General features: G+C 59.8%; 7 protein-coding genes across 7 annotated transcripts in view; 3 read left to right on the top strand and 4 right to left on the bottom strand.

The window, feature by feature from the left end:
- Positions 1 to 3,769, bottom strand: part of LOC309409200 (uncharacterized protein) — a 10,404-nt gene extending 6,635 nt beyond the window's left edge. Inside the window, exons 1-7 of the mRNA XM_082005316.1 lie at positions 3,211 to 3,769; positions 1,920 to 2,038; positions 1,742 to 1,845; positions 1,319 to 1,496; positions 1,102 to 1,222; positions 620 to 711; positions 294 to 436 (exon numbers count right to left, since the gene is read on the bottom strand). Of these exons, the coding sequence (XP_081861442.1) occupies positions 294 to 436; positions 620 to 711; positions 1,102 to 1,222; positions 1,319 to 1,496; positions 1,742 to 1,845; positions 1,920 to 2,038; positions 3,211 to 3,612 (1,159 nt within the window). The 5' untranslated portion in view covers positions 3,613 to 3,769. The remainder of the gene's footprint in view (positions 1 to 293; positions 437 to 619; positions 712 to 1,101; positions 1,223 to 1,318; positions 1,497 to 1,741; positions 1,846 to 1,919; positions 2,039 to 3,210) is intronic.
- Positions 3,770 to 12,372: 8,603 nt separating this feature from the next.
- On the bottom strand, positions 12,373 to 15,667 carry LOC309409199 (protein PML-like; the record flags this gene model as incomplete). The annotated part of the gene is made up of 3 exons (XM_082005315.1): positions 12,373 to 13,120; positions 14,052 to 14,628; positions 15,592 to 15,667. The coding sequence occupies 3 exons, from the start codon at positions 15,665 to 15,667 to the stop codon at positions 12,481 to 12,483; spliced, it is 1,293 nt and encodes a 430-aa protein (XP_081861441.1). The 3' UTR covers positions 12,373 to 12,480.
- A 1,239-nt stretch (positions 15,668 to 16,906) lies between these two features.
- Positions 16,907 to 21,409, bottom strand: STOML1 (stomatin like 1; the record flags this gene model as incomplete). Its single annotated transcript, XM_082005240.1, has 7 exons — positions 16,907 to 17,364; positions 18,076 to 18,291; positions 18,922 to 19,150; positions 19,980 to 20,183; positions 20,687 to 20,836; positions 20,982 to 21,088; positions 21,262 to 21,409. The coding sequence occupies 7 exons, from the start codon at positions 21,407 to 21,409 to the stop codon at positions 17,162 to 17,164; spliced, it is 1,257 nt and encodes a 418-aa protein (XP_081861366.1). The 3' UTR covers positions 16,907 to 17,161.
- Positions 21,410 to 22,695: 1,286 nt separating this feature from the next.
- LOC309409198 (protein PML-like) lies at positions 22,696 to 30,790 on the top strand (the record flags this gene model as incomplete). The annotated part of the gene is made up of 9 exons (XM_082005314.1): positions 22,696 to 22,747; positions 23,543 to 24,110; positions 24,505 to 25,082; positions 25,524 to 25,576; positions 26,083 to 26,163; positions 26,251 to 26,467; positions 27,631 to 27,683; positions 29,968 to 30,124; positions 30,216 to 30,790. The coding sequence occupies 9 exons, from the start codon at positions 22,696 to 22,698 to the stop codon at positions 30,788 to 30,790; spliced, it is 2,334 nt and encodes a 777-aa protein (XP_081861440.1).
- A 4,696-nt stretch (positions 30,791 to 35,486) lies between these two features.
- ISLR2 (immunoglobulin superfamily containing leucine rich repeat 2) lies at positions 35,487 to 38,850 on the top strand. The gene has a single exon (XM_082005366.1). It carries the CDS (start codon positions 36,680 to 36,682, stop codon positions 38,777 to 38,779), a length of 2,100 nt encoding a protein of 699 aa, XP_081861492.1. The 5' UTR covers positions 35,487 to 36,679; the 3' UTR covers positions 38,780 to 38,850.
- Positions 38,851 to 44,302: 5,452 nt separating this feature from the next.
- On the top strand, positions 44,303 to 45,553 carry ISLR (immunoglobulin superfamily containing leucine rich repeat; the record flags this gene model as incomplete). Its single annotated transcript, XM_082005367.1, has 1 exon — positions 44,303 to 45,553. One exon carries the CDS (start codon positions 44,303 to 44,305, stop codon positions 45,551 to 45,553), a length of 1,251 nt encoding a protein of 416 aa, XP_081861493.1.
- A 4,481-nt stretch (positions 45,554 to 50,034) lies between these two features.
- STRA6 (signaling receptor and transporter of retinol STRA6) lies at positions 50,035 to 60,889 on the bottom strand (the record flags this gene model as incomplete). Its single annotated transcript, XM_082005185.1, has 17 exons — positions 50,035 to 50,325; positions 50,612 to 50,749; positions 51,263 to 51,426; positions 52,270 to 52,371; positions 52,566 to 52,683; positions 53,896 to 54,029; positions 54,112 to 54,187; positions 55,042 to 55,222; positions 55,496 to 55,557; positions 56,216 to 56,292; positions 56,391 to 56,458; positions 57,282 to 57,407; positions 57,552 to 57,718; positions 57,889 to 58,028; positions 58,208 to 58,293; positions 58,711 to 58,789; positions 60,765 to 60,889. 17 exons carry the CDS (start codon positions 60,887 to 60,889, stop codon positions 50,147 to 50,149), a joined length of 2,022 nt encoding a protein of 673 aa, XP_081861311.1. The 3' UTR covers positions 50,035 to 50,146.
- Positions 60,890 to 67,635: the final 6,746 nt, after the last annotated feature.

Genomic DNA, 67,635 nt, shown 5'->3' with positions numbered 1-67,635 from the left:
GCCACACAAGCCACCCCCCTTTCCCTGGGTTTGCTCTACCTTGCGAGGGCATCCTCCTAACGAGGTGACTCTGCCAGCTGTGGACGAAGAGAGGTCCAACCACAACATCTGCTTCTTTCACCAAGGGATCTGAAAGGGAGGACCTTGGAGCGCTCAAACTCATTTGAGCATCTAGCTCTTCCAACTCTTGGATTAGCACTGAGGAGCCAACCAGGTAGTGAGGCAGCTCCAGCCACCCAGCTCCAAGCAAATTACCGTGATTGTTACGGAGACCAAGAGGCACATAGACATACCAGACTGGGAGGGCAGTTCTCTCCGGGCACGTCCTCCTTGCCATCGGGAGGGAACGTGAAGCCTCCTGGAGTGTCTGGTCAAGTCACAGTTCCTCATCTCGCAGCAGGAGCAGATGTCCCGGGTGCCTTCCACGGGCACCCAGCTAGAAAAGACCCTGGTGACAAGCCCACCCTATGGTAGGAATCCCTCATGTGCTTTGGGGTCTCCTAGGAAAGGCCAAAACCCTCCCATCCCAATGGCCAACCCCACCTTCCTGGAAGGTGACACACCAGAGGTGAAGCCCGAGCTCTTCACCCTTGGGCAAGCTGCTGTTGCAACTACTCACAGGTTTCTGGCTTTATTGAAAGAGCAAGCCTTGTTCAGAGGGTCTGGAGCTTGGTCAGCCAGGGAGACCTTCAGGTGGCAGGTGATGTAGATCTGGGGAGGCCAGGCAGAGTAGAGGGGTTAGGCTGTCATTTGCCTTTATGGCTTCCCCCACACACCATGAAGTTCCTCTCCAACGGGACCATCAACTCCCCAGGGCAGCTCAAGCCCCTCTGCTTCCTTCAAGCCACTTCAGGGTTCGGCTATTGAAGCCCATCAGAAGGGCTTGCCTTGACCAGTCTCAGAACTGGTCGCCAAGGAAGATCCTTGTCTCAGAGGGCCATGATCCAGAAGCAGTAACACAAGGTGACCTCATTCATACGTTGCTATGAGGCAGCTGCCTTGGGGATGTAATTCTAGACAAAACCACATCAACTTTCTTAATGGAGCGAGGCTGTAGCCCCATCCAGACAAGGGGCCTCACTTGCTTGAGGAAGGATTTACCAGATTGCTGGAGTCTCCTGCAAACTTGAATGCGTCTACTGCAAACTGAAGCACATCTTGCCTGGGTCTTGGGGATATAAAAGTCGAGGTGATGTCATCCAGTTGCCCATCCACCAGGCACCTGGATGCAAAAGCAAGGGCCAGCAGGACCCCACTGTCAGAGATATCCATAACCTGCAGAAAGGCATCTCTAAATAAGGGCACAGCCAGCTCTTACCCACTGAAGTCAATGAAAGCATACTGGGGAGAAGAGCTCCTGTCTGGGGTTGGGGTGGCCACACAGCTGTCCACGAAGAGCCTCAGAGGTGCATGGTTCTCTGTGTTGACACTAGCTTGGAAGTGGAGGACATCACCCAGTTGAAATATGGTGGAGGCTCTCTCGGTGCTCCAGTCATCTGGAAGGAGAGGACACCGGGCACTCACGGAAAGCCAGGTGGCTCCTTGTGCTTCTCTGCTTCCACCCACGGAAACCCTAACTGGCACAAGGCCCTGGATACTCACCAGAACTGTACCAAACCCCACCTGCTGCAGGAGAACTGGGGCAATACAGCACCAGCTATACCATCTAGTGGAAGCATGGCCACCTCCGAGGCCAGCCTCGGGTGCCCTGCACCAGAGGAGACCCTCACCCAAAACCTACCATTCATGAGGTGCAAGGAGAAGGGCAGCTTCTCCTCAGAGGACAGGGTGGAGCGAAAAGGCGCCCACGTGGGCTTGACACCATTGCTGCTCACGTTGTCCCTCCTGAGGAGAGATGCCCGTAGTTAAGTTCTGTGGCAACAGAAGAGCTTGCTTAGTACTCGTCTGCGTTGGCTCACCTTGGGTAGTGGCACTCAATAGGAACCACGGCAGGGCTGGTGCGGATGACAACAGGGTTGCCAGTAGGAACTGGGTTGTAATTTAAGCTTGTGCTGTAGACTAGAGCATCAGAGGTCACCTGGGGAAAGACAAGACACATTGTCCAGTCATTAAGAGCCCTGCTCTTTTGGCCACACACACAGAGCAGCACATTTAAACCTGGAGACCAAGTGCCGAGATGTTTCTTGTGGTCATTAGCCAGCAGCATTTGCGCTGGAGGCGGGTGAGTGGCACTCATCCTGCTGCAGGGATGCTCTGGGCTGGGAAACTGCTCTACCCTGTCCCAGGACAGCCTCTGGTCAGCAGCAGAGCTGGACACAGAGGTGCTCAAGCTGTTCTTGAGGTGAGCCAACAATGTGTGCTCGCAGCCCAGACGGCCAGCCATCTCCTGGGCGGCACCCAACGCAGCGTGGCCAGCAGGTCGAGGGAGGGGATTCTGCCCCTCTGCTCCGCTCTGGGGAGACCCCAGCACAGGAGAGACATGGACCTGTCTCTCCTGTGGCCAGAGGAGGCCATAGCGATGCTCCGAGGGATGGAACAGCTCTGCTGGGAGGGTTGGGGTGGTTCAGCCTGGGGAAGAAAAGGCTCTGAGGAAACCTTACTGCAGCCGGCCAGGGCTGAAAGGGGCTGATAGGAAAGATGGGGACAGACTTCATCAGGTCCTGTTGCAATAGGACAAGGGGTAACAGTTTTAAACTAAAAGAGGGCAGATTCAGACTAGATCCAAGGAAGAAATTTTTCAGTGAGGGTGGAGAAACCCTGGCCCAGGTTGCCCAGAGAGGCGGTAGATGCCCCATCCCTGGAAAGATCTCAGGTCAGCGGGGCTCCGAGCACCCCGCTCCAGTCACGGATGTCCCCGCTCATGGCAGGGGGGTCAGACTAAGCAACCTTAAAAGGTTCCTTCCAACCCAAAGATTCTATGATCCTATAATCTGGGCTCCACCCTGGAGGTGGCAGCAACAGCCTAAGTAGTCCTGGAAGATTTAGATACCTCTGCATTCACCAGGAAAAAAAAACCCCAACTAGTTTCTCTGCGTCTCGCGTGCCCTTCCCCGCTCGCACAACCCCAGACGAGACAGCACAGCTTCTGCTGCCCTCGAGAAGCAGAGCGGGACGCTCAGCCTCTAGGAAAAGCTTCGGAGCATCTCCCCGAGCCGAGCTCACCGCAGCCCCCACCCCACCCCGGCCAGTCTCCGCGCCCCAAGGCGCCAGTCGAGAGGCAGAACCCCCACCCCGGGGCTCCAGCCTTACCCTGAGGGTGCTGCCGCACTCGTGCAGCCCAGCCACGAAGGTCACCGCGGTCTCCGCTGCGCTCCGGGCTGCGGGCAAGCAGGCGGCCGAGCCCAGGGTCAGGTCCGCAGCCTTGACCAGGCGGCCGGTGCCGAAGAGGTCCCTGCGCACCGTGACCACCACCTGCGCTTCCCGGCACTGCACGGCCACGGGGTGCAGCGGGGCCGCAGCCTGGAGCTGGGAGACATCCACCCAGGCCCAGGGAGAGGGCTGGGAGAAGGCACGGGGCTGCCCTGAGGAAGGATCCCCACCGTACCTCCATAGCTCTGCCTCCCCTCTGAAGAAGCCCCAGGGGTTGTAAGCAACCGCCTCCCCAAAAACCCAGCAGAAGAGAGCAAACCCCAGGCTGCTTCCAGACCTCATCCTGCCTACCAGGGTCCAGCACAAGGAGCCATGGCTGCTCACGGACCTTTTATAGCCCGCAGCTCCCACACCTCCCGCCTCAGGTGATGCTCGGCACACCTCCCATAAGGGCAACTTGCAACAGCTGAGAGCACCCAGTTCCCCGGGGAACCCATCGTGGTGGGCTCTAACGAGGTGCTGGATTGGGTCCCTTGCCCACAAGAGAGGTGCTGAGATTGCTGTGCAACCAACTGCAGGTTTTTTGCCCCCCTGCTTTCTGGTAGCAACAAGCTCTGTAAGATCCACAGAGATGTGTCCCACCTCCAGACTGTGTGTCCCACCTCCAGATCATGGGGCCCTTCTGCAGTGGGGTCGCTGGGGGATGGCATGGGGTGGGGGGTGTGACGCTTTCCCAAAGCAAACCCAGACTTCAGGTGCCCAAACTTGTCCCCGTCCCCAGCTCCTTCAAGGCGGTGGTTGATCCTCATGGAGCTGCTCACGTCCAGGGCGACTGGGGATTTCCAGGATGTGAGGGACTCATGGCTGGCTCTTCTCTACTGAGCAAAAGTTGAGGTTTTGGAGGAAGAGGAGGAAACTTAAACTTCATTTAGGTGGAAATATGAAAAGAAAAAGGGAGATGGTGGAGGAGAACCCCATCCGTCGCCCTGAACCACGCCCCTGCTCCTGCAGGACCAGACTCCACACGGTGGCGTCCGCACTGGTGCTGCCCTCCGTATTTCCTTGTGTTTCCCGGGATTTTAGCGAAAGGGAGGAACATGCTTGTGCGCACGTGGCTGTTTAACTGTCTCCCGAAGAGACTTGTTGCCTGGAGCCACCAGCTTCCCGAGCAGGACTGGTGTTGAAGTGAGTGGTAGTAAAATAATGAATAGAATCATCCTTATCAGGAGTAATATTAGGTATTAGAAGTAAGAACTCTGTCTAACAATGATTAGAATTATTAGACCTGGGGCAAAATGGACCCCATGGTGTCTGGGCAGTCCATCCGTTCCTGGGGTGTCTCAGCAGCAGGTTGTCCCCTCCGTGGTCCCCAGAGGGAGGGGACACCCAGCCCCTCCAAGCCCTGCAAGCTTCCTCATGCCTGGTTAGAGGCTATAAATCAGGAGGACAAGCCGTTCGTGCGTCGAAGTGACACGGGGGGAGGAGGACGGCGCTGGGCAAACCTTGCGTGGGGTTTTAGGGACAGCACGAGGAGGTGGTTTGCTTTGGCCCTGCCCCCGGCTGAGCGCCGGCGTGCTCATTGCTTTGCTTGCGCACGCAGGTGAGGACCAGGCTTGGGTCCCATGACTTGGGCTGTTCCCGTGGGGAGCAGGCTGGCGGGCTTTCTCGGCACCTCCCTGAGCAACCAGGACCTCTTGGTGCTCTCTTGCTTGTCTTCACGCCAACGCCTATCTCGGGGATGGCCGCGCATCTCGCGCGCACGGCTCGTCGTGCTCATCTCAGTTGCGTCATGGGCTCAAGGGGCCATCAGGCTGCAAAGCGCCCACCACCGCAGCACCCACCACCCCGCACATCTGCCTTTTTGAGCAGGTGGGTGTTGTGGGAACAAGGAGCGAAAGGAAATCACTTGCAACGCACAACAAATAAGGAAAATTATTTATTTCTTCTGCACCTGTAGGCAGGCACAGGAGCCAAAGAACAGTGAGGTGCGTCCCCTGATGAAGCAATTCCCTGTCTGTCTGTGAGCTTGGAAAGCAGGGGGAGAAGCAGAAAAACCATACCCTTGTGTGCCCACTGAGGAGGTTCGTACCCCAGGCTGGAGGGGTTGGGTCCTGCTGACTGAAGGAGGATTTTCAGTTCTTCCCACAACCGCGTCCCGCAGAGCAGCTCACGGGAATAGAGCAGCTTTGCCCGCCCTCCTTCCCAGCAGTGACCACCACCCTTGGTCCTTCCAAACCAGTTTCCCCACCTGCTCTTTCACCAGCTAGCTTCCGATCCCATTGACCCCACCCCCCGCCCCGAAAACCCAGACCAGAAATGGTTTGAAAGATTTCTCCCAAGGGTTGGCTTGATCCGTCCGGGGGGGGAGCAAAGGCACGACGTGGCTGCAGGGTGTCGGATCCAAGCCCGGACATCTCCCAGCCAAGCTGGTGTCCTCACCTCTTCACCTTAGCACAAGTTCAGATAAGAGAGGACAGCGAGAGGCTGTCACACCCCAGAGACCCAGGCTCATCACCCCAGGGAGAAGCAGGCAGGAAATATTGAAGGCGAAATTACCGATGTGAGCCAGGATTTGGCTCCAGGACTCATTCACCATGGGAGAGAGGGGAACGAGTACAGGCGAGGCAGCAGCATCTTTCAGCACTTTTCCTCACTCTTTTCGGCTCTTGGGAAATCACTGCCTGCCGGGGTCTTCTGGCTTTCAGCCAGCTCCTCCTGGCGCTGGAAGTAGACCTTGACCTTGCTCAGGTTTCGGACTTTCTTTTCGGAGCTGTGCCGGCAAGAGTTGATGAGACGGCATGCTTTCTGGAGCCCATTCTCATGGTTGTGCTGGTACCAGAACCAGAGCTCAGAGAGGCCAACGTTATGGGTGGCCAGTGTTTGGGCTATTGGCTTGGTGAGGAACTTGTCAGCCAGCAAGGGCTGGAGGGAGATGAAGGACTCCAGGCTGGCTTGACTGAGAATCGACCTGGGTTTCTTCACCAGGTTGATGTCCAGGACCTCGCACAGGTACTTCACGATGTTGGCGTTCTCTGTGGCACTGCAGTCACCAAAGTGGCACCAGAGGTAAGCGCTGGCCAAGTTCTTCAGCTTGTAGTTATCCCTCTCGGGGATCTCCTCCTTAATCAGGGGCAAAATGTCCAGGAAACCATACACGACAGAGCTGAACTCCTCTTTCTTCTTCATGACCGTCAATGCTTTCAAGAGGGTGGGAAAGGGGAGTGACCAGAGACCAAAGCCAGCCAGGATGGGCCTGTGGACAGTGTTGAGGTGGCACAGCAGATTCCTCAGACCGATCTCGTAGACGCTATTTTTGGCCATCAAGCTGGACAAATACTTCACTGGCTGAATCAACACTGGGAATATTTTCTCTCCATCTACCACCGTCAGCTGAATGCTTTCATTTTCTAGAGAAGAGGAGGGGGAAGGGAAAGAGGATTGGAGAGGGAGGAAAGGCAGAATTAGTCTCTTATTCAGTAGGAAAATAAAGCATTGATTGGGTTGCTCAGCCTCTAACAGCCTTCACCATCGACTGGGTGGACTGATCCATCATTTCACCTATCTCCACCGTTCAGTCACACCCTCAGCTTCCAGCATCTCCGATGTCCTTCAGGCGTTTCCTTCCCAACAACACCTCCGGCAGTGGGATCATTCCCCCCACCAGGAACATGAGGGCTTTTACAGCTTTTTGAGGGTGGACTAAGGCTTTCAGTAAAACCCACCTTGCCCAAGAGAGATTGCCACATGGGAAGGAGAAGCAGGGGAGCCCATGTTGACACAAGGGCTCAAGAGCTGGTTAACTGGCTGAGCAACCTTAGAGAAATCTCCCCACAGCCCTACAGGCTCCACGTTCCTCCAGATGTTCTGATACTCAAAGGCAAGGCCTCTTAGGAGCTCAGGATATTGTCCTCTCCCTTACACAGCCAAGGCCATGGTGGACATGCCTGAACTTCCTCCCACCCAAGAAAAGAGACGCTGACAGATGTGAGGTTCTGAGCTGGCTGCAACATGGGACCTCCCCACTTCGGATCTTACTCAGAATCTTCACGTCAAAGAAGACCAGGGATCCTTGTCTCATGTCCAGTGTGTTCTGGCTGCTGATGGAAAGGCCCGGGTAGTCTTTGCTGGAGCCCTCGTCGAGGATGTTATTGAGGTCATCTAGCAGACTGGAGTCCTGGAAGAGCACACAATTTGCTTTTAATAAACATCACGGGACTAACCAGGGCAGCACCTCTGGGCACTCTTGTGTCCTGGAGTTTACCAAAGCTCTGGGATCTACTCAAGCTGCCTGCTAGAGGACTTAGGGTGTAATAAGCCCCCCTGGTTGGTCATGAAGACTTGCCTCCTCCAGCACAGCAAAACAAAGTGACATGCATACTCCATGCACGTCCACAGGGGACAGCTCACTTGGATCCTTCCCGACTGGCTTTCTGCTCAAAAGTGACCGAAAAGTTGGGGCTACCCAACATCTCCCCTCTGGCTGTGAGCCAAGGGCCTAACCCAGCAAAGAGCCGGCAGGGAAGCTGCCCATTTCTAAAACCTCTTCTGAAGAGCTGGTCACCAGCTTTCGGTCGCGCAGACCGTCATGGGAACTGCTCGGTGCTGCAAAATGACAAAAAAACCCCATCCATCCACAGCCTCAAAGAGGACGTGAGGTTTTGGACTATCTCTTCTTTCTGGCCTTCATTTTGGCTGCTCACCAACTTGGCGTCACCAAGATGGTATCTACCAAGGTCTCCAAGTTGCTTGGGCAGCCCGGTTCCCCCGGAAGTGGAGGAGAGCTAGAGGGGATTTATTTTGGCGCTCAAGAAGGATTTCTCAAGTTCCTTGCCAGGCTCTAAGGGGCATTATGGGATGGTCCTGAAGGCCTGGAAGTGCCAAGTGGTCCAGTCTCCGTGGCTTAAACACCGAGCAATGCAGGGCCAAGCACCGAAAGCCCTTTAGCTGCACTCACCATCGACTCCTCATCGGTGCTGTCCTCCTCAAAGCTGTCCAAGTAGAGAATATCACTATCTGCCAAGGCAGGAAAGACGTGTCACTTTTCAGATGTGCGGCTGCCCACCCCTGCAGTGAGTGCCAGGGCCAGTGGTCCCCCAGTTGGCATCACCAATTGTGCTGAGATGTGGCCCTGGACAGCCAGCAAGGTGGGTAGGGAGCAAGCAGGGAGTAACCCTGCCCTCGGTCCACCTGAAAAAGGACTGATTCCCCCTCAAACCACAGATACAGAGTACACACTGGGCAAGATCCTACATGGAGAGAGGACCAAAAGGCAGCATCACGCAGCCTAAGACTATGCAGGCAACTGAAGGAACAAAGTCTGGTTCTCCATCGGTCTCCATCAAACATCTTGTCTTTGAACAAGACAATGTGCTGGGACATAACTATCCTCCTGGGAGGTCTATGGAGATGCTGCAAACTATCTTGCCTCGATGTCTACACCCTGTAAAGTCTACCTGGGGCTTCACTGGTTTGGACACTGCTTACCTGAGTCGTGCAGCTCACTGTTGCCATGTGGCACATCTTCCAGTGGGCTGACCTCCCTGGTGAGAGTCGTAGGGGACATGGAACAGCTGGTCCCAGGCTGGTCCAAGCAGCTTGGCTGCTGTGGCACTGTCTGGTTCCACCCATCCTCATTGTCTTCAACCTTCATCACCTTCACGGGCGACATCAGGACACTCGTGTTTTGGACTTTCTTCCTCTTTGCAGGGGTGGAGTTGGAGACCTAAGTGTCCAAAGAGGAGCCCAGTGAGAGCGGCCCTGCGTGGTCAGGGATGGAGATGTCCTTTGCCACCAGAGCACAGCCGAACAAGCTTGACCCCATGGGTTTGTCCCTGCCCAATGCAAGCACTCGGCTTGCCCAGATGGTCTCTGCTGCTCTGGGGTCACCCAGCATCACATCCTCGTTTCTGGCACGAAGCCGCTGGCTCTCCTGGCCTCCAACAGCCTTCGTCAAGGTCCCCTCTCTGCCTGGCAAGGGTCAGGAAAACCTTCTGCTTTGCTTAACGGCTGCAAAGGAGAAGAGGGGAACCTCCGCTTCCTGAGCTGGGGGAGTAAATCATCTTTATCTTCTCGCTTCAGCCCTGAGGTTCCCAGGCTCTGCAGGGTTTGCAGGCAGGGCTAAGCCCTTCTGAGCCCAGGCTGGGGATGTGCTCTGCAGAGGGGCAGCCTGGGGGTCCTCAGCCCTGGTCCTGCGATGGCCGTTTTGTCCCAGGCAAAGGCAGGCCTGGTGCTAGAGAAGCCCTTCGTGCGCTACGGGACTGGAAACCAGAAGAGAGCTTGCCTTCAACGATGTTCTGCTGGAGTGGGGGCCCCAAATCCCTCACAACCAACCGCAGCCTCTCTCCCCCGCCAGCCCCGAACGTGGGCAGGGCAGGGCAAGGTGCAGGCAGGAAATGACTTGCAAGCCACCGTGCCCTACAAGAGCTCTTTACAGTGCATGCAGCAGCACGTCTCACGCCGAGATATTTGCACCTCAGCCAGAAAGCTGCCTTCAAGGGCCATTGTCTGCCCTGGCTCTGCAGCTTGGATGATCTCCTCTGTCAAAAGGGAACTTGGAAAGCAGCAACCAAATGCCAGAGCTCAAGCAACCTCGCAATGGCTTGGGAGTAGCCCCAAATTCCTGCCAGGTGACCCCATGAGGCAAAAATCCCAGAGCGATGCAAGCAAAACCAAGTCTCACCTGGTAGTTTTCTGCGGCTGGACCTGGGGCGGCTTCTGAAAGAAGAAAAACACAGCGAGCTTAGAGGAGGGTGAGCAACGCTGGGGACGTCCGAGAGCAGCAAGATAAGACCCTGCAGAAGTTGCAGGTGGCTCTGGGGCCACCTCCTTGGAGGGTCACCTCCTGGACATGCTACCGAGGCCGAAATCCAGCAGTGAGCTTGCAGGCTGGGCTGGAGAGGTTGCCCACTCTGCCCGGCCACCCACCAGCTCATTCACCCATCCTTGCACTAAAGCCTTTCCTCCAGCTCTCCCCTACGTGTTTGCTGCCCTCCCACCCATCCCAGACCCATAAGCCGGGAGGTCACACGTGCTGGGAAGGAAAGAAAAAAGAAAATTAGGCTCATGCTGTTCCCGAGCAAGTTGTGGCCATGCAGCGGTGAGGACTCGTTCGCGGGGCAGACGCTGCCTTCCCAAACCCAGAAAAAGCCCAATGCAGCATTCGTTCCAGGAGGATTTATTGGCATAGCAAGGTGAGGTGGAGAGCCTGGTCTCCAGAGGGACCTTTAAAGGGTTTTCCAAGCAGCCGCAGTCCGTGGCAAACATCCTGGTTTGCGGACCCTCACTTCTTCCTCCGCTTCTGAAGTCTGGTGGTGGGCTTCCCATCACGCTTGCCCCTGGTAAGGTGCTTTGATTTGGGGCATTCCCCCTCAAAGGCTGGGCTGGAGGGCTCCGAGCGCACTGGGCTGGCGGGGGGGGGTCTGCTGGCGGAAGGGGCCGTGGCAGCCGCTGGGACCAGCAGTTCGTGCTTCTGTGGGGTGCTGGGAGCGAGCAACTCCAGCACGTTGGAGGGCAGCAACGTCCAGTCCGCGTCTGCGGCGGGAGCATCCCGTGGGCTGGCCATGGGTTGCTGCAAGGGCTCCATGGCCAAGGCGACAGTGGCCAGGGAGCAGGCCATGGCCCGGATCTCCTGGGTCATGGATGCCAGGTGCCTGTTTGCCCTGCGCTGGGCTTGCAGGAGCCGATCACCCATCTTCAGGAGCTTGTCTGCCTGCTGCACGTTGGACCTGGCCCAGCCACTGAAATCTTCCTGCAGGGAGGCCAGAGAGTCTTGAATGCTCCTGGGAAGAGGCACGTGGGCTGACCCCGAGTCTTCCTCTGCTCCTTCATCCCTCTGCATCAGAAGCACCGGAGGTGTGGGTTGGGTGGGGGACATATCCCCCCCGTGGTCTGGACACGCGTGTTCTCTGCTGCTGGAGGGGTCTGACAAGGGGGCAGAGGACTGGTGGTGGGCAGGCAGCCCCACGGGGAGACCTCCGTGTGGTTGGCAATGCTCCGCAGGAGGCTCGAGGTTGAGGGTCAGGGTGGTCTTGTCTCTGGCCAGGCAGTCGTGCTGGGGAGCGGAGGTACCTGTTGTGGGGAAGGGGGCTGAAGGGAGCAGAAGGGAAGAATCAGGGCTTGGAGAGTCCTCCCAGCCTGCCTCAGTGGGAGGGAGAGGGGAGACGGAGGGTCGATCCCTACCATGCGATGGAGATGCAAGGGGTGGTGTGGGAGGCAGCTTGTCCCCAGGAAACCCCAAGCTCCATCCAGGACATCACCCCTGGGCTCTTCCATGGACTCTCCATAGTCCATGAGCTTGTCCAGGGGACCTCAGTGGTGGAAGCCCACAGAGGGCCAAGGAGGACACTGGTCATAGCCCAGGTCTGAAGACAGCAGCAGGGGAATGGAGCAGAAGACCCCATAAAGTCTTTTCCTCCCATTGCTTCCCCCAACTGCATTTTCTGGAAGGATGCTAGCACCTTCTGACCAAACCTGGATCCTCCAGCACACCATCCCTGCACATACTACAGATGCCAAGGCCTTCACCATTCCCAAACCACCAGCGCTGCTGCCTAAGAGCTGGAGGAAGACCTGGACAAACCCAGCAGCGGTCGTGGACCTCTTGCCATCCCTGTCAGGGAGTGCTCCTGGGGAACACGTCACCTTCCCAGTTGGATACACCGTCCTAAGGCGGTAATCAACAACCCAGAAGGGGAATTGCCTCAGATAGTTGTGGACAAAGGTTGAGCAAAGACAAACTGGCTGGAGATCTGAGGAGCAAAAGTGGTCAGTGGGCAGCAGGACATGAAGGCCTGGAGGATGGTTATGACCCCAGAGGGACCTGCACGTGTCACCAGCAGAAACGTTTCTCAGAGAGGATGCAGAGTTGATCCAACCCTCCCACCTGGCTTCCTCCTTGCCCACACCAGGCTCTGCGAGCCCCTGCCCCACACGTCCCATCTCCAGGTGCCACTCACCTCCCTTGTCCTTCAACCCATGGCATGGCTTCATCCCGAGCGATTCACCATGTTCCCTCCCAGTACAACCGTGCTCGGGGAACACCACTCTCCGCAAGAGCAAGAGACAAGCATTGCTTTGGAAGTGATGGAGGCAGCAACTGCATCCCGTCTTCGGGGGAGGTTGGAGTGTGCCCACCGCCTGAGCAAAGGCTGGAGGCACAGGTCCATCAAGTCACCATGTGGAAGGAGACTTGAGACCCATGGAGAATACTGTCTAACCAGGGATAATAACCTTCCTTCCCCCTTTCCAGCCCACATGGCCAAGTGCCTCCTCACCTGGGTGCCCTGTGACACGGTCCACCAGCGCCTGCAGCCTGGCTCTGCACTCAGCAAAGTCCTCGGGCTGCGCCCGGTCCCCCGCCACCGCCGGCTGCAGCCGCTGCAGCTCCTCCAGCGAGTCCCTGATGAAGGGCTGCATGTCCATCACCTCCTGCTCCGTGGCGTAGAGGTTCATCTTCTCCACCAGCCGCTCGCCCGCCTCCATCCGCCGCAGCACCCCCTCCACGCGCTGCAGCTCCCTCGCCAGCTCCCGCCGGCCCTGCTCCTGCCGCGCCTCCACCAGCCCCAGCAGCTCCTCTTCCTCTCGCCGGATCAGCCGCACCAGCTGCTCCGCCTGCCGCCGGATCAGCTCCCGCATCTCCCGCTGCGCCCGCTCCAGCCGGGCGGCCTCGTCCCGCAGCGCCGCGTAAGCGGCCTCGAAGCCGCTTCGCTTCTGCTTCAGCTCCCGGCTCACGGTGCCCAGCTCCTCCTGCCTGCGCCGCACCTCGCCGCGGATGTCGCAGAAGGGGGCATGCTGGCTGTCCAGCAGCGCGCAGGAGCAGCACAGCGGCTTCTCGCACTTCGTGCAGTAGATGCTGCGAGGCCAAGCACAAGCAGAGCAGTAATTTAGACCACGCGCTTTGCCGTTCGTTCATTTATCGAATCGCAAATTCACTCCGTTGAACTGAAGTTAGCACCGCGTTTGGGCCCGGCGTTTGGTTTTATACTCTCCCAACCGTAAAAATAAATGCTGGTTCACTATCTCCACAGGGCTTCTGCTCCTCTGCTTGGTTGGCTAAAGTCACTGTGGTGACAGTGCAAGCGTTATGGTGGACATTCATCCACGCACCTCAAGGGCAGTGAAGAAATGAGCTCTCTGCCCATCCATGAGCCCTTATTGCGGTTTATGTAGAAGAAATAAGACCAAAGAGTATCTTATCTCCGTAAGATGCCTAAGGCAAGAACTTAAGGAGTGGGGAGTGGAGATCATCATCCATCCCTCATGTAAGTCCTGCTAGCCTTGGCAAATGGTGGGCTAGGGACACTCTGAGGCAGGGGTTGCATCTGGGCCATCATGACTAGCATCAGTGCTGGCCTCCATGCATGCTCCAGCTTCTTCCCATCTCGCTTGGACTTTCCCTTGAAGGCATTTAATCCTTGGCCTGCATTGCACCCATGCTGCTCCTCAAATCCTCTCCAAGCTGGTCTAGCACCATCAGCAAAACACACCCTCCTCTGCTGTCCATCACAGCAGGTAAAGCAACAGGCCTTCTTCTTGCTCAGCTCCATGAACCTCACCCTCCTTACCCTAGCAAGGAGCACCCCACACACTCCCCTCCCTCAGCCTACCCTGTCTCCATGCCCTAGAGCCCACCGGTCACTACTTCCCACCCATCTTCTCCATGACATGGTGGCAATCAGGACAGCAGAAGGACAGGGACACTCTGCTCAACCCCATCATGGACTATCCCAGAGAGATTTGTGTCAAGAAACTACTCAGATGGGGACAGACCTCCTTAGACCTACCTTACAGTCTGGCTTTTGTGGTTCGGGTTAGAGCAGGACAAGTTACCAGTTGTCCTGGTGCCCTCGAGGAAGTCCTTAGCAGACCCTGCCCTGATGTCCGTCACTCTCTTGGCTTCGTGGCTTTCCCTCTTCAGGTAGCGCTGGTGGGCCTCGAAGCATTTGATGCAGAGGAACTCCTTGCACTCAGAGCACCAGAACTCGCCGTCTTTCTTGCAGTTGTCACAGACCAAGTCAACTCCATCAACAATCTTCTTGTAGACCTTGAGCTTGGCCTGCAGGTTGGTGAAGAGCAGGTTGTCCTTGTCGGGGATGTCGCTGGCCTGCGGGACGGCCGTCTGGCACACGGGGCACTGCCCAATGAGCTGGTTCTCGCTCAGGCAATCGAGGCACAAGGTGTGGAGGCATGTGAGGAGCTTGAGGTTGGGCGATTCCTGCCGGCAGCCCTCGCAAAAGGTGAACTGAAAGTCATCTTCTAGGAGCTTGGGGAGGGAGGGAGAGAGGAAGAGGAATGAGCGCTGGGGTGTGGTTTTAAGAGCTTCTGAAACCCCATTTTGGCCGGGGAGGTGACCTGCAAACCCTGCGTGGAGCAACCAGGGAGCAACCGCTTCCCACCAGCGAGGCCCAGGCCCTACAAGCAGTCTGGAGATGACGTGCGCGCCGTGGTAAGGCTGGATGGACGGGGCCCTGCTGAGCACTTCCTCTTCCTCTAGCAACGCGAAAATCGGACGGTCCCCCTGGCTATGGGGCTGGGGGGGCTGCAGGGGGGCAGCGAAGGCTATGGGGCACGGAGGAAGCATCCAAGGACCCCTGGATGACACCCTGGCAGCCCCCCCCCCCCCAGCCCATCCTTCTGGCCTCCTCCCTCCCTCATCGTTGCTTTGGCAGGGCTGGGGGGGCTAAATTTGGGACCAGAGCCCCCCCATCCCCAAGAGAGAACACCCCCCACCCCCCTAAAACTCTTATCCCCCTCGCACCCCCACTCCCCCTGCCCACCGCCCTTGGGCTGGGGACTACCGGGTGGTTCCCCCCTCCCCGAGCCCACCGCCTGCATCCCCCCCCTCCCAAATCCACCCATCCCTGGACCAGCCGGCGCTCACCCCGCTGCCGGAGCTGGCCATGGCGGGGCGGGCAGCGCCGGGACCCCCTCTGCCTGCCTGCGCTGCCTGCGCTGCCTGCGCTGCCTGCGCTGCCTGCGCTGCCTGCGCTGCCTGCACTTTCGGTTTCTTCTGCGCTTGCAAAGAACTCCTCCTTCGTGTCGGGGGTGGGACGGGGCAGAGCCCGCTTACCCCCTACCCCCCCCAAAAAAAAAAAGAGCTTCCAAGCCGGCTTAGCCCTTCCCGGACAGGAGAGAAGGAACCTGGAGGGGACACCAAGATACTCCCCCCCCCCAAAAAAAAAGGAGGCGTTTGCCTACGGAGCCGCACCCCCCAGGAAATGGATTGCCCTGCCCCACTCCGGGGGGGCAGTGCCAAAGGGGTCTCAAGCACCCTGTCCCCTTGCACCCTGCGGCTGTGAGGGGGCTCAGGGACTGTCCCCCCACCTTGGAGAGGATTCCCACATCCCTCTTTGTCCCGGGGGGCTGTGTCCTGGCTCTCCTTTGCCCTGTGCTTCCCCATGGGGACCACCACGAAAGGGGGACCACCACAAAAGAGGGGCCACCATGAATTGGGGACGACCACGAACCGGGGACCACCAAGGAGCACTTGGGGTTCACCTGGCCTTGGGGATCATCCGGCCTTGGGGTTCATCCCCAAAGGGAGAGGCACTCCTGTCACCTGCCTCAGGGCTTTTGATGCCTGTAGGATCTCCAAAGCTTGGCCCAGGCTGGTGCCACCCAGCCCCAGGCTTTGAAGAAGACATTTAGAAGGTGGTTTGGCCTGAATGCACCTATGAAACATGTAAATTCGAAACACCTCAGTTCTGGAAACATTTCAATTCTGGAAACATTTCAGCTCTCCCTGCCTTTCCCTGGCAAGCAGCCCCTTGCATGGCCAGGCCAGGCCGGTTAGGCTTGTCCCACTGGTCCAGCAAAACATCCTGAGGGCTCGTAAAGCTGCCTGGAGCACCCAGACACTTTAACCCCTGGGGTGCTGGGTGCTGTAGGGGAGCTGAGCATCCCCGGAGAGGCTGTGCTGCATCCTGTCAACTCTTCCTCACCGTGGCAAGACTTCACGTGTTCATCACGACCATATGGTGAGACTGAGTCCCACCACGCAAGTCTCCTTGACCGGTGGCAGCAGCTCCCACACCCTTGCCAGCACATGGCCTCTTTACACAGCACCCTAGGGTCCTTTGGGGAAACTGAGGCACCGAGGGGTGCACACCCATCTGCTCGTAGAAATCATCAGCCCATCACTGCCCAAGCGCAAGGCTGCAGACCAGGTTTATTGTCCGTGGAGAATTGATAGAAAGGAAGCTTACAAAATAAATAAATATCTATATACGCCTATATACAGTCCATACGCCCCCGCGGACGGACCTCACAGCACACATGCAAAAGCACTTTGAAGCACAAATGAGCGCAATCACTTATTACAAACTGCTGTGTTGGGAAGGCTCAGGTACCTCCAGGCAGGTCATTCTCCCAAATCACCTCTGCTCCTTCCCCAGAAATGCCGGGGTGCAGCTTCCACCAGCAGTGCCATGCTGGACATCAACCCCAGCCCGCTGGTGACATCCCAGCCTGGTCCAGACATCCCTCATGCCCCACTTTGGCCGCCCACCTCACCCCACAACTACCGTCCTTGGCCACAGTGTCCCCAAGCTCTTCTCCATCCAAACTGCTCAGCTCATACCCCTTCCAGTCTGAGGTGCCCATCTGACTTCAGCTTGTGCCCTGGTGGCATATTGGCCAAGCAGCCTGGAAGCAAACTGGCACACGCTGGGGTGCCAACTGGTTGCCATCCAGTAATGTCGTAGGCAAAGGATGGGCAGGGGAGGCAAAGCCAAGGCCAAGGACAGGCAGTGGAGCTCAGCCTCGGTTTCCCTGCTCAGGTCTCAGCCTCCACGGGGAGGGCAGCAGGAGCTCCAACAGGGCAAGGTCCCTATATCCCCTGCTTTTGCAAACCTACAAAGACACATGCACACAGACACGCACCCACACTCATGCTCTATCTACGTTGCTTCATTGCCTTGATGAGCTCCTCCAGCTTCAGGGCAAGGTGCAGGTCGCCCTTCACCTGCAGCCTCCCGCTCATGTAGGCACTCAAGGGGCGCAAGTCACCGGAGAAGAGGTCCTGCAGGTCTTTCTCCGCCACCTCCAGAATGACGTCGGGGCTGCCCTCAGGCATGCCGTGGCCAGCCCGCCCGCTGCCTGTAGGACATGATGGGTGGGAGAGAGCGAAACAGCGGGCTTCAGGATCTGTCCTTGCGTGCTGGCATTTTCCCCGGCCATTTCACATGGGCTGAGTTGGGCCAGATGACAGACAAGGGCCTGGCAGTGGGATTTTGGAGACAGGAGTCCCTCCTCCTTATGGAGATAAATTTCTCTTGTGTTGCTCCGCCAGTGCCCTGTTACAGTGGTCCAAGCCCTGTCCTACTTTTGCCATGGCCACCAGGAAAACCATCAGCAACGGTGCGGGATGGATTAGGGCACTGGGAGGACATCTTCCAGCATGGCAGTGGCCCAAGGCGCTGCTCATGTGTGTCCCTCCATCACTACCCGCTTGGGCTGGTGGCATAGAAGAGCCAACAAACCTTGAGGTCTCTGACCTATCCCACCTGGCCAGCCACGAGAAGACCTGGCTGCCAATTTTCTATCAATATTCTCTTTCAGAAGGAAAATTGATGGTTTTAACACAAAACAAATTCCATGCTGGACTTCCAGGGAGCATGAACTCAAGGCCATGGTTGCCAAACTGCAGTGCTCAGCGGATGGACCCTGGGGTGCCTTTCATGGAGCTACCTAACGGGCTTGGCTTGGGACCCCCTACCACCAAGCTTGGTGGGGTTTGCAGCATGCAAAAGGGGCACAGGCACGAAACACCCTCCCGCGTCCAACACAACAACTCCAAAGAGTGGTGACCTGAGGAGAGGTCTATGAAGTAGGTGCTCCGGACGCCACTGGGCAGGGTGATGTTGACCTGGTAGGATGCCCCCACTTGGCCAACCAGGGCCTCAGAGAGGACGGGTTCCACCGCCGAGAGCAGCTCATCCATGCTGGGCTTCCTCCAGACACTGCCGGCAGCAGTGAGGAAGGGAGCAGTGGGAGTCTCCACCTCGGTCACCGTCTCCATGCTGTCTGCTGGGGACAATGGGACAGAAACGGGTTGAGGGGACACCTTCGGGTGGTGAACTTTGCTGGTCTGCATGGACCCTCTAGAAAAGGCCTCAGGAGCAGAGAAACCCACTTATTCAGCAGGTTCCCAGCTAAGCAAGAAGAGGACATGGTTTTGCCAGTTCCTACTGCCTGCTTCTCTGTCTGCCATGGGTTACTCTTCCCCTGCTACCAGTGGGTGGAAAATTACCCCTGAAAGAAATAGCAGGGCACAAATTGGTGCAGGGTTTCTGGAAGAAAAAATCCACGTTGCCCTCAGATGCGACGCTCTTGGCAAGCTCAGGCTTGGGTTTGCCTGATGGAAATGCTGAGATCTGAGTTGGTCTGGAGTCCGGGCTCCTACAGATCTGCCCCTGCCCTCCCCAGTCCCATCTCCAGTGTCTTGTTAGAAAGGTTGTGTTGTGCCACGTGTTGTACGGAGCTGCGCCCGAAGCAATCCTCTCTCCTCCCACCTACCAGCCTATTCGTGCTGTGCTTGCACGAGTGTGCTATCTCCCAGACTTTGACTCCTCTGTCAAACAGCCAACAGACACAAAGGTCATCGAGCAGGAGGGACATCTCCCAGCAGAGAAGCCGTGGCCCTTGGTTGGTTACCTGCCTCCGGAGCACCAGTCCCGCTGCCTGCCAGAGCCAGGGTGTTGCTGAAGAAATGGGCAGCCAGCTGCTGAATGGTGCCCTCCAGCCCCTCCAGCCCAGGGACGGGTGGCACGGTGGCCAGAGGGCCCACCAGGTTCTCCCGGGGTGGCTGCAGCACAGCCTCCATGCTCAGCTCCACCCGGTCTACCTCCAGGCCCCAGGACTTGGTCATGTCGTTAATCTCCAGCTGCAGAGCCGAGAAGAAAGGGAAAGGTGTTCGCAGCCCAGGCAGAGCTGGGCATGGCCATGGAGACCACCCACCATAGCACCCCCAACCACAGGCATCCTATAGCTTATACTTCTGCTCTGGCCTGCTTGGGCCAGGCTCACCAGTCCACCTCCTCCAAGCTGCCCACTCTCACGTTCAGCTCTGCTCCCCCAGTTGCTCTCCCAGCTTGGAGGAGCTCGGGACAGGGAAGGCAGCTCTGTCTTGTTCCCCTTGCTCTCCCTCCCAGGCTGGTGCCTTCCCTCGCACTCCCCTGGGCACCACGTCCTGGCCATGGTGCTCCACCAGGCAGCATCTCCAACCTGCAAACCACCCCAGACACCCCACAGATACCAGTATAGCCCCCCAGCATGCTTTCATACCCTCCCTTGTAGAGACATTGAACCCACAAGCTCTTGGTCTGGCCCAGGTCTGCTGCAGGCACTATTCATCACCCTTCTGCCACCGTCCTGTCCTGTTTCTCTCCCCAAAAGCCCTTTCCAGTTTGCAGCCCCCTCCAGACATTTTCCTGGTGGAGATACGGAGGTCGAATTTAAGGCTGCCAACAACATGTGAACTTTTCTGTGTGGCCAAAGCCCTTAGAGACAAGCCACAGAGCTCCAGAGATCCACTGGCTGAAGGTATCTGCTCCGCACTAATCACCATGTTTTCTCAGCTCCTCTGCTTGGCCAGGTCCATGGCCAGATGGACCTTCAGCAGCTACAGCTTTCCCTACTGTTACTTCCACACCAAGAACCCGAGGGTTTGGTAGGGCTTGGAGGGCTCTGTGCAGGGCTGGAGCAGTCCTCACCAGCAGCTGCTCCCCGATCCTCAGCTTCTCCGCCTGGATCTCACGGAGGCTCTTCTTCACCAAGGTCTTGGTCATGGCATTCTGTGCCGTCATGCGGGTGGCCGCGATGAGGTCCTTCACCATCATGACGGACAACACAGGGTCCCACACCCGGAACTGGATGTCAGCGCCCATGGAGATGACTGCCCCATCCTTGGAGGTCAGCTGGGGCAGAGGGGAGTCAGAATTTCTCCCCCTCTCCAGCCCACGGCCCAACCCTTGTGCGTAGAGCCTGGGAGCAAAGGCATTCACTTCTTTCCCAGCCAGCAACCGGCTCTGTATCTCTTTACTAAGGGCGTTATTAGAAACAAAACCAACCCAAATTATGAAGTTTGGGCTAGTCTGAATGGTGAGGACAGTTTCCAGCATGGGGCTGTTATTGAGAGACATCTAGGAAGGTTAGGGATTGAAGTTTCTGAGATGCCTCCAGCCAGGAACGTGCAATTGAACAAGGTGTGTAAAGTCAAGAGGAACATTTCAGCCGCAGGCAGGTGAGGACTCTGGGTTCACAGCACCAGCTACAACCCCCCCTGCCCTTGCCATGAGGATGGAGGAACTGAAAGTTACGTCCGTGCATGGCACCGAGGGTCAGATCATCCCAAAATCCACCTGCTCTGGGTACATTAGAGATGTCTCTCCATCCTGCCCCGAGGCCCAAGGTGGCTCACCTTGCAGGGGGGCACATTGAAGGCCCTCGTCCTCAAATCCACTCGCTGCCCGTGGTCGATGAAGGGCAGCAGCAGGACCACACCAGGTCCCTGCGGCGCCCGGATGTGGCCCAGGCGGAAGATGATCATTCGCTCGTAGGTGGGCACGATCTGGAATGGGAAAGTTCAGACCAGGGCAGAAGCAAAACCTTGGGTCCTGCAGTGCCAGGAGCAATGGCACCAGGGGCAGCCAGGAAGGGTCCCCGCCATGGAGGATGGGTTGCCATCCCACTCCTCGCCTGCTTTCCTCCCTTACCTTCAAGGCAAACCATCCTGAGATCGGGAAGGTGACAACCATCAGCAAGAAGACCAAGGAGGTGATAAACCCATGGCAGATCCAGGACAACCAACCTTGGGAGGAGTCTGCAGGGGGGCGAAATGGGGGATGTACCTGCTCCAAACCCCTTTGAGCCTCTCCCCCCCCGTACATCCTGCACCCCAGGGAAGGTGGCAGCAAGGGGGGCACCCAGCCAGCCCCACACCCAAAAAGCGGCAACAGAGGGGAAGGCAGCGTCTCCCCTAAGGCTGGGACTCACCTGTGGTGTTCCCGGCCGGCCCCAGGGGATCTTGCTTGGATCCGAAGGAGAAGAAGCCCTTCTGGGCTCCGTAGAGCCCGATGCTGGACTGCTGGAAGCGGTCAAAGTCTCCCAAGGGAAGGGCCTGGTATCCCGACCGGCTGAACATGGTGCCGGTGCTTCGCACAGGACCCCGCTCCCGGTGCCGGGAGCCCTCTAAGCTCGGCTCCCCGCTGCCAGCGCAGCCACCTCTGCGGCCAGCGTGGCTTCTGCCCGGCCCTGGCCCGGTCTGACCTCCCTGCCCAGCTGCCTGCAAACCTCCCTGCCCTGACGCGCAACCGGGGAGACGCCGGCGAAGAGCTGGCGAGCCCCTGCCGTTCCCACGGAGGGTGCGTGCCGGAAGAAATCAAATCCTTCAGGGGGTTTCCTTGCTGGGGTCTCACCCGGGCTGGGGGGCTGCGGGCTTCACATCCTCCCGGCGTCCCTCTGGGCAGGAGCCGAGCCTCTCTCCGCGGGAGACGAAAGCCGCGGCCCCGCCGCCACCCTCTGCTCCGCACCCCCTTGGAGCCGGGACGTAACCCCGGGGTGGCCCCGGCCACCGGCCCCGTGGCCCTGGGGACGGGAGGCTGTGGCGAGGATGCTGCGGCGAGGAAGGAGGGAGCCGCTGGCGCTTCCTGGTCCAGCCGTCATGTGGCTGCTGACGGCACAGGGACGAAACGGCTCACGGCTCACGGCTCGGTGAGTTTTTCCGGAGAGGCCCTGCCCAGGAATTGCTCCACCAGCCATGGGGAGGACCGGGTGCTTCACGGCACATTCACCACGGGGGGTTCCGGAGGGTCCCCCAGCCCCACAGGGAACCGGGAGAGGTGTTTTTCCCAGCAATTCCTGCTTGGTGGGGCCTTCTCACCATGGCAAAACCCCCTCCCGCCATCTCGCCGGCCTGCAAAGGGGAGTGGAGACTGAAGAGCAGCCCAGAGCAGCATTGCTGAAGATGGGGGGGTGGCAACAGGGCAGGTTTAAAGCCCCCCCCGGCTGAAGTGGGGGGCCTGAGACACCGCCCCAGACGCAGCAGCAGCCCTTACAGCTGAGCCGGCACCCAGATGCGTACCCCAGTGCAGCTCGGGGGTCCGTTCTAGCAGCTGGAGCAGGGCTTTGCCAGCCGACCCCCCGGTACCAGCATCCCCCAGCCGGGTACCAGCATCCCCCGCCCGGGTACCAGCATCCCCCAGCCGGGTACCAGCATCCCCCGCCCGGGTACCAGCATCCCCCGCCCGGGTACCAGCATCCCCCAGCCGGGTACCAGCATCCCCAGCCCGGTGCCTGCATCCCCCCGGTGCCTGAACCCCCCCTGCCTTCCCCGCCTTCTTCCCGCCAGCTCCTCCTCCTCTTCCTCCCTCCAGGGCGGGCTGGAGAAACGAAAGTGCCCGCTGAGCTCTGCTCGGCCCCGCCGCACTCATGCCCGACAGCCCCCCCGACCCCCGGCCGCCCGGCCACGGGCCCCCAGCAGGTAAGGGGGGGGGGGGTCCCCGCTTTTCTGAAGGAGGAGGCGGGACGGGACGAGGAGGGGGGAAAGCCTGGCCCAGGGCCCCCCCAGAGGGAGCCGCGAGGATTGCCTGCTTGGGTGAGGGGAGTTAATTTTAGGGTGCAAAAGCATTGCATGGGGTGGGAGGGAGGTGGTAAGAGGGGTCCCTGATTTATTCGGGGGGCTCCTGCCTGCGCTGCCGGGCTGGGGGAGGCCCGGGGGGGGGCGAGGGGTAGGGAAGGGGACACCTTTGGGGACAGGGCTGGTGCCAGCATGCCGGTGCTGCCCGGGAGGTTTCGCAGGAGCCGGGGGAGACCGTCGGCCGGGCCCCCCCCCCCCCCGCGCTGCCTGTCGCAGGGCAGGAAGAGGCGGAGGCAGCAAAGCGAAAGAAAAGTCACCAAGTCACCTCGCAACTTTCGTTCCCCCCCACACACACACACACTTTGAAATCCAAAATTCCTCGAAATTTGGAAAGAAGTTTGGGGAGGGGGAAGGAGAGCTTCCAAGGGTCCCACGCTGAGGGCGGGAGGGAGCACAACACTTTTCAGCCAGCAGAGAACCTCCCCGGGAGAGCACCCTTCGCCTCGCCGGGGCGCAGCCACCCACTCGCCCTCAACAGGACGGAGGGAGAGGAGCCACTCACCCGCCTTGCGGCTCCCTTATCACTTCCCTGCAGCAGGGTGGGCAAAGTGGGCTGCCCACGGGTGCCCTGCACGGCCCCCACGGGTGGGACCGAGCCTCCCGTCCCCCCTGGCTCATATTCTCCCGTATCCCACCTAGACGGAGACGGTGCCGCTGCCCCCGTGGAGACGGGACCCCAGCCGGGTACAGCCCCGTGCTCCCCTCCGTCCCACCCGCCCGCTGCGGAGGATGACTTCCAGTTCATCCTTTGCGAGGGCTGCCGGCAGGAATCGCCCAACCTCAAGCTCCTCACCTGCCTCCACACCTTGTGCCTTAATTGCCTGAGCGAGAACAAGCCCGTCGGGCAGTGCCCCGTGTGCCGGACGGCCATCCCACAGGCCAGCGGCATCCCCGACATGGACAACCTGCTCTTCACCAATCTGCAAACCAGGCTGAGCATCTACAAGAAGATCAGTGACAGCGGTGGCCTGAGCTGCAGCCGGTGCCGGGGGGAAACGGCGGCCGTGTGGTGCTCCGAGTGCGAGGAGTTCCTCTGCGCCAAGTGCTTTGAGGACCACCAGTGGTTCTTCAAGAAGAGGAGCCACGAGGCCAGGAGGGTGGAGGACCTTCGTGCCGAGTCAGCCCATCAGTTCCTGGAAGACACCAGAAAGTCCTGCGACCTCTTTTGCTCCAGTCCCTGTCACGCCGACCAGGGCCACATCTCCAGGTGAGAGCGGTGCCTTGTCCCCGGGTCACATCCTGCGCCAAGGGCTGCTCCAGGACCAACTCTGCCAGGAGGGGCAGAGCCAAGGGGGTTTCATCACCTGCCTTTGGAGAGGGACCGCTGCAACCCCGGTGAGACCCCGGGCAGGGGTTGATACGGAGCTGGCAGGTCCCCGGGAGGAGGTTGAACACCCAGCTTCGTGCCCCCACACCTGCAGCTGGTGACACGAGGCAAAGCCCTTTCCTTCCCCGTGCCTCAGTTTCCCCTCGCGTTAAACTCCTCACCTGCCCCTCGGGGAGGGGGAATCATCAGCCCAGCACAGCAGAAATGCTTTTCTCTCCCCCCACCCCACCCCGTTCACGTACCGGTTTTGAAGGATGCTCCCGTTTCCTTCCAGCATCTACTGCACGAAGTGCGAGAAGCCGCTGTGCTGCTCCTGCGCGCTGCTGGACAGCCAGCATGCCCCCTTCTGCGACATCCGCGGCGAGGTGCGGCGCAGGCAGGAGGAGCTGGGCACCGTGAGCCGGGAGCTGAAGCAGAAGCGAAGCGGCTTCGAGGCCGCTTACGCGGCGCTGCGGGACGAGGCCGCCCGGCTGGAGCGGGCGCAGCGGGAGATGCGGGAGCTGATCCGGCGGCAGGCGGAGCAGCTGGTGCGGCTGATCCGGCGAGAGGAAGAGGAGCTGCTGGGGCTGGTGGAGGCGCGGCAGGAGCAGGGCCGGCGGGAGCTGGCGAGGGAGCTGCAGCGCGTGGAGGGGGTGCTGCGGCGGATGGAGGCGGGCGAGCGGCTGGTGGAGAAGATGAACCTCTACGCCACGGAGCAGGAGGTGATGGACATGCAGCCCTTCATCAGGGACTCGCTGGAGGAGCTGCAGCGGCTGCAGCCGGCGGTGGCCGGGGACCGGGCGCAGCCCGAGGACTTTGCTGAGTGCAGAGCCAGGCTGCAGGCGCTGGTGGACCGTGTCACGGGGCACCCAGGTGAGGACTTGCCACGGGGGTGGATCCAGCCAGCCCACAGGCAGCGGGGACCTGGGCCAGCTCAGAAAGCCATCACCCAGCTCTGGGTCCCACCGGGTGCAGAGCCACCTCCCTCCAGCAAAACGAGCCCAAATTCACTCTTGTAGGGTGCTTATTTCCACTGGGGCCAAGACTTGCTCCTTTGCTTAGGTGGCCAGAGCCCCTTTTTGGTCTCCCACCACTCCGACAGGCTCTAGTGATGCTGATTCCTGGGTCCCCAGAGGCTCCTAAAGCGCTTGGGCCATCCCAAAGCGAAGAGCTGGGACAGGGGAAGGAGACCAGAGCTGCCCCTTCCTTGCTGCAGCTGCTGGGTGGGTTTTTCCCAGCTCGGCTGCTGCCGGGGCCGGGTGGAAGCTCCGAGGGCTCCGATTCGGGATTGCAGCCCCACTCTCTCCCTCGCAGGTACTAACTCCCAAGCGGTCCCCATGGTCGAGGTGGCCCTGGAGAACAACCTGGTGAGACGCGCGTGTTTCGTCCCGGTGCGCTGCCGTGCGGGGAGGGCTCCTGCGTCAGCCGAGACGCGGATCCTCCCCGTCCTCTCGCCTCCGCAAACCTTTCCCAAGGGACTGCCTTCCCCTTCCCAGCTCCTCGCTCCCATTCCTTTGCTAAAACCAAACCCGCAGGGATGTTTCTTCCCAAGCAGGGAAGAACCAGCTTTGCAGCCGTCGTTTCCCGCTACCCAGGCGTGCTTCGACCCCATCCCGCTTCTCCAAGCCTGCTGCTCATCCCATACTTTTAGCAGGGAAAACCGCAGGCCGTAGCGCTGCCAACCACCCACGGCTCGAGCAGAAGCCTTTGAGCCAAGCCGGAGGGTTGGGCTGGGCCTCAGTTTCCCCCCGCTGCCGAAGATGTCTCTGCCCCTTGCCAGCTCTGCCCGCCGCTCGGGGGGGACACCCCAGCCCTGCAGAGGGGTCGGTGGTCTCGAGGTTCACCCTAACGCTGCTCCGTCATCTCTCCGCAGCGAGAGGAGCCGGCCCAGCCCGAGAGCCACAGCATCTTGCCCACCTTCACCATCAGCCTCGAGGGGATGCGGATGAGCCCGGTAAGAACCGCCCCGGCCAGGCAGGAGCCTTCGGGGACCAGGAGATGCCCCCCCGGCGCCTTCCATCCCGCGTTCTCCTCTCTCCAGGCTCCCCCCGTCACCACGTGGCCCAGGCGGAGGTCGCGCTGGGTGGAAAGGGGCAGCCAGGTCTCACCCAAGATACTGAAGCTGGAGTGCAACGACACGCCCCACCCCAGCGATCCCAGTTCAAACCGGTGGGATGATGAAAGGGGGCCCAGCACCTCCACGCCGAGCCAGAACTGCAGCGTCACCCCCGCCGCCAGCAGCCACGCTGATGATGCAGGTGGGGACCGGGGACGTGGCCCTCCTTCTTACCCCATCTCTTCCCCCCGCCTTAGGGGGGTCCCCCATCTTTCCCAGCATCTGCGCACCCCGATGCTCTCAGAGCCTTGGCCAACCTCCCCTGGGTCAGAGAAGAAGGAGGTGGGAGCTGGTTCCCAGTGGGGAAATACGAGCGCGATGCGCAGGGGGGGACGCGGATGTGCCGTCCAACTCCATGTCCTGCCTCTGAGGTAGCCAAAACCACGCCTGGGGAAGAGCGTAGCAGGGCAAGTGTGCCGAGAGACTCCCCTGCCTCCCGCTCCAGGAGCACTGGATTGTCCTGGGGCAAAAAACACTACAATTTTTAGCAAAACACATTTTCTTCTTCGAGCTCCCCCAGCCCCGCTCTAGTCTGCTGCAGCATCCCGCAGCGAGGGGTCCCGGGCTCAGCTCTGCAAACAGGAGGGAGGACGAAATCCATCTTTTGGAGAGGCTGGTGCGGGGTCCGTGGGGTGAAGCAAGCCGTGGAGAGGTTGCCTCCGCTTGGGGTGGAGCACCCAAGGGCCTGAGGGTTTGTAGTCCTGGTAGAAGCCCTCTGCTGCAAAAATCAGGAGATAAGGTCAGTCCTCTCCCATGGGAAAACCGATGTGATCATAGACATCACAGAATCATGAAGGTTGGACAAGACCTTTAAGACCATCAAGTCGAACCGTCAACCCAACACCACCATGTCCCGAAGTGCCGCGTCTACACGTTCTTTGAACACCTCCAGTGATGGTGACTCCACCACCCCACTGGGCAGCCTGTGCCAATGCTTGATCACTCTCTCCGTAAAGAAATTTTTTCCTAATATCAAATCTAAGCCTCCCCTGGTGCAACTTGAGGCCATCTCCTCTCATCCTATTGCTAATTACTTGGGAGAAGAGACCAACCCCCACCTCACCACAACCCCCTTTCAAGTAGTTGTAGAGAGCGATGAGGGCTCCCCTCAGCCTCCTCTTCTCCAGACTGAACACCCCCAGTTCCCTCAGCCGCTCCTCATCAGACTTGTGCTCCAGACCCCTCCCCAGCTCCGTTGCCCTTCTCTGGACACATTCCAGCACCTCGATGTCCTTCTTGTAGCGAGGGGCCCAAAATCCCAAATCCCAGCCTTGAAGCTTCAGCACCCTCCTGTTCCTTCCGCAGAAGACACCAGCATCATCATCTGCAGCTCGGAGGACAGCGAGGAAGACACGGCGGTGAGTGTAATGCCAGACCTCCCTCCTTGCTGAGCCGCGCCGCAGGCAGAAGAGGCAGCTGTACCCCATCGTCTCTGGGGTACCTTTCCCTTTCCTCCAGCTGCACTCAGACCCCAGCCTCCTCCCTTCCTAGCATCAGCCAAAAACTTGCCTGCAGCTTCCTCTTCTCCTTTGGTTGCTCCCGAGCAGGAGGACATCTGGGCCATCCCAAATCTAGTCCTCCTGAGCTAAGACCTTTGCTGGTATCTCCTGGTATTCTGGGGCAGCCGGAATACCAGCAAACCCCACCTTGATTTGCTCTGGGGTGAGATCCCACACCAGCCGATCCCCCAAGATGATCCTTTTGAGCCAGTCCTTACGGCCTCTTCCTTTCCACCTCGCTGGGAAGGTTGTTCTCAACTTAAATCAATTTTCACCTAAAAATCAAGTTTGCGAGTTGAATGTAGCATCTGTGCTCGGAGAGTTCATCGGTCCCATGCCTACACAGGCTGAGAAGCTCCCGGGAGCTACCGGAGCAGGTCGGGACCATCTGAGCATCCCCAAAGTGACATTTCCAAGCTCCTTGCGGTGACATTTCACAGCGCTGATGCTGCAAACTGGTGTGTTGCAACCAAATGGCCCTGGCCAAGGTGGTTAGATGAACCAAGGGCATGGAATCCCTGCCGAGATCTCCCAGCACCAGCACCAGCAGGTGATCCCTTTGGAAATGGAGGCGAGCGTGGATGATTTGGGATTGGGGGGGGGGGGTTGCTTTCCAGCACCGGCTTAATGAGGGATTCACAGCCCCTTTTTTTTTTTGTATAAACCAATGCAGAAGCTCTTCTTACTCTTCAATAAAGCTGTTTCCAGATTAAATCCCGTCCTGCTGCTGGCTTACTCGTTCATTTTTTCCTTTGCTTTTTTTCCTTGCTGTCCTGATTCATCTCTAACGGGGGGGGGGGGGAAGAGTTGTGGGGCTAAAACCCTGTCCCCACTCCCTGCTAGTGCCAAAAAATCCCGAGGCTGGAGCTTTTGCAGATATTAGCAGCTTGCTGCGAGAAATCCCTGCGTGAGTCAGGTGTCCTTCGGTACGATGCGGATTGAAGGGTGTAGCGAAGGTGCAGGCTGAAAAAAAGAGCAAGTCCCAGGGCTATAAACATCTCACCCGTGGCCTGGTGCTGGGCACTGGAAAAGTGCAACCTTGAGAGCTGGGAAAAATAGGTTTAAAGCCTGGAAAAAGGGGTAGGGAATAGCAGCTGATGGAGAAAAAAGGCTGAGCAATGGGGTGAGGCAGTGGGATGCAACCCGGGGAAGCTGCAGCCTTCAAGGAGGTGGAGGGCAAGGGCTGAGGACCTGCCTAGAGGCTCAGACATCTTCTACAAGGAGATTTTGGGGCTGGGGAGGAACCTTTGTGGGGTCACTTGGGGATTGTCACGTTCCGCACACCGAGCTGAAGCCACAAGAGCGTCGCCAGTGCCCGGCTCCGCCCGTATCCGTCGCCCACGGCCACCGCAGTGCTACGAGCGCGTCTCTCTGCCATGGGTGGTTTTGCTCCCCACAAATCTCACACATCTTCTCTCTCTGCCTAAGCCTTTAATAAAACCTTTGTGCATAGATATACAATTTGGCTTGTTGCTGGTTTGGGTAACAAGAGCATCTGCGATGACATTTTCTCGCCGAGTTTGGTTCATCTAACTCCCTTCAGGCCAGCTGGGTCACTCTGGGCACTGCCACGGCCCCATCCTCCTCCTGTCCCTTCCCAGGCTGAGCAACCCCATATGCCTTTCAAACGCCTAATTTTAACCTGGCATTTAGGCAATCCCACGTCCCCCGAGCTGGAGAGCGCTTGGTTCTTGCTCACATGCCTGCAGGCATCGGTCCAGGCGCGTTTCCGCCGCTCCTGGGCTGCAGGTGAAGATGCAGAGGGCTGGTGCGGAGGAGGATGTCCCTGCGTGCGTTGCGTCGACGTGAGACGTGCAGATGTGCCTGTTGTGCCACCGCTTGGATCCCATCCCCTGCTTAGGGCGAGCTACATTCAGGGCTCTGCTCTTGCTCGCTCGGCCCAGACCCTGGGTTTGGGCTCTCAGCGGGGCTCCCCATGGCCAGCTCACTCCTGAGACACGACACACACCCGACCCATCCCTGGCAGTGCTGGGACATCAGACCCTGCACGGTGTTTCATGGTGTTGCACACAACCAGGTCCTTGCCCATGGCCAGTGGTGCACCCAAGGGTGCTCCTCGTGCCTTCCCAGCCTGGTCCAAGCAGGCAGATGGGACTTGGCCCCCTTCTCCAATCTCTTGCAGGATTCCAGTGAGCCCGAGGGCAGCAACAAGCCCTCCAGCCCCACATGGTCTGGGAGCAGCACCTCACCCCACCACAACACTGGCCCCACCAGCCCCTGGGATGATGGGTCAGAGCCGAGCACCTTGGTGTTCCTCAGCTTGAAGGTTGACCGGAAAAGTGAGCGTTGCCTTTCCCAGGCACAGGGGGGTGGGGGCAAAGGGGGGTACCCCCAAATACTTACTCCAGCCCCATCCTTTCCCCTCCGCAGCCCAGCGCATCATGGAGGTGGCGGCGGCCAACGGAGAACGCACCTTCAAGATGCTGATTCAGACGCCCGAGTCGGTGTTGGCACTGCTCTCCCAGGGCGTCTCCATGGAGCTGGGGATGCAGCACCTCCTCTGGTACCTCTCCCTGCTCCCCAGGCCCATCCTCATCGTCTATAACTTCTGGGCGCTGGAGCTACCCGCTCTCTTTAAAGCCCTGGATGCCACGGGCAGGAAAGTGGACTTCTGCCACGTTGTGAGTGGTTACGTGGATATGTTGTCCTTGATCAAAGAGAAGCTGCCCAAGGCCCCATCCTACAGGCTGAAGAACCTGCTGAGAAGGCACCTGCAGCAGCAGCTCAACGAGGGCAGCGCGCTGGCCACGGCCAAGGCCTTGCAGGAGCTTTGGGGAGCCCTGGGGCTCCCTGCCCACGCCGAGGCGGGGATGAGGCTCACCCACTGCAACCTGCAGAGTTACACCATCCTGCAGCCCCTGGTACGGGAGAAGCTGCTCACCAGGAGGGCGGCCAAGATCCTGGCCCAACGCAACCTCATCCTCTGGGAGCTGGAGCAGACGTGAGCACAACCGTGCCTGAGCTGAGCTGGCCAGGTCTCAGGAAAACAGCGCCGGGAATGCTCGCCCAGGATGTGGGGATGCTCGCCGGGGATGCAGGGATGCTCACAGCGGCATCAAACAGGACTCGCAGAGCCTCTCCGCTCCCAGCACGGGGCTTAAAAGATTCAGGACCCTGGGTCAGCTCTTGGGGGGAAGAAACCACCCGATCAAATCAATAGCCTTATAAAATAAATTACACGGCACAACCCAGCGGAAAGTCTTGGGGGCGTCTCCACCCCGTCTTTCCCCAGCCGGGCGGGAGGGGAGATACCTGGAGCATCGCCCTGCCCGGGCAGCAGCAGGTACCTGACCCCCCCTTCCCACCCCGCACCCCCGGTGTCTGGATGCGGCCCCCGGTGACAGGCAGATGTTGCCAGCTGTGTCGCCGGCGGGGACGGCGTGTGGCGAGGCAGTTCGGGGCACATACCGCCAGGTGTCCCCTTCCTACAGCCGCACACGGCCGGCGTGCCGGGGCTGGCTCCCGCCCTTGCGTGGGGCCCACCCACTCGTGCCCGCACCCACCCACGCGTCTCACACGCATCCCCTTGGAGCCCGCCGGTTGTCTCCGCTGTACCTCGGGAGGTACCGCGACCGTCACCGGGGCGTCTGGTCTGCTGCACTGGGCACGGAGGGAAGAGGGGTGAGTGGGTGGGTGCGAACAGGTCCTCGGTGGGTGCAGATGGGCAGGGAAGGGACGCGGTGAAGGTCTCCTCTCCGAGAGGGTGCGGTGGGAGCTGCCAGGCTTGGAAAATTGGGGGGGAAGATGGAAACGTGACTCCCGTTTTCTGGGAGCCCCCCGGGAACAAGCAGTGGCCCAGACACAGCTGTGAACTAGCGGAGACGGGTCTTGGCCAGCGAGGCGGGGGTAGGCCAGGGGCTGCCGTCCCCCTGCCCGTCCTGCCTGCTGCCTTCCCGGGGGATTCCGGTTCTGCCGCCTTCGGGACAGATCCAGCAGCATCGAGCAGTTTACAGGGAGCGATCCCCAAGGAGCTCCCATGGTGACAACACAGGGCTCGTCACCGAATTCAGATGATGCCATCTCCCCACGGCGATTCTCTGGTGTCTGATACAGGGCTGTGCGCGGGGGGCAGCCTCTACAAGGGGCACAGCCGGAGGAGAGCAGATCCCATCTGTCTGCTGTCACCCACCTCATCAAAGTCTTGTAAAAACAACAGTGAAGTCAATGGGCTGCAGGAGCCAGATTAACCATGGTGTTGTTTTGGGTTTTTTTTTTTGCCCTGAGCTGCTGTAAAGCTCATTCATCCTGCTTAGAAAAAAGTTCAGCACCGCAGGGCAAGCGGAGCAGCATCCAACAAGCCCCAACCCTGGAGGAAAGGGCTGCAGCTGGGGTACCCCTGTGGGGTGAGGGCTCCCCAAAGGTCCCACCAGATTCCATCGCCAACGAGCAGCTTCTACACGCTCGCAAGCTGGTACAGCCCCGCTCGGACCTCCCTTCCGCCCACAGCCACCCCATGAAAATCCCCCCTCCAAGCCACCGAGGTATAAGGAAGAATTGGACTCTCTGATGGGTTTTTTTTAGAGCAATAAATAACTTTACTGAGTTAAGCAAATCTCCTGAAATGATATATAATATGCTGCTTGCTTGATTGGCTGTTATTAATAATGCATTGCTCAATCTAAACCATTCATAAAACGACTCCCTGCTAGCCCCGAGCAAAGTGCTTTGGGACTCAGGGCGGGGGGGAAGGCAAGAAGGAGCAGCATAAATCCTTTCTGTTTATGAAAATGGATTTCTTCCCCCAACAATCATGCAAAACTAATTAGAGCCAAAGGGCCCACTCCTCTGCATTTGATTACGCCCTGGGAGATCACTTAGGGTGGCTCCCAGGGTGGGTGGAAGTCCAAGGCAGGGGAGGACACGCCTTGAGAAAGGCTACCTGGATTATATTTCTAATAAAAATATCAGCCTGCTAATACCTGAACAGATTCAGATCCCAAGAACCATCAAGAGCAAGGACAGGGTGATCAGAACTCTTAAATATCTGGAGAAGCGGTGAGGCAAAGCTGAGGGAAGACTTGTCTAGATGGAAGAAGCCACCACATCATCTCTAGCCAGCCAGATCCTGCAGCCACGATGCGCCGGGAGTGGTGGCTTGATGCACTCACCTGAACTTGGAGGAACTGGATGGGGCTAGAAGCTAGGGAAGCCAGGAGAGCCCAAACTAGGGGCTTGGCCTTCTCCTCCTTAAACAAGCAGTACCCCTGACCAGCATGGCGAAGAGGGCTCCTCCCGCAGCCACCAGCTGGAGATTAATGGGGTAAAATCAGCAAACCCTCATTGACCACAGTGGTGACCCAGTGATTCCCCCAGCTGGGAGGCTGCCCTCATTGCAGCTGGAGATGCGTCCCCAGAGTTCCGATGGTCAGCACTAGCTGTGGACCTGGCCCTCAGCCCAGCTTCTACTTGTCACGTATTTAGGAGCATGCTGAAAGCTAGGGTGCCTGGGGCTGAGGCAGGTGTGGTGTGAGAAGGAGAGGTTGACAGCCCCAGAGCCTGCTCTTCCTTCCATCCACCCACCCATCCATTCATTCATTCACCCATCCATCCATCCATCTATCCACCCATCCATCCATCCATCCATCCATCCATCCATCCATCCATCCATCCATCCATCCATCCATCCACCCACCCATCCATCCAACCATCCATCCATCCACCCACTCACCCATCCATCTATCCACCCATCCATCCTTCCCCGCCTCCATCCTCCTCTCTTGGAACAATCAGCTGAGGGGACTGACAAGCCACCACAAAGCACTGTTGTTATTCCCTGTGCTCAGCCCAGGGGAAACTGAGAGTGACACGAACCCCATACATCATGTCCACTGGGGAGGTGTGAGTGGGGAGGTGGATGGATGATGCAACCCATGCCATGCAGCTTCATCCTACGATGACCTCCAGAGTGCGCAGGTTAGGGTCTGGCCCTCAGGAGCAGGAGGAGGGATGTGTTACCCATCTCGTCACACGTGCCTCATCCCCTGACCCATTTCTAGCACAACACGCTGCCTCCGATGCTCCTGAAACTCTGCCACCGTATCTAGGACACTTGGGTTTCTTCCTCTTACATGATGAATGAAGGTAACTTGGGAAGAGCTCAGCGTAGTGCGGTGGATAGCAGCCAAGCCAGAAAGCAAAGCATCTTCTCCATGTTGGCCATGTCCTTGTGGCATTTTAACCTACTTTCATGCTTCTCAGAGCAACTTTGCAGCCTTGAAGCTCTATGTTTCCCACCTGAGCTCTGCAGCACAAGTCCCAGCCATGGGTCAATACCATCAAGGGTTGACCCATGGTCCTGCAGCCCCACAGCGGCATGGAGAGCTTGAGACCTGCAATAACCTGACATGCCGCAGCGAGGGGTGAGGAGCAGTGTAGGTTGAAGATTCTGAGCCCTGCTGACCACGGGAGTCCCTGCCATGGGGCTTGGGAGCGGCTGACAGCCCGTGGGTGTTCAGAGAGTGAGCAGAACAGGGGGAAAAAAATAAAAAATGCCTGTAAACCATAACTCCAAATGTCTAATTTCCCCGAGCTACGAATTGCTAGTGCTTGGGAGAGTGTCACGGTAAGGGTGAGGGCATGCTTGGGCAACCAGCCAGCCGTGGGGATGGGAAGGGAGTGAGTCACGGCTCAGCCCCGAAGACGCCGAGAGCACCACGGCATTCAAACTCCGTTGGATTTGAAGCGACACCTCCCTCTTGCTTGACCCCTCCGCAGAACCCTGTAGGCCCCCAAAGCGAGGTGGCTTTGTCCATCTGCTTGGGACAGGCCCCTGGACCATGCCCAGGGCTTTTTTGGGGGATGCCGGTGCCCACCGGATGGCTGGGACAAAACTGTGCCGGGGAGCGTGGTGACAGCCGTGGTGTAGGTGGCCGTGGTGCGACACTTGGTTCACTTGCATGGAAACAAGGTGGTTTTAGTGGCCGCACGTCACCCAAGCGCCCAGTCCGTGGGTGTCAGCCACCTGCCAGCCCTCAAATTGTGGGGCTGAAGGGAAACTGAGGCACATCGGAGGCCAAAGGCTTTGGCCAAGGCGGTCCCTGGCCACCAGACGTGAGGCCAGGGGGCTTTGGACACGGCTCCTGGGAGGCTGGAGGTGCCTGGAGTCCGAGGATCAGATCTGGCATTTTGCTGTCAAGCAGCTTCTCCTCTCTGCCCCTCCCGCCCCCCTCGGCTCCCCCCTCCCGCTCCTCGTCCTTGGGAAGAACACGCCCATCCCCGTGGCCTCGGGGCGGGGATGCAGAACCGGGCTCCCCCCGAGGGAGAAGGTAACCGGGCTTTTACTCTGCCTGCGAGCAAGCAGGGAGGCTGCGAGACACCCCCCCCCCGCCCCAAGACCCCCGGGGCTCCCCACCCCCGGAGAACAGACCCCCACACCGCGGCGAAACTGCACGGAGGAGGGGGGGCTCCCCGTTACCGCGCCTTTCCACGGGGATGAAGCCTTCAGGAGGAAGATGAGGGAGAGCAGCCCCGACCCGGGAACCCCCGTAGCCCCCCGTGTGTTGTGTGTGTGTCCCCCCGCCCTCCGCTCGAATGTTTAAAAGCTCTTTGATTACAATTAGCGCCCCGCAGGAGGGAATCAGGCGCGACGGGACGGACACACGCCGCACATCGTGGGGAGGGGAATGGGGGGGGTTACCGGGAGGGCTGGGCTGGGTCCCGAGCCCCGCTTCTCCATCCACAAGCGCTTCCTAAAGAGCTACCGGCCCCGCCATGTCCCGGGAGGACGGGGGTAGCCGTGCCCCGACGGCACCCCGGGGCGGGGGGACACGGGGGCCGGGGGAGGCGACCCGGAGGGAAAGCGGGGGGGGGCGGGGACCGGATTCCTGCTGCTGCCTGTGAGTCGTACTCGTTGCTCTGCGGGGAGGGCGTTTATTATGGGTAATATAATATATATATTTATTTATTTTAAATTTTTTTTTCGGGCGGGGGGGCGGGTTGCCGCGCCCGCCCCGAGAATCAGCCGGCTCCGTCCCCAGCGGAGGCTGGCGAGAGGGGCGGTGGGTGGGTGGTGGGATGGGAAAGGGGTGGTGAGGAGGGAGGGGGCGGCCGTGCGGAGGGGGAGGCTGGCAGAAATGCTAATTCCTCCTTTCCCTCTTCCCTCGGCAAAGCCAGTGCCCGTCCGGCCTCGCTCCGGCTCGCAGCTCAGCCCGGAGAGGCGAGGGGGTACGGGTGAGGTGTGCCTGCCCCCCGCCCCATTTCCTTCACCTAAGCCCCTCACCGCTGTGTCCGGGCTGACGGAAGCTCGGGAGGAGGATGAGGAGGACCGGGAACGGCGAGGAGAAGGGTTGCGTCTTGCTTAACGCCACTTAGGGAGCGGGGTAAGGTGCGGGGTCACCCCCGGTGCGGCGGGAGTTGGGGGGGGGACGGACACAAGGACAGGGGTGAGGGGCGGGGGTCAGGGGAGAGAGGGAAAAATAGGGAAGGCGAAAACTAGGGAGAGATGGAGAAGGGAGGGAGAAAAGTGGGGAGAGAAAAGGCTGGAAGGGGAAAGAAAGAAAAAAGAAAAGCAAAAGAAATAACAGAAAAAGGAGAAAATCGAGCAGAGAAGAAAGAAAACAACGTTTAATTTTTTTTTTTTTTTTTTTTTTGGGGTGGGGAGAGAAAGAAGAGTGCAATCAAGGCAAGAAAAAAGGAGTGAGAAGGGTGGGAAGAGCCGGAGGGGAAAGGGAGGAAAACGGGGAAGAGGAGGGGAAGGGGGGAGAGGGAACGAGAAGGGGCGAGGAGGCTGCTGCCGGGGGGGAGCTGTGCACAGACAATGGGGCGCAGCCCCACAGCCACCTCTTGCCGGGAGGGGCCCGGATCTGAGAGCCCCCTGTGTCCCTTGGCAGGGGGAGATGGCCCCGCTGCTGTCCCTGTGGCTGGTGGCCCTGCTCGGCCTGGCCCGGGCGTGCCCCGAGCCCTGCGCTTGCGTGGACAAGTACGCCCATCAGTTCGCCGACTGCGCCTATAAGGATCTTCAAGTGGTGCCCACGGGGCTGCCCTCCAACGTGACCACCCTCAGCCTCTCGGCCAACAAGATCACCTCGCTGCAGCGGCGTTCCTTCGTGGAGGTGACCCAGGTCACCTCCCTTTGGTTGGCACACAACGAGATCCGCTCCATCGAGCCCGGTACCTTCGCCATCCTGGTACAGCTGAAAAACCTCGACATCAGCCACAACCAGATCGTGGACTTCCCCTGGCAGGACCTCTACAACCTCAGCGCTCTCCAGCTCCTCAAGATGAACAATAACCACATGGCTCTGGTGCCTCAGGGGGCTTTCCACACCCTGAAGGACCTCCGGTCCCTACGCATCAACAACAACAAGTTCAGTGCCCTTGCAGAGGGTATCTTTGACTCGCTTAGTTCCCTCTCCCACCTGCAGATCTACAACAACCCCTTTGAGTGCTCCTGCAAGCTCCAGTGGTTGAAGAAGTGGATGGACAACACGCTCATCTCCATCCCCGAGAAGGACTCCATAACTTGTGCCCTCCCAGAGCAACTCCGAGGAGTGCCGGTGGGGAAGATCCCAGACGTGCAGTGCACCTCGCCCACTGTGCAGCTCACCTATTACCCCAACCTGGACACCACGGAGCTCTTTGACGGCTTCACCCTGACGCTGCACTGTGCCGTGACGGGCACCCCGCCGCCCGAAGTGAGCTGGAAGATCCGCACCTCCAGCCACACCCTGGAGCTCAACGGGAACCCAAAGGAGAGTGCCGGGAAGGACCTCCCCAAACAGGACCCCGAGCGCTTCCTGGTCTTCAAGAACGGCACGTTGGTGATTCCCCACCTGAGCAAGCGGGAAGAAGGCACCTACACCTGCCTGGCCACCAATGAAATGGGGAGCAATGACACCTCAGTCAACGTGGCTGTGGCGGGCACCCAGAAATACCCGCTGCAGCCCGGGAGGGACCCGCTGGGGGGTAAAGCACAGCCAGGTGACAAGAAGCCTGGGGCCAAGGGAGCAAAGAACAGTGTGCTCATGCCAGATGAGAGGAGCAAACCCCTCAGTCCCACCCGGCAGAGCCAACCATCCTCAGCAGCCGGGACAGAGTCCACGGGAGATGGGCAAGTCCCTTTCCAGCTTCCACCCTTTGAGAAGAAGTGTGGCTCCACACAAACCAGCAAGTACATTTCCAACCATGCCTTCAACCAGAGCGGTGACTTCAAGCAACACACGTTCGACCTGGGGGTGATCGCTTTAGACGTGTCAGAGCGTGATGCCCGGGTGCAGCTCACGCCCACCTACATGCAGCCCGAGAAGGTCCACCTCAGGATGCTCTACCTGTGCCAGGAGAGCAGCCAGGGCCACGCCTTGGTCCAGTGGTCCAAGATCGAGGAAGGGGTGAACTCGTACTGGTTCCAGGGCTTGAACCCCGGCACCAACTACTCTGTATGTCTCACCTACCTGGGAGAGGACTGCCAGGTCCAGGTGGTCTTCACCACCAAAAAAGAGATCCCCTCGCTCATCATCATTGTGGTCGTGAGCATCTTCTTGCTGGTGCTGGCCACCTTACCCCTGATGGGGGCCACGTGGTGCCACCTCCTCTCCAAGTACCAAGGGAAGACCTACAAGCTCATCATGAAGGCCCAGAACCCGGACCAGATGGAGAAGCACATGGCCGCCGACTTCGACCCCCGCGCCTCCTACCTGGAGTCTGAGAAGAACTACAATCCCAGCGAGGTGGGGGAAGCGGATGTGGAGGAAGAAGAGGAGGAGGAGGAGGAGGATGATGAAGGAGGCAGGCGGAGGAGGAGGAGAGAAGCTGAAGGGGCTCCGGAGCTGGAGCGAGAGGAAAGCGTGGCGGCCAGCTCCATGGCGGAATCACAATCCAAAGCCAACGGCGAGGAGTTTGAGGTCCGTTCTGAGTACAGCGACAAGCTGCCTCTGGGCGCCGAGGCCGTCACCATCTCCCAAGAGATCAACGGCAACTACCGGCAGCGCCCCCGCTGAGCCTCCCCGCACCCCCTGCGACCCCCTTCCCCGGTCCCCACCTCTCCCGCCTCCCACCCCCCGCCACCCCGGGGCACTGCCGCTGCTTCTCCTCCAAGGAAAGAGCGAAGCATCCTCAGCGACGCCTGCCTGTCCTTCCTCCTCCTCCTTCCTCCTCCTCCTCCCTCGGGCGTCAGGTCCCCAGGGAAGGGACTTGGCCCCGGGGATGCTCGATGCGGGCGGGACGTTTCTCCCAGGATTTCGTTTCCGTTTTGGGTACCGGTTTGGGTTCCGTTTTGGGTACCTCGCTGCCGGCTCGGCGGCAACACCAAAACGATTCCCGGACCCCCGCCCGCCTCTGCCCTCCGTTCGCCCGGTCGTTCCTTTCCCCTTAAAGAAAAAAAAACCGACCAAAAAAAAAAAAAGTAAAAGAAAAAAAAAAAAAAAGCCCGAGATCCCAAAACCTTTTTTTTTTTTTATGGTTATTTTTTTTAAATTTCATTTTCTGGAACCGGTTCAGTCCGCGCGGGGTCCCCGCCGCTCCTCGGTCCCGTCCCCGCCGCGCCATTCAGCACCCGCGGGGCTGGACAGCTCCCGCGCCCCCCGCCCGCCCCCCGCCACAACCGGGGCGACCCCCGGTTTCCCCCCCGGCACCCCCCGGTCCTCCCCCGGCCCGGCGGGGCCCCTCGGTGTGTGTAGGGTAGAGTAGCCTTGTAGCCAAGTGTCTGTGCCGTAGGCGCGCCCGTGCTGCGGGCGGGGGGCGAGGGGTCGCCGCCGCCGCGCCCCCGCCCCACACTCCGGTCCCCGGGAGCCCCGGGGCCGTCGAGAACCGCGGGCGCCTTTTCTGCGAGCTTCTGTCTGTGAAAGAGTCAATAAAAGGGATTGAAAGTGAAGCCGGGTCCGTGCTTGATGGGGGCGAAGATATATAAATATAAATATAAATATAAATATAAATATAAATATAAATATAAATATAAATATAAATATAAATATAAATATAAAATTATATATAGAAATAGAAATAGAAATAGGAATAGGAATAGGAATAGGAATAGGAATAGAAATAGAAATAGAAATAGGAATAGGAATAGAAATGAATAGAAACATATACAAATACAAAAATAAAATAAAACCAAAAAGATAAATATAAATAGGAACATATAAAATAAAATAAGCATATAAAATATAAATATAAATATTTCTACCTATACACCATGCATGCATACACGTTATATTTCTGTATTTCTGTCCCTGCATAGTATCTATCATTCACGTGCATACTATATCTATAGATAGACACGCACTACATACACAGGTCTACGTGGCGTACACTCATTTTATATATACGCACAGGATGTGTGCGCACAAACACCTGTTCTGTGCACACCCATTTCGTAGGTACTCAGTCTATACACACAGTATAGATATATGTGAATATGGCATGGCTGAAAAAAAAATAAACCAAATACATAGTCTGTAAACACACTATAAACTCACTATATAGAAAAATACAAACAATATTTGCCCTCCGCACATACAGACACACTCTCTACACATATAGCGCTGCCCATACGCTATATACGTATATATGCAGTGAGGATGCATGCAATATATACATGCAGTTTGCAGAAGCTCTATATATCTGCGCATACACCGTACGTGTGCTTGATATATGTACAAATGCACGCTCGACACCCACGCTCCCCACATATACACGTGTTCTTCCTCCGGGCGCGTATGGACCCGAGGCTTATCTCCTACATACGCCCTGTACGTATGGCCATATGTGACGATACGCCCGGCACCGGGACGGGGCTGGGACGGGGGTGCCTGAGCAGGGGTTAGTGTGTTCCCCCCCCGGTCCCCAAGCGCTCCCAGCCCGGGGGTGCTATGGAGGTGCCCGGCCGGGAGCACCCCCCTCTCGTCCCACTGACGATTTCAACCCGCCATCACGCGGCGAAGATTTAAGGCTGCTTTTGATGGCTTTTCTTATCTGGAGCCACGAAGCCGCACACCCTCCTGGCGTCCCTGCTCGAGAGGGACGCAGGCAGGACGGCCACCCCCTCGCCAGCACCCACGGGTGACCCCTGAGGCCCCACCGAAGCCCCTCACCCTTCCCAAAAGCAGCCTCCGCATCCCAGCAGAGCCCCCTCCCTCCAAGCAAACGCTCGTTTCTCCATCCTCCAGAAAACGGCTTTCTATTTTAAATCCGGCCTCTGCATCTTTCTCCTGCGGCAGGGAGCGGGGGGGGAGACAGACAAAGCAGGTCAGCGAGCAAAGAGCCAGCAGACAAGGAGGGGGTGCCCACCCAAATCCCCCAAATCCCAGGAATTTGAGGCGGCTCCGCAGCAGCCCAGGTGTTTGCTCCAGCTTTTAAAACCCCGTGCCAAGCAGAGACTCCCCCCGTGGATACACTTATAATTGAGTTTCACGCTTAGGAGCATGTGAGGAATAGAAAAAGAACAATCATTTTTCTGCCTCCGTTTAATTAGAGGGTAATAGATTTCCCCGCCTGTCGCATCTACGGGGAATCTCGCCGCGATGAGCTACCCGCCGACGCTGGATTACTCTGAGATTTGCTCCTTTTCAGGAGGGCACTAATTAGCAGCCGATGCCCAAAGGCACAAGAAGGGGTCAGGGATGGAGCTCTGCATCCTCCCACCCCTCCACCATGTCCGGGGGGGGGGGCGGCAAACTGGGGAGGGTTTCTCCTGGGAAGGATTTTTCCTGGAAAGGGTTAAAGGGTCCCGGCAGGGTGGCTGGGTCCCTCCCGAGGCATTAACCCTTCTGCAGAGCCCGTCACCAGCCCGGGGCTTGAGTGGGACCTGCCCACGCGTGACGGTGACAAGCTCCCGCCCACGCCTCCTGGTCGGCATACGCTTAGGGTGTCAGCTAAGCTGCGGGAAGGCGTCTGGCACCCTTCGCCCGCGACGGCCCCGGAATAAAGCAGCTTTCAACAACCCCCCCCACCCCCGAATCTCTGATTAAAAACTCAAGGCAGGACAGCACGGCCGCGTCCCCCGCGCCACGGCCCTCGCCTGCCGACGGGGCCGTGCCTCGGTGGGGTCACAGACGGGGCCTGGGGTCCCCGTAGATGTGGCCAGAGCAGCATCGTCCACCTGCTCCACGGGTGCGAGAAGGGCAGAATTAAGCCTGGGCCTCTGCAGCCGCCCCTGCTCCGCGTCCTCTACTGGTTCGCCCCCCCCCCCCGAAGCCCCCAGAACCCTCCCTGGACATCAGCCTGCCCCGCTCCCAGGGGATGGGCGCCAGCCGTAGCGGGAGGGACCCCCACGCCGGCCCCTCCAGCGAGACCGTCGCACCCCCGTGGGGCCACGACAGCCCCCACAAAAACACCTTCTAAAGCGGGTCCTGCCCCCCCCCTCCGGAGAAAACCCTACCTCGCCCGGCAGCCACGCCGCGAGTCCGCCCGATGAACCGCTCTAGGTTCAAAACAGTCCCCTTCTCCCCGTTTTTAACCCCAATCCTGTTCGCAGCCTGGCCTCGGCGACAGCGGCGTCAGCGCAAGCGTGAAGATTGCAAAGTTGTGGCTGGGGTACGCAGAAGCTGAAGGTCTCGTGGGGTGTGGAGGGGGTCCAGCCTCCCCCCTTGCTCCATCTTCATCTCGTTCAGGGCCTTTTCCAAAGAGGATCTGGCTCGTTTTGGGGCGGGGGTCCTGGCACCTCTGGTGGACACCTCAGTGCTCCCACGCTGGCACCCACCCACCCACCTTGCAGACCGAGACCCCAAAGCCTTTCACCCCCTCTCAGAGGCAAGCAGTCTCCCCACACCCTCCAGAAGCCGCTCACCCTCCATCCCTGCCCCCCAGTTATCCCCCACAAAGGGGGGGACGTGATGAACCCCGCGCTGCAGGGCTGGGGGGCAGAGGTTCGGATGCTCCCCCAGCCCCGGGGCGCGGGGGGGGGGGCGGCGGGCGGAGGAAGGGGCCCCCGCAGCCGTTTGCTGACAGCGGGAGTGGGTCGGTGCCACGAAAAACAAAAGGCCCCGGGGGACGGGGAGGGGAGGAGAAACCCGACGAGGACCGAGGGAACCGGCCGTCCCGTTTTCCAGCCCCCCCCCCCAAAGAGGAGAGAGGGCGAGCGGGCTCCGTCCCCCTGAAGCTGCCGGTGAAGGGGGCAGGAAGGAGGGGCGGGGGGCCGGGGGGAGCGGGCTGGCCGGGCCGGGGAGGGACGGAGGGAGGGAGGGAGGGCTGGCCGGTTATTCACGGCTCTGGTATGCGGCGTGCCGGCCCCGCTCACACCGCCCCCGGGCTGCCTCGGCCGTGGGGCAGCGAGAGCGGCGGCGGGGAGAGGTACCTGCCCCCCCCCCGGGGCGGGGGGGGATGCTGGCGGTGGAGAGGGGGATGTTTGGGATGGGAGAGGGGTGCTCGAGCGGCGCGGAAACCCCGGCGGGGTCCTGGGGGTGAGCCCCCAGCCCTGCCCCCCCACCCTTGCATGGCACAGCTCGGGAGGGGTGATGGGGAGGTGCCCCCCGCAAACCGGGACCTACGCCTGGCTGCCACAGAGAGGGGACGCCCCAAAAAAGACACCAGCCAGGGGTTTGAAAGGCATCAACCGAGGGGTATAGCCCCCCTCCGCAGTGGGTTGTCACCCCACCGTCCCCCCCAGAGCCCTCCCTTGAACCCCAGCCCCGGGGTGGTCTATCCGTGCAGGACAGGACCCTTTGTATCCCCTTTTAGCCGCCGCTCCCCCCCCCCCCCCAGCTTTTGTAACATCACCCCCCCCCCTTGGTTGTTGTGCAGGGTTTATTCAGCCTCTCCCTCGCCAATAAAATATCTTCCCCCCGCCCTAAATGACAGGGTTGGGGACTGGAAGGAGCAGCAAAACTTGCCTACAAGGCAGAGACAAAGGGGTCTCGCTGCCAGCTCCTCGCGGAGCCACACTTAACCTCTTCCCTCGTGGGATGGAGCTCCCAGAGCGCGCACAGCCCCCTCGGCCACGGAAGCAGGAGGGGAGTAAGGAGTTAGCTCAGAAATATTTCCCTCTCAGGCCTTCCAGCAGCCAGGGTCCCCACTCGCTCTTGCTGAGAAAAAGCACTTGAGAAGCTGTTTTTTTCCATGACACGGAAAAATGTGGAGATGGGGGGGGGGAGGTTGGTTTGAGGTCTGAAAGCATGCTGAAAAATCCCAGCAGCTCTGTGGTTTAGGGGAAGAAGGGCTGAGGCCGGTTGTAAAACTGGAGAAACAGAGTGAAGGCTGAAGTCCCAGCTCCCACTTTTCACCCCCAAAGCTGGGGTAACAGCACCTTTCAAAGATCAAAACAGGCTTTTTTTTTTTTTTTTCCCCAGCAGGGGAAGGAAAGGGTTTAGGGGGAAGTTCCCTGCTCACGGAGCTCAGCAAAGGCTCTGCTCTTGGCGAGGAAATGCCTTCCTCCCATTAAGGAATATTTCAAACAGTGCTGGGGATAATCGCATGGATGCTCTGCTCTTCTGCTGCTTCCCCTTCGTACTTGGCAAGCAAAAGCAGATCCCCATCTCGACTAGACCCGTCCCGTTCATTCCCTTCCATCTCTGTTCCCAGGAGGAAGGATGAGGCCCCTGCTCTGCTGCCTGGGGCTGGCCGTGCTCCTGGGACCCTGCCTGGCCTGTCCCAGCACCTGCTCCTGCTCCACCAAGAAGAACGGGCGGCTGTTGGCCGAGTGCGCCTACAAGGAGCTCCAGGAGGTACCCGAGGGGTTGTCCTCCAACGTGACTATCCTCACATTGTCGGCCAACAGGATCGGCTGGTTGGGGCAGGGCTCCTTCCTCGAGGTTCCCGAAGTGCAGTCGCTGTGGTTGGGCTACAACCAGATCGGGGTGGTGGAGCCGGGGGCTTTCGCCTTGTTGGTGCACCTGAAGAACCTGGACCTGAGCCACAACAAGATCACGGATTTCCCCTGGCAGGACCTCCGTAACCTCAGCGGGCTGCAGATCCTGAAGATGAACAACAACCGCCTGGCCGGGCTGCCCCGGGACGCTTTCCGCTCCCTGAAGGACCTGCGCTCCCTCTGGCTCAACGACAACGAGTTGACCACCCTGGCTGAGGGCACCTTTGACAACCTGCCCTCCCTGTCCCAGCTGCAGATCTTCAACAACCCCTTCAACTGCTCCTGCAAGGTCTTCTGGCTGAAGAAGTGGACCGAGAACACCTCCGTCTCCATCACCAAGGGGGGGTCCACCCTGTGCGTGGCTCCCAGCCGGCTGAAGGGCAGGGCTGTAACGGACATCCCCGACCACCACTGCGTTGCCCCCTCCGTGCAGCTCACCTACCTCTCCAACCTGGACAACACCGTCATGTACGATGGCCTCACCCTGACGCTGCACTGCAGCGTGGCTGGCAGCCCTCCGCCAGAGATCAGGTGGAAGGTCCAGACCTCCAGCCGCCGTGTCGAGATCAACGGACCCAACGTGGCACGGGATGGAAACGTCAAGCAGAGCCAAGAGCGCTTCTTGGTCTTCAAGAATGGCACCATGGCCATCCCCAATTTCAGCAAGGAGGATGAAGGCATCTACACCTGCCTCGCCGTCAACGATGTGGGCACGCGCGATGTCTCGGTCAACGTGGCCTTGGCCGGGTCAGAGAATCCAGCTGAAGACCTGCTTCGAGACGACCCCCAGGCCAGCCACCTCGGGGGTCAGAGCTGCTACAAGGGGGATGAAATGGATTCTTCCAGCGCTGGAGAAAAGCTGGTGATCGTTTACCATGTGCCCAGGGAGTCGAAGAGCAGGGCGGGAGGAGCGGTGCCCCAGGTCTACCTGGGCACGCTCCTGCTGGCTTTGGGCATTGCCCTCTGCTGTTAAAGGGGGGAGGAAGAAACGGTGCCTCGGGGGTTCCCCCTCTTTCTGTAGCATTTATCTTCACGTAGTGCCATGCCTTTGCTGAGCTTCTGGGAACTGCAGGTGGTCAGGAGATTCAGGCCCAGGGCTGGTAGTTCAACTCCTCCTTAGATGGGGGGTCAGGGCTGGGCTCCATTAGTTGAGAGCTTCAAGCAAGCTCAGGTGACGTAGAACAGATCCATACTGTGCCGCTGCTTTCCAGGCCTCCAAATCTGCCTTCTGAGACCAAAGTGTGGCTGCAGGATTGAAGTCCACCCTCAACAGGGTGACCACCACCCACCCCCAAGCCTTCCACCACCACAGCAGCCAGCCATGACCGGGGAGGGGATCTCGCACAAAGAGGATTCCCATCGGCACCAAAGATGACATCCCCACCACCACCAGCACCCTTGGCCGGCCAGGTGCATCCTTCCTACCAGCACCCTCACGTGAAGCACCAAGGAGCAGAAGGACCAGTCGGAGAGTGGGGGAATAGCCTGGGCCCGGGGTTCCAGGGCACGTGGCTTCGGGGGACAGAGATAGAGCGGTGCTTCATAAGCAGGATGGGTACGGTAGGACACGTTGGATGGGGCACGGGCTTGGATCGAGTCGTTTCATGGGGCAGGAGAAGCTTTTCCAGAGGCTTCATCCCTGCAGGAGCACAAAGGGCTCCCGCTGGCTGGGTGCTGGGAGCACGCAGGGTGCCTGCGACCTCCCTGCGTGTCGCAGGACCAGGCTCTGCCACCCTCAGTCACCATGCGGCTGATTTCCCCCCCACCCCGCTTTGCTTTCACCGCTGAAGCCTGTGGTCCGAAACGTTCGGCTGGGCTGGACCCACCGAGCTGCACTGCTCCGGCAGCCACCCCAGCGGGGAGGGATTGAGCCCAAAGAGACCAAACCGATTTCCCAGCGCTCCCCTCCGATGGGAAACCGAGCGGGGGGCTGCGTGGCGGAGCGGGAGGAAGACTGGGAAAACCCGGATGCCAGAGAGAAGCTGAGTTGACCTATAAGCCATAAAACAGGCTCCTTAAGTGCTTTCGCGTTCCCACGCGGGACATCCCTACCGCGCCCGGCTGCCCCGGGGTGATGGGGGACCCCGTGTCTCATGGCGGGGGGGTGCTGAGCGTCTCCATCTCCCCCACCCCGCGGCCGTCCAGCTCTCCTGCCTTCTGCCAGCGCTCGCCTGCGGGAGCTGGGTGCAGCCCTGCAGCCACCCTCGCCTTATAACCAAAGCTGTACGGGCAGCGGAGTCCCAAGCGCAATAAATACCTTTTTTTCCTAAAAAAAAAAAAAAAAAAAAAAGCTGGCATGTGTGGCCTCTGTGCACCCCCAAACCCTGCATCATCCGCGTACCACAGCCCATCACCAACCTCCTTCCCCCCGCCAGCTCCCCCAAAGCCCCCCCCGACGCTGTAGCATCCCCCCCACGACCACCCTAAAGGGAGGACGCCTTTACCGGGTACCCAAAACTCCCCCTCCGTCGCCCGTTTGAGGCGGCGACCCTAAAACCAGCTGCAAAGCAGCTGTGCCGGAGCCTCGAGCCTCCGCCTAAGCTCTCAAACCGCGGCCAGGCAGCTCGGAGGGGCAAGGGAAAGGGGCGGCCGAGCAGCCGCCGCACGCCAACGCCGCCCGGGTGCGGCGCCGAGGGCTCGGCGGGGGTCCCGAGGCGGAAACTGCCGGCGGCTCCTCGCACGAACCGCCTTTGACGCTAACAAACGGGCACATCTTTTTCCCGTTACGGGCAGAAAGGATGAAAAACATCACGGCCCCAAAGAGAGTTTTGGTTTCATTTTGTAGGATACAGCTTTTAACATCAATTTTATCCCGGCTGGGGTCCTTCCCTCCCTGCCTGCCTGGGGATAGCGGGGTACAGGGAGCTTATTCTTGCAAGCTTGGCTGGGAACTGGGGTTGGAGCCTGGGCTAAGGTTAAAAAAAAAAAAAAGATTTAGGCTCTCAGCAGCCATAAACCATGCCTGAAAGTCTCTGCCCACCTTGCAGAGCCGCTGCTCCCCCAGCTTTGCTGGTTTTGTCGCCAGAAAGGCAAATTGCTCCGTATTTGCCAAGCTTACTCAGAGGTTTTACGGCAAGTTATTGGCAATATTAAGCATCCCTCATTCATAACAAACAGGGCACCCTGCCACACAGCTCCTGGGTTGGGTGCAGCGGGTGATACCACACTCGGCATCACCGTCCCCGCTCGGCACGGCCACCAGCTCCTCTGTCCCTCACATTTGCAAAGCCACAGCATGCCCCGGACCTGAATTTCCATCCCCCTCCCGAGGCAATTTTTCGTTGTTAAGGGCTGTTTTCAGCCTGTCTGAACCGCCCCGCCATCGGTTCAAGGTTGGGTGGAGCGGACGGCGGCTGCGCAGGGGCAGAGCCACCCCATGGCCACACCAATTTTGGGGGTTTAGAGAGGAGCTGAGAAGCCACCGCGGGGAAGAGGAGCTCCGCTCACCCCCAGGGCACCCTGCTTATGTCCAGGAAGGGAAAGAAAACAAGCAAAGCGTTGAAGCCACCTCCCCTCTTCCTTCCCAGGGCCGTCATCTCTCACCTCGCTCCCAGCCCAGCGCCTGCCAAGACATCTCCAGGAAGCCTGGGGCAGGGCTGTGTAAACAGATGCTGAAATCCAGCTCCACCCCTGGCCCAGAGCTGGGAAAGGGTTCGGGGATTACCAAGGCTGCCTTCAAAGCCCCAGTGCCTCAGAGGCTGGAGAGGGGCTGCACCGGGCTGCAGGAGAGAGGTGCAGCCTTTGCCTTAGGGCATCCCTTCACCCAGCACCCATCAGGACACCCTGTGCTCGGACGTGCAAAGTCCAGAGCTGGGATGAGGGCAGGAACGGTCCCCGCCGGCTCAAAAATGACCCGGATCTGCCTCCGGTGCCATCGCTGTCACCCAGTTTGGTGACATTGTGCTACGTGCCAGACTAATCAGACACGATCAAAAGAGTGTTGGTCAGGGCAGTGGGTGCCTCAGGGCTTTGAGCAGCCGAGCTCGGTGGTGGCTGTTTGGGCAGTGCCTGCAGGCAGCAGACGGAGGCAGGGACCCCCTTGCTGGGAGGGAAAGGGAGGGGGTCCGGCTCCTAGGGACCCACCCAGCGAGCTTCAGCGTCCAGGCACACCCCAAAGCACGGGGCTCAGCCTCCCTCACCCCCAAACCACACCAGCAGCGCTGCTGGCACCCCGGCAAGAGGCCACGGGGTCTTTGAAAGCCTGCACAGAGCAGGTCTGCTCACCTCCGAGGAGGTCCTTGGGGCCAGGGGCTCAAGCCCCGTCGAGCAGAGCCCAGCAGCCCTGCTCCATGCGGGGGGGGGCTGCAAAGTCTCCAAGACGTGTGTTTTCGCAAGGCTGAGGTGTTTGGGACGGTGTTGAGGCGGAAGAGTACGGAGCCACCAGTACAACTTACCAAGAGCCCCTCTTGCTGCCTGCCACGGTGGGCTCAAGCCGGGCATCATTCCCGCCACCAGAGGCGGGATTTGAGGGAGACATCGCGGGAAAAGGCGATCCAGCAACACCTCGGACACCTACCTTTGGTGCTTTAGCCACAAAATGTCCTGTTTCAGTTCCCATCCTTCATGGGAGCTGTGGTTGAGGGACCAAACGTTTTGACGGGAAAGCAAACTGATCAGCTTTGCCCTCAAAATTTCCCTCAGGTGGGGAGGGGCATCACGGATTTGGTCCCGTCACCCCCAGGTCAAGCAAATCTACCCCAAAGCCGCTACTGAGCCAGGTCAGTCCCAACCGTCACCCAGAGATGATGGTCCTCATGTCCCTCCTGCCAGGTCTGGCTTATTCGGCAACAGCCAAGAGACCAAGCACACCCCAAGCATAGGAATGAGGTATGTGATTTATTAACCCTCCCCGACTCGGCGCACCCAGGCGAGGTGTAAAACTGCTCTCTACGGATTCAAGCTTAGCTCACTCCGAGGGTCACCGGCCCTGGGGAACCGCTGGCTTTAAACAAAATGGGATGGCAAGAGGCACCGAGGGGACAAAGAATTACGGGGAGCAGAAAACAAAGGGCTCGGCAACTTCATGGGCCAGAGCAGATGGGGATTTCAGCCTTCACAACAGTGGGGTCGGCAGCAGGGACACCGCGCCGAGATGCGGGTAGCTCCTCGTGCTCAGTCTGGCTGAGCATCCCTCCACACACAAAAAAATCCCACACCTTCTCCCTCTTTCCTTACTGCTAGGGACTTGTGCCTGCCTTGCCACACGTCAGAAGGGTAACTGCTGAGAATCGGTGGGCTCATTGCAGGAGTGACTCTTAAGAAAATGTTTCTGAGATGCCTGAAGGACTTCGCTTGGCTCAGGAAGTCCTCTCCATCTAGGTCAGGCTTAGAGGTGACCCATTTGCCTTGGCTGTGTCTTCACCTCTGGACCTTGGTCGTGGCTCAGCGTGGACTTAGAGCTAAAAACCAGCCCCCATCACTGCTGGAGAAGGGCCGGAGGCTGGAGGGGGGCAAGAGGCGCCCAAAACTCCCTCCAGAGCAGGAGGAGAGTCAACAGGAGACAGGGATGGGGCGGGACGGGAGCGTGCGTGGGAGGCAGAGAGAGGTGGGGGGCTTTCTCTGGAGGTCAGGGCTTGGGGGGGCTGAGCTGGGTGCCGTTGGCCATGGGGTCGGAGAGGGCGGTTTTCCGGCAAGCAGTCAGCGCGGGGTTGTTGAGGAGGGTGTAGGCCAGCCACCAGCGGGCTCGGCTCTGCTTGAACCTGGCTCTGCTCGGCAGCACCTTCGGGGGCTGCATCAGCTGGATGCCTGAAAGGAGGAGACGGGGCTGGGGGGGACAATTTCAGCCCCGGCTCCCCCTCGCTGGGGCTGCCCAGACGCCATCCACGCCCCGGGGTGAAAGCAGACAAGCCCCGTCCTGGAAGGGCGATGATCATGTCCCGAGCGGAGGTGGCAGAGCCGCATCCCTAAACGGTCCCTTCACCCCAAAGCACCTCTGGAGGAGCAGCGAGCCCACAGAGGAGACCCCCGATGCCACCCCACAGCAACAGCCATGCGTCCCTCCCCCCGGAGGTTGGCAACGGGAGGGTCTCACCTTCTTCCACGTGGCTAGCCCGGAGCCCCGGTGGCCCCTCCGGCCTGGCTAGCTGGAGGAGCAGCAGGCAAAAAGCTTTCATCACCGGGTGGGATTGGCTGACCTCGATTTTCAGGTAGTGGCAGTAAGTGTGGTAGCCTGGGGGAACGCAGCCCACGGTAAACACGTGCGGTGGGGCCAGATTTCACGGTTCCACCCCCCCTCCCTCCTGCCTTGGAGCAGAGGGGAGGGTTATTTGCCGGGCTCCCTCTCGGCTCTGCCTCCAGAGCCCGGGATGAGCTCCGCTCCCAAAATCCCAGCAGGAAAAAGCAGAGGAAGGGCTGAGCTCTCATCCCTCCTGCCTTTAGCACAGGTCTGCTGCCTGTGGGAACGGGGTCTGGCCACTGGTGAAGCCCCGGGGTCCCACCACGGCACCACCCACCCTTGGGGACGGATGGACAAGCAGGACCAAGCAGGCATCAGGAGGAGCCGCTTGTTCACGTCGTCCCACCCACCCACTTCTGAACACGCAGCACGAGGACCTGAAGCCACCCCTTGGTCCTGGCAGCTCCAGGGATGCAGGAGCCCCTGGCCATGTCCCACGGGAGCTCCACGGTGGGAGAAGGGCCCCCACGTTCATGGTGCTGCGGAGGGACCTCCCCAGCGCCCTACCTGGGTCGAAGGTCTCCACGCCGCGGTTAAGCAGGCTGATGTCCAGCTGGCAGAAGTGGATGGCGTTATAGAGGGCAGAAATGACCATCCTCCACACCCCGGCCAGGACACCCACCAGGACGTTGATGGGGAAGAGCAGGTAGGTGATTATGTAGAGAGCTCTCCTGCGGGCGGAGGAGAAGGAGGAATAAGGAACACAAACACCGTGGGATGGGAAGCATGGCCCTTCTCTGCCAGAGAAACCTGCCAAGATAAGCCTCCCACCCTTCCCTCCCTCCTCGGCAGACACGGTCCCCGTTTGAGGTGTCTCCATCCCATGGAGAGAAGCAAAACACCCCTTCCAGGCTCTCAGCGAAGAGACAGCCTGGTGTGCCATCAGGGCTTCAAAGCTTGGCCTCCAACACTCATAGGGTCTCCGTTTCTCCTTGAAAGCTTAAGTACGAGCCACAGCAATGAGTCTGGGGGGTTGGAACGGAGGACACGTGGAAGACCAACTCCCGTGGAGGCCAGGAGAGCCTACGGCAGCCTCCCCACAACGTTGGGCAAGCGATGGAGGTACCGGACGGGGCAGGACAGCTAGCTCCATCACCCTGGTCCTCCATCCACCCTGGTCCTCAGCCTACGGAGGAAGCTCAGGCAGCGTCACCCCGCGGGAACGAGGGACCCCGTCCTCTAGCAGCACCGGGACTAGTCCAGCCGACTCCGAGGGAGCCGAGGCTTCCTCCGAGGCTCGCAAATGGAGGCGGGGAGCAGGGCGCAGACCTCACCAGCTTCACCCCACCAATATCAAGGCTCATATGTAGACCATGGCCCTCTACAACATCTAAAGAGACCTCTCTGGGAGCACGGAGCCACTTAAAACCCTCAAACCCACAGGCTTTCCCCCTTGAGCTCAGGGGGCAGAGGAAGCCACATTAGGGGCAGGTGTAAACCCAAACAGTCCCTGGGTCCTGAACATCAGGAGGTTCAGCTCTGCCCCAAAGACACCCCCCCCCATGTCCCCCTACCTGTTGGTGAGCTCCTTCTGGAGGGGATGCTGCTCCAGGAATTGGTAGTGAGCTGCCAAATTTTGCGCGATGACAGCAACCACCAGGGTCAACCAGAAGGGCCTGGGTGGGAGAGAAGAGGCAGGTTGGACACCAGGAGGGTCCCAAGCACAAAAGACACCATCCCAGGCAGCAGCAACCTCCAGCAAAAGCTGAAAGAGGCCAAGATAGAGCCTTCCCTTGGATAGAGTACCCCTCAACATGCCATGGCACCCACTTGGGTCTTCCATCCCTCCCCGAGGGCCATGAGCACTCACCACATGTTCTGCATGATTTTGAAGAGGTGCATGTTCGTGCCGGACTGAAGAGGGATGACGAAGAGGAAGGTGAACCCCACCGAGCAGATGAAGAAAATCACTTGCTGGATGAGAAGACCTGGGATGGAGACACGGGGAAGGAAGCCATGGCAGGGCAGGATGGAGAAGTGGTTCTTGCTCCTGCTCTTATTCCCCAAACCCATGATGGTTGCTGAGCATGGCTTTCATTTTAATCCCATAAAAAGCCCGCGAGATCCTTACCCGCCTCACCAGCTCCGAACACAACGGCCCGCGTGGGATTTAATTACAAAGTTCAGCCTTTCTTATCGCACCCTGCATCATCCCCACTGAGAAGAGCCGTCACTCGGGGCTGTGACTGTGCTGCCTCATCATAAAAATCAGCCTGAGCTCTGATTTCTAATCATAAATCACACCGAGATCAGCAGCAGCTGCAGTTCCTTGCCCTCCAGCTTGTGCTTCACCTCCACTGCTTTGCTTTAACGACTTGAAACTCAAGATTTTTAAGCGTGGTGGGGCGCGGCTAACTCTGCCAGGGATGCCCCCAGCGCTGGGTGGCAAAAGGAAAGCTGCTCCTCGCTGGCAAAGGGGTGCAAGGAGCTCCCGAGGTGCTCCCCAGCTCCTACCTCCACACCGGTCTCCGCAATCTGCCTGCAGAACAGGTCCCCATCCCCGAGGGGTCATCGCCAACAGTCCTGGTGGTCCCCCCCATCCTTCCATCACCCCCTGGCCCCTCAGCTTGGCTCTCCCGCGCAGCCTTGGGTTGTCGACGTAATCGGGTGTCGCGCGCGCGTCACCTCGACGCCGCCCAGAGTCACCTCCCAGGCCTCAAAAAACATCTCCAGACCGCGGCGGGGTGAGGATCTCTACCAGCTTTGACGTCCTCCACCCGTCCACGGGGTGGCCGGCCCCCCCGCCGAGGGAGACCCAGGCAGTGCTGGAGAAGACGCGCGGCGAGGAGCGCACGGGATGTGAAGACCGGGACCGGAGGAGATAGACGGTCCTTTGCACGAGATGCTGCGACAACTTCTCAAATCAAAGTGTTTGGGCTTGAGCCAAAACGAGTCATCATTTCAGCACACCCCCCCTCCCCTCTTTCTTTTTTGTAATTCCCGACCATTTGGCGTTCAGCGCGGTCCTTCCCGCAGAAGGACAGATCGCGTTTGGGGAAAAGAGGAACAAAAGCCTCGCGGCCATCCCTTTGCAAAAACGAGGCAAGAAAGGGGGAAAGAGATGCTTCAACCCCGGGTAGGGTCTGCGAGGTGGGGGTCCGCCACCCCTCCGCCCCCTCCTGCCCCCCAGCACCCTTTACCCAGGCAGGCAAAAGCCGTCTGGAAGCCGGCAAAGCTCATCCAGCAGACGACGGCTTGTCGGGACGGGCGGAGGATATGGGCTTTGTAGAAAACATCCAGCACAGCCCCTTGGTAAAGCGCCTTCAGGTTGTTCCTGGCCGGGGGAAGAGAGGGAGAGATCGGCTGCCTGCCGGCTCGGCGGCAAGGTCAAGGTCAGGGGAGCCAGGACGCCGTACCTGTGCATCACCAGCGTCCTCAGCAGCATGGCGCAGGTCAGCAGGCAGCACAGCACCAGCGAGCAGATGTAGCAGACTGCGGAGGGGAGACGGCGGCGTCAGGGCTGCCGCCGGCCCCAGCGACGGGATTTTATTGTCAAAATAACGTCTGTCGGGAGCCTCGCGGGAGGGCTGGGTAGACCTGGCCCCCCCGCCCCGCAGCGGGGCGCCGTGCCTCAGTTTCCCTCCCTCCTCTCTCTGCCGTACAGGGAGACCCTTCTCCATCCCCCAGGTGGGCGCGAGCCGGCGAGGCAGCGAAAGGGAAGGGGAAAGCCGAGCGGCCGGGGGAAACGCGAGCAGTTCGGCTTAGCTCAGCGCCGGAGAAATCGTCGAGCGAGCCGCGATAAGGGAGGCGGCGCGACGGAGCGCGCCCGGGAAGACGCTCTCCGAAAAGGGGATGCTGGGGGAAGATGACGGCAGATGTCAAGCAAACAGAAGATGAGGGGGTTAGCGACGCGGGAGAAGCCATTAAAAGGGCCCCCTTTGGCTGGCGGTACCCCAAGGTAGTGCTGCGGAGGGAGGGGGGCACCCCTGCATACCCCCCCCCCCCCCATATCCAGGGCTTTCAATTATCCGGGGGGACCGGGGGCCATCTGCTCGATTCCGGCACATATCAAAGCCCGCAGCCGAAGGGCGGCATCTGCGGCGCGGTGCTGCCGGCGCTCCCCGCCGGCCCTCCCCGCCTCGCCGTCTTGGCGCGCGGCGGCCGGTCGGAGACGCCTGGCATGGCACCAGGCTCGCGCCTTTCACGTCTGCGGCTTCGGCAGCTGGTTCGAGTCGCCCATTGCCGACCGGTTTCCTGGACCGTCCTCCAAGTTCGAAATCTCTGATAAGTTCCAAAATTCTCCAAAAAGAAAAAAAAAAAATCACCCGTGGGTGCTGGGAACCCACCTTCCAGTGACCACAGGTAGTACTTGACAGTGTTGAGCTCCTTCTCCATGTCACCCGGGACAGCCGGGCTCTCCGAGGGCACCAAACCAAACTGGACCAACAACACCACGATGTCCTTCGTCATCCCCGCCCGCACGATCTGGATGGTGGGGACGACGGCTACCAGGAGCAGCAGGGCCACCTGCGAGGCAACGGTGCCACGTGAGCCGTGGTCACAGCATCCCACCCCTGAGCCACGGCCTTAGCTTAAAGACTTAAGGCTGGCTGAGCCCTGGAAGCACACGGCCGGTTACCGCGGCTCAGCCGCGGGACGGTAATGCCTCGAGGCACGCTAATACCATCCCCGTAGCCAAAAGCGTGGCGTGGCAATGACCTCTGGGCTCCTCCGCCTCGAGAGGGCACAGCCGAGGAGGCGGGGAGGGGGCTCCGCTCGGTATTTAGCCATCGGCATCACCTGGTAGACAGCGATCACGGCCGTGGTGATGGACAGGACAAGCTTCAGCGGGATCCGGAAACCTGGAAGGCAGAACGGGAGGGGTGTATCGGAGAGGACGCGGGATGGCGGGGGGACGAGAAGAGGAAGCTGCAGGTCCGCCCAAGCAGCCGAAGCAAACGCCCAGGGGAGAGCACCGGAACAGGGTGACCAAGTGTTAAATGGGGGCTTTCCCAGGGAAATCCCGCAAGGAAGCGTAGCTGGGAGCAGTTTCCCTGTACTTTGCCCGGATGGATTCCCTCCCCCTCGATCCTCCTTTCCCGCGAGCCCACGAACCCCGGAGCGCCCGCAGCACCGCGGCCGGCTGCCTGCCGCGTCCCTCGGGGCGGCATCTCCCGGGACACCCCTGCCTCTTCCGCGGGCGGAGGGGGCCAGGAGTAACGTATTTTATCCCTTTATTGTAGATTTTATCCCCTCATCGCAGCCTTATCGAGCATCAGGCCACACTATTAGCGCAACCCGGCGGCGGTGGGGGGGGGGGGGTGTTGTCCACCTCCCCATCCCGAACCGCGACGGTCCGCGCGCAGCCGAGGCGTCGCGCGTGCGGCAGCTGCCGCGGCTCAGACGCTTTGGGGAAGGAGCCAAGAACGGCATTTGCTCTCCCCGGGGAAGGGGGAGGCAGCCGGTTTGCCGAGCCGCTGCCGCGGCCAAGACCGCGAGCCGTGCCTGCCCGCAGCCCACCTTCCTCAGGAGCGTAGATGTAGGAGCGTAAATACGCCCGGACCCGGGCTAAGAGGCTCTCCTCGATCTTCGCCGAGCTGGAGGAGGGGGGGAAGAGGGTGAAAAGCGGGTCCCCGGGGAGCAGGGACCCTCCCCGCGGGCAGGGCTGGCGCAGGCAGCGCGACAGGCACCTTACCTGCCCGTCCGAGGGCGTTTGGACAGGACAGCCTTGAGGTACTTCTTGTAATAGCCTCTCCCTGGGACCTTAAGGAAAGCAGCGACAAGTCACCCGATGCGAGCACGGGGACACGCTGAGGAGGTTCTGCCTTTTTTTGGCGGGGGGGGGGGGTCTCGACGGAGCATCCGCTTCTCCCCGGCCACCCACCCATCGCTAACACGATGCCCCGCAGCCCCCTCCGTGCGGGGCGCGCCGGGCTCCCAGCCCTCGTTTGGCTAACGAACGCGTTCCAGTGATGCTGGCGGCGCGTCTGCCGGCACCGCAAGGGTGGAAATAAACCCGCCTCATCCCTCATCAACAGAGCGGCCCAAAGGACAGCCGGCCCCTGCCCAAACCCCCATTCCCATCAGCCAGCTCCCAGCCAGAGCCGGGGGGTCACTTCAGTCCACGCTCGGGCTGACGGCTTTTTATTTGAAGCAGGTTTTTCCTCTTCTCTTCCCAACAAAGCCCCGCATTTCCCAAAGGGCCGGGGATTATCCAGCCTGCCGGGAAAACAAGGAGACCCCAGTCCCAGCCTGAATGGGAAGCATTGATGCCCTAAACCTCTTGTACTAAGGAGTTTACTCCAAAGATGGATTTTTCACTCCTTCTCCAAATCCAGCGAGATAAACAGAGCCATGACCCGTGCTGTCAGAGGGACGGAAGGGAGGCAGCTCCCGGCGCCGGAGCAAAGCGGGGAACACGTGCCCTGGGAGCACCCCAGTTCTCCCAGTCCCCCAAGCAGACAGACGGGCTGCAGGACAGGAGAACCACAAAACAGCCCACGCTGCTCCCAAAACCATGCAGGTCCGTCAAAGGGTTGTCCCATGCTACCACCCGCCCGCTGGTTGCCCCATGGATCTTCATTACCTCCTTGTCCAAGGTCTCCTCCTGCCCGGTGAAGCTCCTGATGAGTAGGGCTGGGTACCAAAGGCTTAGGAGCACAAGGCAGAGGATGATGGGGACGTAAGAGAGCGTGGAGTAGTACCTGTAGATCTGGGCGGAAACAGATGTCACACGCCGGGCCACCACAGCCCGGGGGGTCTAGTCCTGGGCAGGTGACCCCTTAATGCCGCTTCAAGGAGGAGACGAGAAAGCCCCCTCCAACCCCGCTCCTTCCCCGGGTGGTGGGGCGCTTACCTTTGGCGACTGGGGACAGTCCACCTTCTGCCAGATGTGGACCACGCAGTGGCACCAGGAGAGCAGGGAGCCCACGAGGTAGCTGAGCCTGTGCCGGACGGCGGCGCAGGCTATGAGGGGGTAGTAGAAGGCGGGGTAGTAGAGCAAAGCCAGGATTTTCCAGTACTCTAGGTGGGACGGTGGGAAAAAGAGGGGAGAAGAGCAAAACAGGCAAGAGAAAGCAGCGCCCTCAGTACGGACCAGAGTGAACAGGCTGCTCAGGGTGCCACCCAAAGCTGCGTGCCTCCTAGGTAGGGAGGAGCGTGGTGCCCACGGGCCAGGAGGGTGCCCGCCTTACCCCGGGTGCTCTGGGAGGAGCGGGCGATGAGCGGCAGAGGGTCCCGGTCCAGGACCAGCACGCACAGGGAGGAGAACAGGACGCCGAACACCGCGGCCACCAGCCCTCGGTTGCCTTCCTCCTCCAGAAAGTTGGCGGGGCTGCAAGCCAAGGAAAGGGTGAACCTGCCACCAGATCGTGGGCACCCCGTCCCCACCGCCCTCCACCCCAGAGCTGGTTTATCCCACGCCAGCCGGGCGGGCTGCACCTCAGCATCCCTGCACCCGCTCGGCTGCGGGGTGACGGGGTCCCTGGGGAGCGGGGTGCAGGGCCAGGGTACCTGAGCAGTCCTGGGACGCCGTTCCAGCAGCTCCGGTGGAGACGCCTGCGTTTTACCAGCAAGGACAAGCCCACGAGCACGGCCAGCTGCCAGAAACCCAATCAAGGGAGCAATAAATACAGGGAAGGGGGCTCAGACATGCTGCTATGCCATGGGAACCTCCACGGAGGCACCGTCTCCGTCCGACACCCTAAATCCAGCCATGGCCGTAGCGGGGACCGGCACTTCTCGACCTGCTTTGAGGAGTTACGGGCTCTAAATGTCTCAGAGGGACCACGCTGGGGAAAACCAAAAATAAATCAAAGCCTTCCGTTGACTACCGGCACACAGTCTGGAGCTGTGCAAGTCCCTTGTTGGAGCATCCCAGCTCAAACCTCGCTCCGGATCAAGCTGAAGAACCCATACCTGATATTTGGGAGTAGGTGGGCATGACCCGAGCTGGGGGAGAGCAAACACAACCTCGGGGCAGACAACCCACCCCGCGGGACTCGGCGGGTACTTACGGAGACGGGTGCCATGCAGATGTGGTACAGTCTGGGTGAAATGGTGGGGTCGCAGTCTGGGATTACGCCGGGAAACGTGCTGGAAAGAAGGGGGGAAAGAAAAAAAAAAACCTCTTTTACACCCGTATCCGCTCCGGCTCTCCCTTTCCACGGAAAGCAGCAGTTCTCCTCGCTGCCCAAGGCGCTGTACTTATTAAATGCCAACTGGGAGGCTGAAGACCCCTTGTAGGGCGTCTCGATGCCTTTCCCACGGGAGAGGGACCAGCCCCAGAGCCGGGGGGATGGCAGAGGCGGTGGCTGTCTGGGGTAGGTGCGTGCAGGATGGGGTCCCAGACCCGCATCCCCCGGCCCGCCGAGCAGGCGGTGCCACAGGCTTTGCTTTATTTATTCACCCTCTGGCCTCCGTCACATCCCTTAATCTCTGCTCTGCCGCAGCCTTCCTCCTCTCCCCAAGGCCAGGCAGAGCCCCGTCAGCAAGGCAACAGGGAAGGGTCCGATAGCGAAATTCGGATTTCTCAGGCATCATATGTCCCAGGCTGTCTCCAGCCTGCCAGAAAAGGCTTTATAGGACCAGCTGCCCTTAGCAAAGCTCTGATTTCTGCCCCTTTTTTTTCCCCCCCTCTCTGCCAACAGCTGGCCTTGGATAGACCAGAAAGTTCCCGCTCTCCCAAAATATCCAGGCTCTGGAGATCCAAGACACCCACCCACGAGATTGAGAGCACAGGGATACCAAAATCCTCTTTGCTATCACCGGGGCTTCAACATTAAAATCCAGAGGATCCAGGTCAAGACATGCAAACCCCCCGGTGCTGCCTCCATCCCTTCACCAACCGTGGCTTGCTGCAAAGGAGGACACCCAGAAAATACCCCAGAGGCTTCTCGCAGAGGTTTGGGTCATGCAAGTGGGGGTTCTCCCGGGGAAATCAGGGCTGGGCAAGGAGATTTCAAAGGTCGTTTCGCAATGCGGAAGATTAAGGATGAGGAGGAACCCTTTGGGCTGGTCACCGCCGGGATCTCCTCCTGCTTGCCCTCGGGATTAGGTATCGGTCAACTGAGCGGCGTAAAACCCACCCGCAGGGGACTAAGTCAACAGAGGGACAATAGATGCTGATGGATGGGCCTTGGGACGCCCAGGCTCAAGCCTTGTGGGACACCTGGGACAAATTGCCATGTCACTCCGCGCCTCAGTTTCCCTTCCCTATAGCACTTCTCCTGCTCTCCTGAAGGGCACTCAGCTACGGGAGCGTGAAGCACCGGGTCCTTGCCGCAAGTTGGGCCCTGGGGTCCCGTTCCCGGGGCGAACGCGGCGCTGCTCCCGGGAGTCCGCTCAGTTAGGGCGGATCTTCGGGAGTGGAGAGGGAACAGGCTTTGCAAGACCCACCGATACACCAGTTTGGGGGAGGCGGGGGGGTGACCAGGCATCCGTGCAAGCCCAGGGATGCTCAGCCCGATGTCGCGGGTAGGACGCCCGGGTTCAGGGTTGCTGTGCCGTGCAGGGACCCGGCCGAGCATCCCAGCCCTGCCTCCCTGCCAGTGGATCGGGGCGTGCTGCCAGCTCGCTTCGCCCCTAGCCAAAACCTGCGCGGCTGCGTGCGGAGAGCCTGGGGTGGGATTAAGGCAAGGGACAGATTTGCAAGGCTGCGGCGTGAGGATCTCTTCAAACCCAGAAGTTCAGAGCCAGAGGAGCCCTCTCTATGCCAGCAAAGGCTGCAGGGGCTTCAGAGGGGTCAGGGCAGCCGTTTAACACCATGAACTTGACTTTGCATTTTGGGGAAGGCTAAGCAAAAGGGAGTGCATTTAGCAGACGTGCCCACTGTGTGATTGACCCCCAGCTCTTGCCAGAAGCACCCCGAAGCGAAGCATTTTTAGGGGGCCAAAACAAGCCCGTTTCATCATCTCCCACTCACTCAGGAATAAACGCTGGCTCTGCTGCTCGGGGGACGTTGCTCTACAGAAAGGGGATAGAGCAGCCGGGCAGGAGGCTGGCAGCTGCCCGGGGGGACCCTAGGAGGGACGGGGACACGCGGCACCCACCCGCGAGGCCGGACACTTACTCGTCCTGCGGCGCGGCCGGCTCCGCCGTTTCGTAGATGTACCAGTCGGAAACGAGGTCGTCGGAGCCGGCAAAGGCGTTGTCCAGCGGGGCATCGTGCATCCCACCGGAGCCGTTGGCTGCCATGGCCGTCTCCTTCCCCGCTCCGCCGGCTGGAGAGAGATGACGAGAGGCAGCCGGAGGCGGCGAGCGACCGAGCTTTCCCAAGGTGGGTCCTCCCGGGCTCTTGGAAATGCTGGGATGGAGGTGCCGAGCCCAGAGGCTTTATCTTCTCGGGTCACTCCAGCAGCCGGGGCGGACCGGGAGCTCTCAAAATCCAGCTGTACCTCCGAGGCTCCAGCTTTTATCTGGACTCGGAGGGAGGGAGAAGGGATGAACCCCCTCCACCCCCACACAAGCTGAGCTCTCAGGGCACACCTAATCGTCCCCCAGCCGCTCCCCGCGGGATACTGATAGAGGCTCGGAGCCTTTGTTTGGGTTGTTTTAACAGTTTTTACGCCAACAACTTCAAAACCGGCGCAAGGGTCGAGTTTTGGGCTCAGCAGCACGGGCTGGCTGGCGAAGCGGGGATGGGAGTCACCGTGGCCGGGGGGCTCGTCCCCCGCGCCCCTCTGTGCCACCAGACGCCCCGCGCGGCATCCGGCCTCGGAGGGAAGCCTCAGCCTCGGAGGGAAGCCTCAGCCCCTCTCCCTCCGCAGCGATCAAAAAAGGAAGGAGGATTTGTCACCGTGCCAGACCCAACACGCTCTCATTTCTCCTTCTCCCCGTTGTTTTCGGATGACTTTGGCCCAGACAGCCCCGCACCCTCCGCTAACATCCCAGAGCTACCATCGGAGAGGCAGCGCCCAAAGATGTCCCCAAGTGCCACGCAGCCTCCAAGCCCCAGGCACCGGTCCGGGACCTGGGGACCCCTCATCCCGGGAACATCGAACCCCTCCCAGGGCTGAGAGCTGCCCCATGGGGAGTCCCAAAACACTCCTCGGTGGCTTTGAGGAGATGGGTAGGAGAGGGATGACAGAGCCGGCAGCTTTGCTCCGGGCTGCTGTTTGTACAGCTGGTGCTCACCAGGGAGCGGGATGGAGAGAACACACCGGCTTCAAAGGGCTTCCCCGCGTCGGGGCTGCGGCCCCACAGGCAGCCCCATCTCTGGCCGGGCGAGCAGCGCTCACCACCCCGGCCCCAGCCAGCTTTTGGGACTCCTTCTAGAGCACGAGGTGAGACCTGGGACCTTTCACCGCCCTTCCCAGAGGCCCAAAACTTGGCTTAGCAAGCAGGTCCCCCGTACCCCGGCACCTGAGCCGCATCAGCGTGCCACCACCATCCTGCTGGCCACCAGCGCGGGCTCCAGCAGCGGAAGGACGGACCCCCCCCAGCCCCAGGTGAGCGTCCCGCTGGGACCCCAGACCCAAGGCATCGACTCTCCAGCCATCCCTTGGTTTCGCCTGCGCCGGGAAGCGGCTCTGACTTCACCTCCCAGGAATGTAGCGCTCCGTAAAAAGGTAGAAGGAGCCTGTAAAGTTTGCGGCACACGCGCTCACATCTGGAAGCCCCTTTCCCCTCCCGTGGGGTCACCGAAGGGTGGCGGGGCTGTGGTACCTGCCTTTGGAAATGGGGAACCAGGGTTTGGGCAGGTAAAAGGAGCCATGCCAAGCCTGGCATGGGGCAGCAGCCTTCTGGGGATGCTATTTCCCCTGTCAAGCAGCATTCAGCCGAAGAACCAGCTCCAAAAGCCGCCGTGGGGTTGCCTGTGCCCCTCTCACCTCCCCATGGGGTCACCTGGAGATGGGCAATGAGCAGAAAGCGAGATCTACCTACCCCCAGCATCACCCCATACGACCCACCTCCAAACAAGCCGGCAGATGCCACCCGGACAACACCCCGATTTTCAGCTGCTGGGGGACGCGGCAGCCGCAGGGAAGCGGGAAGGAAAGGAGAGGAAGACTCAGCGAGAGGCAGGCACAGCCACCAGGGAGCCCCGCCGGGCAAGCCGCAGCCTGAATCCGCGCCGGGCAGCAGCGTCACGAGCCCAAGCTGACAACCTCCTCGAGACACCCTTGCTCCGAGCATCACCTGGGGCTTCGCCAGCCGCTTCTGGCTGGATATGGGACCGAGGCGGGTCAACACCAGGTGATCTTCAAATCCTCCAGCCCACCTCGCTCCTCTTCACAAGACGAACGCTCTCCCGCTCCAGGGGAAGGTCCCCTCTTGCGGTCCACCAAGCGGGGTGGCAACGTCTTGGTCATGGTCCACAAAAACCAGGTGTCTGGAGAAGTCGGGAAGCCCTTCAGAGCCTCCAACCCACCTGCTGGACACCGTCCGGCAAGCCCCGGCAGCACGAGGCTGAAGGGTCTTGACACGGGGACACCCAAGCTTGGACCCCAAGGGGCCGACTGTAGCCCTGCGTGCGGTGCCAGAGGAGGAGAGACCTCCCTGAAGGTGGGCATTTCAGCTGGGGACAAGCATGCGAGGAGGGTCTTCAGCCTCACCACGGCACAGGGAAGAGTTAAGCCGCCTACCCCTGCCCAGGCTGCAAATCCTGGTGTCCCGGAGGAAGAGGAGGAGGAGGAGAGGCAGGTGTGCCAAAACCTCAGCGGGATCAGCATCCCCAGCCAAGGCCACCGCTCTCCACCCAGCTCGGCGGGCGCTGGCTCCTCTCGCCGGGGCCGAGCCGGCAGCTCGGGGGCTTCGCAGCCCCCCCGCCCCGTGCCCTGCGGTTTCCCCGAAATCTGATCTCGCTGCTCCTCCGCGTAACCTCTGCCGAAACAGGCTGGGTCTTTGATCGCGGCAGCCTCGCCCGAGATTGATGGGCTCAATAAAGCTCCTTCGTATTCTTCATTTCCCACTATCCATCACTCTCTGGGGAGCTTTTGCATCCCACCACTATGAATTAAACTGAGGGGGGGAAGAGGGGAGCCGTGAGGGAATTGGCCCCCCCCTTCCCCCCTCCCATCCAGCCTAATGGTGATGCCTTGTGTACAGCTTTTAATAAAAATGATAAAGATCTCATTTCACAATTGTTCAGGGAGCCCTTGGGGCCGGAGGGGGGGTGGGATAGAGTTGTTTAAGCGAGATCTCAAATTCAATTGCCATTCGGGAGCCACGCCGGTGGCCGCCGGGCTGGTCCCTGCAAGGCCAGGTGACACGGGGATGGCTTCAGAGGACATCAAAGAGAGGAGCCGGTGACCCAGCTGGTGAGATGCTCATTCCCAAAGGTGGATTTTAGCGGCTTCAGCCAACGCTCGGAGAGGCAAAGCCCGGTCCCACGGCCGAGCCAGGCAACTTCAGCCCCCAAATTCCCCCAAACTCCGTGTCCCAGCCCCAAAGTGAGATGAGAAAAGTTGGATTGCGGCCACTTGTGCTCCTCTGGGAAGGGTGAGGGCACAGTCCATCCCATCCCTTCCCTCCACCGGCGACTTCAGAGCCCTCCCGGGGCCAAAGCTGCCCCGGCCAGCCCTTGCCCAGAGCTTTCTGAAGGCTTTGGTCAGCTTTCTGGCAAAGCTGAGCTTTTTCCAGCATGAAGATCTCATGCTGTCCCCAAGTTCCCCAAACACAAGTGCTGAGGAGCCCATGCGCACCCCGGATCATCCAGCCGGAGGCTGGGACCTCCGGGAAGTCTCTGCCTAACTCTTCCCCCCGGGACAGGCTCAGCCCCAGGGGACTGAGGACGCCGAACTCATTGCACCGGTGAGCTGACGCGGGAAGCCCTGCGGCTGGTGAACTCGCAGCACCCCAGCCCACGGCTCTCCCCACCCCCTCGGAAAAGCCCCTGCCCAGGGCAGGGAAAGGTCTGCAGGAAGTTTTTTCATCCCTCTCCAACAGCCTTTTCCTCCCTCCTCCCAGCTCAGACAAGGCAAGGCCCCTTCTCATCCAATCCAGGCCCCCTCCGCTCCCCCAAATCCCTCCTGCACCCCAACCTCCACCACCCTGGGGAGAGCCCAGGAGCTTCGCCAGCTCTTCACGAGCCCTTTTCTCCGCAAAGCTGGAGCCTGCAGATAATAAATCCACCGCGGAGATCATAAACACATCAGCAAACCAGAAGAGAAGCCCCTTTCACATTTTAAAAGCAAAGGCAGCTTAAACATTTAAGCCAAGGAGACCGTTTAAGGTTATTTTTAGGCTCCTGACTCCCCCCAGCCCCTTCATTTCAAAGCAAAGGCACCTGCTGCACACCAAGACCCCCCCCCCCGGCCCCCAAGCCAGCAAAGGGGAAAAAGTCAGGAGTTTGCAGGATCGCACCAAAACCCGCCGACAAAGTCGTGCACCGGCACGGCGAGCGGCGCTGGGGGGGTTCGGGGCAGCGCACCCCATAATCTCAGCCCCTCTGACGCTGGGAGGGAACGAGCATCTCCCAGGAAATCCACCCCCCCTCCAGGATTGCTACCCGAAAGGGAGGCGAAATCCCCGCTTAAGGGCAGAGCTTGGATTTTTTCGGGGGGCTCCTGCACCCCCAGAGCAGGATTTGCCCCACCGTAAGCAAACGGGCTGCAGATTGAAGCTCGCAATTACAGCCCGGAGCAATCAGCCCCGCCGGTTCGTTAAGCCCGGCTTCCCCCGCGACCCCAAGTTCGCAAGAAGCGACAACAAAAAGAGGGATGGGAGGAAAGAAAAAGAAAAAAAAGAGAGAAAAAACCGACACCCCCCCCCAAAAAAAAGTTACCTTCTTCCAACCGGAGGCTTGGCTCGACGGGGAGGCTTGGGAGAAGCGTGGGCCTTGCTAAGCGGGGTCTAAAGCATCCGCTGGCGGGAGCGGCCGCGCGAGCTTAAAGGCAAAGTTCAGAGCACCGGCGAGGCGGCGGAGCAGCTCGCGGCGGCTCGGGGAACTTTATCCCCTCCATCGCCGGGAGGCCTTGGCTGGGGGCCACCCTGGGGCTTAGGAAATTAAAAACAACCAACCCCGTGCTCCCTTCTCCCTTTGATTAGGCAGAGGTTTTTCGGGAGAGGAGGCTGCTCGAACCCAGCCCCCTTCTTCCCCAGCTCGGCTGGGTTTTAGCTGCTCCCTCCACCCCACCGTGACGAGATTTAGGGGGGAGCCCAGAGGCCGAGATGCCGCCGTGTCCCCTCCCACGGGATGCAGACAACTCCGGGGGTAAATCAAAGGGCCGGCTCCTTCCTGGTGTAAATCGCTTGAGCCCCACCCTTGTCCCAAACCGTACAGATTTCTTTGGTTTTGCCCCCACCCAAGTGCAGCTTGGGAGGGGTGGGAAGAGGGAAGGAAAGTTTTGGATCGGCGCAAGCTTGGGCACACCATCACCAGCGCATCCTCTCCGCAGCCCCTCGGAGGTGGCCGGATCCTGCCCGAGGCTCACACGGCAAGCGCCACAGGGGCGGAGGGACAGTCCCGCAGCGGCGGCAAACAGCCCGGAGGGGGTGGGAAAAGGATGCAAAACACCTGGGGGAGCAAACCGGGGGGCTGCTTTGCTCCAGGGGCGAGGGCAGGAGTAACCAGCCCGGGGTGGGTGCGGGCAGCTGGGAGAAACAGGCAGCGGCGGGTGCAGGCAGCTTTGCCACCCAGCCTTTCTCCATCTCCTCCTTGGCCAACACGTGCTTCCCGCCGGCTACACATAGTCCAGGAGACAGCAGCTTACAAAACAACCACCCCATAATCTGGGCAAATTCATGTGACAGCAAGCGAAGCAAAGGAAAATTAATCAAGGTTGAAGATTCAGCTTAATTTTTAGCCAAAACCTTGTGGCAATGCTGAACAAAGTGACCCGCAGGTTGCTTTCACCGCCCCCCCCCCCCCCGCCCCGCCTTCCCTGGGGTTGTTTTTAAGTCGGAAGCGCTGGTATTCCAGCTTTGGCTTGCGGTTGCCACCCCGGCTCCGGTGGCATGCCGTGCCGGCGGGGACCAGGCTGGCAAGAGCCCCGAAGCCGGAGCTGGCGGGCAATCCCAGGTGCCGCCTCTTGTGCTGGATAAGCATGGAAACGGGATGGTTTTCCTGCTCCTTCCACCCTTCCCAGTCCTAAGCAGCAGCTGCAGGGTACGGAGACCCTCCACAGCTCCCTGTGCCTGTCCTTAGCCTCTGCCCCAGACTAGGTCTCTCCCCCAAATCCTTTTTCTGCTGGTGAAGTGCCCTCTCTCTGCAGGTGCTCTGAGCCTGTTTTATCTTGTGGCATCGGGTAAGAGGCTGGAGAGGAGATTTAGATGCAACCCAGCAGCCAGAAGCAAATCACTGCTTCTCACAGCACCCACGGGGACCCTTTCCCTAAGGGAAAGGACTTTTACGTGGGGGGAAAGGAAAAAAACAAACCACACAGAGCTAAGGAACCCACCTTTGGCCAAAACACCCAGCTCTCCTCACTGTCACCCAGCGTTCCAGAGCCAAACCCCGAGCTCGTTACACAGGCAGAGCTCCAGCCACCAAAGGTCACCTCTCGTTTTACACCACGCAACCAAAACAGACCTCACAGCGTCCTACGAATCAACCTCATCCCCAACAAAGCCCTGAAAACCAGTATTTAGGGTCGTTTGGGGGGGGGGGGGGGAAGAAAGGGTCTCATCCCCGGGTTTGGTTGTGCCTGGTGCCACAGCTGGGAAAACGCTGCACGAACGAACTGCACCCTCGATTAGATGAGGGGAAAATTAGTCTTCGATGATGCCGTCGTTAGCGGCGGCTCCGCAACGCATTCGCACGAGGGCGGGGAGGAAACGAAGCAGGCTGGTTAGGGATGAAATGGTTCTCGTTCCCCCACATTAGAGCCTGGCAGGGAGGAAACTTCCGGAAGCACGCGGGAACCAAAGGCGGAGGAAACTTCCGGAAGCACGCGGGAACCGAAGGCACCATCCCGCACCGGTCCGGCCGCCGCGGCTCCTCCCTGGCAGCGTCAAGGAGCTGCAAGACACCAGGATTAATTTTTAGGGAGTCCATCCAC

This window comes from Phaethon aethereus (assembly GCF_964289735.1).
Source record: "Phaethon aethereus genome assembly, chromosome: 12".
Lineage (NCBI taxonomy): Eukaryota > Metazoa > Chordata > Aves > Phaethontiformes > Phaethontidae > Phaethon > Phaethon aethereus.
The sequence above is the reverse complement of the archived record's forward strand: the minus strand, read 5'-3'. Positions and strand labels throughout refer to the sequence as shown.

What these genes read in the sequence shown, in the direction of transcription:
- ISLR2 (XM_082005366.1), top strand. Translation starts at nt 36,680, where the DNA reads ATGGCCCCGCTGCTGTCCCTGTGGCTGGTGGCCCTGCTCGGCCTGGCC.